We start from the raw sequence: 60,948 nt of genomic DNA, 5'->3' as shown, positions 1-60,948 counted from the left end.
ATACATGTGATTTGGAGCTTTTGTTTTTATTGTCTTACCGTTTGCTATTTTACATATCGATCCGCAACTTGCTTACACGTATATCTGTGTGTTAATATGAAATCAGGAGGACGCTCAACAGATAAACTGCTTACTTCTGGGGAGGGGAGAAAGACCGAGATTGGATGTAATGGTCAGCTGGGACCTTCGGCCTTCTGGAGGACAGCCGAAGAGCGCGGTCCGAGGTTGACCAGAGTGCAGCGTGCCCCCGACCCAGCCTCCCCGCCGCCTGCCGCCCGAGGACCGGCCCAGTACGGCGCCTGCGCCGGGGGTGTGTCCGTGTCAGGCCGGTTCATTCTTCCCTCCCGGAAGGGGCGGGGCCTGCTGCAGGGCCGCCCCCCCACAGCGGCGCGCAGAAGACCGGGGCGCGGTTTCCGCTTTCCAAGGACCTACTTCCGGGTTCGGAGGCGGTCACTGAGGGAACTCAGTGAGGGGGCGCTGGGCTGGCGGACCGGCTGGATCTGACCTGAGCGCGGCCGGAGGTGCTGGGGGGCAGCTTCAGGGCCCGGGAGCGCGAGGCAGAGGGCGACCAGGCGGGGGCTCTGCCTGCCCCGCCTGCCGTCGCGTTCCCAGCCGAGGGCTCGGACCTCAGGCATGGTGGCGAGGAGCCAGGTTGGGTATCTGGGCCGAGGGAACTGATTTTGGGCCAAGAACAGGGCGTTGGAGAATGTGTGTCCAGCTCACCTCTGTTAGCCGTTGAGAGAGAAAAAAAAAAAAGCCGCGACCGTCAGAAAAATCTTCTCGCCTTAAAGGAGAAAAAAGGATGTTAGAGGAAGACACTCCCCAGCAGGCTCGTGAGTTAACTCGGATTTGGAAGGTGACGCCTAGCGCACGGCATCTGGAATCAAGTCTCCCGGGAGCCAAAACCAAATGATCAGAGCTACTAAAGAAAGTAACGGTGTTGGGTAACAGTTGCAAAGAGCTGGCCGTGAATATGCCAATTCATTTAATCCTCACTATAACCTTGTAAGGGTAGGTGGTGGTAGAATCTTCTTTACAAATGAAGAACTGAGGCACTGATTAAATATTATTTGTTTAAAATTACAGCTAGTAGTGGTAGGACTCACTGTAAACATTAAACTTGGTGGTGTCTTTTGTCGAGTTGTTTGTGATAGTGACAAATATATCGCAGGCACCTAATTCCCCTTAAGCTGGGGGAATGACTAAATAAACTATGGAATATCCGTTTATGGAGGATTATTGTTATACCGACCTGGAAGGTTCCCCGGGATGTAATTTAGGGTGGAGAACAAAATGAAAGTTGCAGAACGGAGTTTACTTGTTCTTTCAAAACCAACTCCCTCAAAACAGTGCTGTTTTTATCGTGGTACACACTTGTCTAAATGAATAGAAAAAGAACTGGAATAATATACACTAAACTGACAACGGTGACTAGGGCACGGATGGGGGGACATAGGGATTGTGGGAGTTACGGTAAAACAGAACTTCACCGGGGAGGTTTTTGTTTGTTTGTTTTTGGTGTGGTCAGAAAAATGTACATGTATTCTTAAATAAAATGTATATTTTTACATATTCTTGATAAAATGTAAAAATTAATTTTAAAAGTTAAAAAAATTGCATTTTTATCCTTTGAGCACCCACTCTGATATAAATGGCATTTGAATCATTTGAGAAATAAAGTCCAGCATTAAGGGGTAAAGAAGATTTGAGAGTTAGAGGATATGAACATAAAAGTAAAGCATTCTCAGACAATCCCAAGAAAGAACTTAAAAAGTGATTTTAAACAGTGAGGTATTTCATTGTTTAGTCTTAGGGAGCTTAAAAAAAAAAAGTTGCCCTAAAACTGCTTTAGGTCTATATTACAAGCCCAGATTGGATGGAAATTCAAAGGCATTAAGTAATATTAATTACTCTTTCAAATACGCGTCATGATAGTTCAGTTGGAATGTCTTAGAGCCTAACTTTAGGAAAGAGTAATTATTACTGACAAAGTTATTCATTTTATCAACATCAATTCCTTGCTAAGATTGTTGTACAGTATTGTAGCCCTGCATAAACATGGTTCAACCAAAAAGCTTCTACCATCTCTTGCACATTATTCTAGGGTTGAGACCCCAGAATTGAAAACTATTTTAAGTCCCGGGATTGAAATGGGAGGGGTCCACCCTAACGGGCTGTAACCCCATGAAATTGCCATTTGGAATGTGTCCGCAGACCTAAGGAATATCAAGAAACAATGTGGAAAAAGACCAATTTGGGATTGAGATCCCTTAGTTATTCCCATTATTCGGGAAAGTAAAGAGGGCAGCAGAAATAGATACACTCACCTGAGAAGTTCCTTTAGATCTGGGACTTCCCTTCATACGGGTGGCAAGATGCCCTCGGTGAGGGTTCCGATCCTGATGACAGCACAGCGGTTGCTTGGTGGCCAGTCAGGTCAACAGAATTTTCACAGGGATTGGCTTGGGCCATTCCCCACCCGGCAGGACGCTGCAACCTAGTTTCGCATATGCGTTTGATTGTATAACAAATTACCTCCAAACAAGCATTTATTTTCTAACGCAGTTTCTGAGAGTCAGGAATCTGAGGGTGGTGTCACTTGGTGTTTTCTGGCTCTATCTTGAGGTTACAGTCAGACAGTTGTCCTGGGCGGCTCTCGTTTTAGGGTTCTACTGGGGACGAAGAATCGGCTCCAGACGACACTTCCCTGTTGGTAGGACTCAGTTTCTCATCACGTGGGCCTTGCCATAAGGCTACTTACTCATAAGAGCAAGATGGAAGCCACAGTGTCTTTTAAATTAATCTTTGAAGTCTCATACTGTCGGTTCTCCATATACTAATGATCATACAAACCAACCTTAGCACAGTGTGAGAGGAAACTTAAGTGTGGGAAGGCCAGGAAACAGAGATCATTGGGGGCCATCTTGGAGGCTAGCAACTGTGGTGTGGTACCATCTCCCAGACTTTCCCTTACTGGTCATTTGTGCCTGGAGCTCTAGTCGAAGGGATAAGAGACAAACTGGAGAAGATTGACCCCCAGCACCACAACGGGACAGTTTACTATCAGAGGAATGCATACTCCGGGAAGAAGATTAAATGGATACCACCACAGTTTTACACAACATACTAAACTATCTGACTAGTTACCTTATATAATATTCTTCAGTGTTTGTTTATCGATCCATCCTGTTGAGACAGTATCTTACTTTTTAAAAAATTTTGAATGTACTGGGGTGACATTGGTTAATAAAATTATACTGGTGAGATAGCATCTTTTAATTCCCCATTAAATTGATGATAAATTTCTTCCTCTTCCAATTTTATTTATTTCCATCATGTGTGGATATACCATTACTTTTATCTACTAAGATTTATAGCATTTATCTTCTGGTGGGTAACCACAACTGAGTACTCCTATAACATGATGATTGACAAAGGTAGCTGGTGAGGGCATCCTCTGGCGTTATTTACGTCTTCCCCCCTAATTGAGAGAGCTGACTTTGAAGCCCATGTGGCTATTGATGTGTAAGCTTCACATCAGGTAGCTTGGTGATGGGGGAGGTAGAGGAGGGACTGGGTGGGCATTTGTGCACACACAGGCACACAGAGACACGCACAGAGATGTACACAGACACACACACACTGCCAAAAAGAAGTCCTAACCCCGGATGCCAGCTCTTCACTTGGAGAGCCCTTGTCCTTGCCAGGAGGAGATTTCCATCTCTGCTTCACTATACAGGAAAAGCTGTAAATTTATTAGGAAAATTGAATGAGTTTCTACTCGTAAAAGTACTTAGAACAGAGTGAGGGAGTGGGGCTGACCCAGTGCTTAGTAAACATTAGCTATTATAAAGCCTTCTGCAACTTGATTTTTTCAACTTACAAATGATCATTTTTTCCCATTTGTATATTTAGCATCCTAATTTATCTAGCATGGTAGGAAGTATACATTTTCTCAAATAGTTAAAATTCCACTTATTTGAACTCTTGTTTTCAGTGTCCATGATTAGATGTGTGAATCTATTTGATTTGTTCTATCATATTTGTTTGCATGTATAATACATTTATTTATTTTCCTCTTGATGGATATTAGGCCATTTCCAAATTTGTTATTACAGTGTTGCAAGAAATATGCTTACACACATACACATGGGCACACACAGGGGTGTCCAAAGGGAACACAGAGAGGGATTAATTACTGAATGTTGGCTACTCCCCATTCGACTTTACTCAGCATCACTAAGTAGCTATTTAGCGATTTGATAGTTCCTATTTCTCCATATTCTTACCAAAACTTGGGATCAAAGTTTTTGATTTTACAAATATGATAGTTTAAAAATATTTCAGTATTTAATTTGCATTTACCTGTAACTAGTGAAATTTGTGCATCTTTTCCTATGTTTATTGCCTATTTGGGGTTCTTTTTTGGTTAACTGTATGTTTGATATATATATATATATGTTTATATGCTGTCTTATGCTACGCTTTTATCTTTTTAAGTAATTTGTAGGCAGCTTAGATATATTCTGGATATAGAATAAAAGTTGACACTCACATTTCAGGCTTGAACAAGCCTGTGGGTTGTGGGCTCTTTAAACGGATGAAGAGGTGTCGTGGAAAACAAGTTTTAGGAGGACTATCAAGAGTTTATTTTCAGACAAGTTTGAGATGCTTTTGAGTAGGCCAAGAGAACAAGTCTGTGCCGCAGAGATACATTTGGGAGTGGTCAGCTTATAGATGGCATGTGAAGTGATAGCGATGCATGTGGTTATCTCCTGAGAGAATTTGGAGCGACCCGACAGGAGCCCTACGGAGTCAGGCATCTGGAGAGGGAGGGTCCGGGACGGGATGCGGAGATGGGGGACGAGTGAAGCAGAGAAAAACTAGAACTGTGTGACATCATGGAAGCCAGGAGAGGGACCTGCTCCTGATTTTTTTTTCTTCAATTTTTGTAATGGCTGCATAAGATTTCATTGCATGCATGTACCTAACTGCTATTTTATTTGGAACTTGGCTTATTTTGGTGCTTTTCTATTATGAGCTACATTTTGATGAACATTCTTATAGATTCATCTTTTTTTTTTGCCACTGATTATTTCCTTTGGATATACTCCTATGTGAAGGTCGAAGAGTATGCCTATTTAAAAGCTTTTACTATAACTTTCACGTGTCTTCTAGAAAGGCTGTCTTCTTTTATATACTGACCAGAATGAGTTTGCTTTTTTTCTCCATTCTCACAGTGGTGGAAAAGTGTGAGAACCTTTTGAATGGTTGCAAAGCATGCCCATCGTATGGTTGTTTATCACGCATTTCATCAGTTATATTGTCTACTTTTTTTTTCTAGTATTATAACTAGTATTGTAGTTGATAGCTTTTTAAACCTTAACCTTTTTGCTAATTCTTAACCTGTTCCTTAGAATAATTCCCTGAAAGTGGAAATGATGAGTCAAAAGTATTTGCATTTTTAAAGCGTTGGAAATGCATAGATAAATCACCTTCTGGCAAGTCTGTGCTCTTCCTATCTGCAGAGCGAGGAAGGGACAGCCCTAATCTTTGGGAATTATCTGGAGGACTGCACCTTTTATGGCTTCTACCAAGCTAAATGCATCCAGCTTGACTTTATATGAAAACTATGAGCAAATAAAATTCTTTAATAATAACATTTTTGCACGTTGCATGTACGTCAGTCAGAATTTGAGGCCTCAAATCTCAAAGCCTTGTATTCCAGCGATATTATCTGATCTGTGATCTAAGAATCCCACCAGGATCTCCAGAGGGCAAAGAGAAAGGAGATTTGAAGTTAAGGGCTTCAAAAATTAATCCAGTGTGGCGGTGAGGTCACTTGGAAAAGGCTGTCTCTCTTAAGTTTGAAATCATTTCAGTTGAAATTTCAGTCTCAAAAGCAGCCGAATGTTTATTTTGGCATCTGGTTGGCATTTCCCGGTTTTTTGTTTTTTTGTGGAGGTTTTTTTTTTTTTTTTTTTTTTTTTGGCATACCCCGTTTTGTGTGGTTTAACGGTTGACCAAAATAGGTTCAGTTCTTGTAGACACGGGTCTCGTAGATGCTTTTGATTTTTTTAAACAAATGGCAAATAGTCACCGTCTGCCTGCAAAAAGTAAACATTCGGGGTAGAATCTCGGCAGACATCCGATTCCTACAGCGCTACTAGAGTCTTGGCGTGAGGTGTGAGCGCTCTGATTGATCTGCCGGGTACTCAGGTCTCCCGGACACCGAGGAGGGGCGCCGGGGAGCGTTGGCCCGGGCTCACCAGGGCGCGGTTGGGTAGCCCCCGGGGTCGCCCAAGGCTCAGGTCCGCAAGACGCCTGCGCCACGGGGATCTCCGTGCAGGACCCGTTCATCCTTCGCTCTGGAAGAGGCGGAGCCCACACCAGGCCCCGCCCCGAAAGCTGCGCGGCGGCCGCGGCAGCGGGTGTTCCGCCCCGGGAGGGCTACTTCCGGCTTTGTTGGCGACCGATGTTGAAAGAGGAGTCCCGAGGAGGCGCTGAGTTGGTGGGCGTCCTGGGCTGCGGCCCTCCCTGGGGCCGCGATGCTGGGAGGCAGCTCGGAAGGATCCTCACGGGATCGCGAGGCTGAGGGCGACGGGGCGCGGGCTTTGCCCGCGCCGCCTGCGATCGACTTCCCGGCAGAGGGCTCGGAGCCCAAATATGATGGTGAGGGACCCGGAATGCCGCGGCGGCCCTCCCCTTGCCCCGTCCACTTGCTTTCAGGTTCGCTCCAGGACCTGGGCAAATGCGGCTGGATCCGGGCTTGAGCGGGGCCCCAGCGGTACAGTGCGGGGGGCGGCGGGCGGGCCGTCGGGTAATGTAAACATTTACTGAAACGGGGGTTTGCGACCCGCTCGTTCGTGCACATTTCTGTTCATGGTTTCCTCTGCGGACTCGGCCTCCTCAGGCCTCTGCCGCTCACAAGCCCTTTGTGGCTTTGCCAGGTGGCGAGCAGGAGCTCGTCAGCCACTAGGACGGGACTTGGCAGACCCTGCGCGCGGAGCACTTTGGGTTGAGTTTTGATTAGTTGCTTTTTTTGCCTTGTTTCCCCGATAGGGCAGCGAAAAGACTTTCTACAGTGAGGCAACATGGAAATCCTTCTCTCCGGTTAAAAAAAAATGCCCACGTTTTCTCGGGACCTTTTGGTTACTGGGACCTAGTCTGTCAAGTTCTTCAACAACATAAAATGGGAGGTTGACTTTGAATTCTGCAATGTGAAATTTTTTAAAAATATACTGAATTGTTAACAGTGGTGAGATTATGCTTAGGAGGGTTTTCTGCCTCTGTATATACTCATACTTTTCTATGTTCTATAATGAGAAGATTCTACTTTTTAATAATAAAAAACCAAAAGAGAATGGCTGGTCCTTGAAGTCAAAACATTGGCTTTAACCAGTCCAAAGTAGCCAGTATTTTCGTGAAAAGGCAGTAAGCTTTTTAATTGCAACCAGTTGTTTTGGCAGTTTTAAAAATTAAGTTGTGTCATCAAGAATGACTACATTGATTTAAAAAAAAAAAGAATGAAGACATTAACTCAGGAAGGTTTTACTGTATGGTAGTTCAGATAGGGCGACTGTAGAGAATACACATTCAACTGAAGCGTCAAACAACTGTTAACATGTTAAAATCGATTTAAAGCTCCAAGCCGAGTTGAAAAAGTTTTAATTTCTTAAATTCTTTGATTTTCATCCTTAATACCACCTACAACTTTTGATTCCAAAGGGAGACAAAAACAGACTATGGTGGCCATTAACAGGGCAATTGTAAGATAACTGTTTTTCAGTGGACAAACTGATTTTTTCCATAGGTAAGGGGGTGTCTTAGATCAGCTCTGTAGTACATAGGGTTACGTCATAGGAAAAGTCCCAGCTATAAACATGCAAGGTTGCCTTTCCTGTAGGATTGTGATAAGGTGTTCTGCAAATTGAAGATTATTCCTAAAGGGTGTGATCTGAGATTAGCTTCTCTAAAAATTTTCTCCTAGGTTGCTAATAATACTGCTTTGTTTACATTTTGCCTTCTCTTCCAGAGGGGTCCAGAATATCCAGACATACTTTATTTCTTTATGTGAAAAGTAAAAGATCTGTGAAAAATGTAGCATCATTGGTATAATAAATGTAGAAACCAGAATAGTTACATGGTTTCCCAAAGCTCTTCTGTATGATGTGAGGAGGTCGCTTTGCCAGTTAATGGTAGAGTCAGAAAATTCAAAACCTAAGTGTAACTCTAAAACCTGGGCTCTGCAGGAGTTTATTGTGTGTGGACCTTCTCCTGGAGCCAGCACCAGCCTCGGAATTTTTACTTTAGGTTTAATCCTCCAGGTTCCTCTTTCACTTACTATTATTTTTAATTCTCACTCAAGGGTAGATTTATTGATTTTAGAGAAAGAGAGGAAGAGGGAGAAACATCAGTTGGTTGCCTCTCGTAGGAGCCCCGACTCAGGATGAACCCACAACCTAGGTGCCCTGAGGAGGGATGGAACTGCAGCCTTTTGGTGACCCAGTCGGTGCTCCAACAGACTGAGCCACCTGGCCAAGGCCCTCTTTCATTTAATAATGGGCCATTTGGTTCATACTGTCCTGAGGATATTGAATTAGGTGATTCCATTCCTGTTTGTCTAGACCTCTAATTCACCTAGGATCTAAATTTATTTAGAAAAGGGTTTTACTTGTTTATTTTTAGAGAGTGGGGAAGGGAGGGAGGAGAGAAACAGCGTGTGGTTACCTCTCGCTCGCCCCCTACTGGGGACCTGGCCCCTAAGCCAAGCCTGTGTCCTGACCGGGAGTGAACAGGTGACCCTTAGGTTCCCAGGCTGTTGCTCAGTCCATGGAGCCATCCCTGCCAGGGCCACTAGATCTTATTTCTTGTTCTTTTATAAGAGGGCTTGACCTCACCTTTCCCTTTAGCCACTTGCCTCTTGGTCTCTTGACCAGAACTGTGAAGCTTTCAGCTTCAGCTTTCATTTCCTTTCAGTTTTACTCTTTCTTGCATGAGTAGTTTATTCACTGGTGTTTTTAAAGTTGTCATTTTTTTGTTATATTAGGTTCATTTGACTTCAAGGACCAGCCATTCTATTTTGTTTTAATTATTAAAAAGAATTTTCTTAATATAGAACATAGAAAAGTATGAGTATATACAGAAGCAGAAAACCCTCCTAACCATAATCTCACCACTGTTAACGATTCAGTATGTTTTTTTAAATTCACATTACATGTGAAATTTTAAATATAGAAAATATAGAACAGCCTGAGGAAGCAGTTTAAAAAGAAAATTTAAAAACCATGATCTCTTCATCCAGAGATTAGTGTTTAGATTTTGACATAGCTAGAGACAACTTAGATGAATTTTGTGTTTAAAACTATTTGTCAAAGGAAGGTATCATGCATGGGTTAATGATGTCTATCAGCTTTTGTCCAAATAAGATAGAAATTTAGAGGAATCGTTCAAAAATTGAAAGGAGGCAGGAAGAAGAAGGGAGGTCATGGACTGGCACTCCAGAGGAGAGCTCCCAGCCAACAATTCGGTGCATTCATTTGCAAATGACCGAGCGCTGCTGTGTGCCAGGTAGTCTCCTCAGGGCTAAGGAGCAACCAGGCCAACTCGGAAACAGCCTGTCTGTCCACTGTAATTCATTCCTTTTACAAATTCTGTTGGTAGATCATTGAAGACATCAGACATTTTGTCTGTTTAGTTCTTTCCATTCTTTTTATGTGTGTAGATTTATAGAGCTATAAAATACATATATTTTAAAATTGTGATTTGCTTTTTAAATGTGACATATTAACATTCTTTGGTCATAAATTAGCCTCTAAAATATTATTTTAAGATCATCGCATTCTGGACTGTCATTTATTTAGCCTTTGCTCTATTGGTGGAAAATAGGTTGTCTTTTTTTTTTAACCATTAGAAATAATAATGGGTTTGACATCTGTATACATAAATCTTTGTTAATATCTGATTTTTTCCTTTAGATCTACAGAGTAGAATCTGTTGAGTCAGAAAAATATGTTATTTTTTAAAAATGCTTTTGATTCATTTTGCTAAAATGATCAGAAAGGTTGTGTTGGTTTGTATGAAATTGTCTCTCTCTCCTCAAATTCATTAGTATTATTGTTTTATAGCCTATTTCTTTGACTTGATAATGGTCTCTTTATGATAATTTGTAAACACCATCATATTTAAGAGCTGCATGGTATTCTGTTATATGTATATAACATACCTAACAATTGTGTAATATTCTAAAGTGTTATGCTGAACATTGTGTGTGTGTGTGTGTGTGTGTGTGTGTGTGTGTGTGTGGTCTGTCCAGAAAGAAGTATCCAGCCTTGTAATATGAAAAATAGAGACATTTATTTAAGAAGATATAAGATACAAGAAACAATGTACATAGGGCAGTGATATCTCAGTCCCCTTCAAAGTAGGCACCGGGGAACCTTGCAGTTCTCCCAATTGCCATCAGCAGCCCCATGATGTTTCCTTGAATCTCATCGATGATCTGAAAGCTCTTCTTTCAAAGGTGATTTTAGTTTTGCGAAAAGCCAGAAGGCACAAGGCATCAAATCTGGGCTGTCGAGGGTCTGAGTCACCTGGGTGATTTGATGTTTCACGAAAAAGCTCTGCACAGATATGATGCATGAGCGGGCGTATTGTTGTGATGAAGTTGCCAGTCACCCGTTGCCCAGAGCTGCGGCCTTCTGCATCATCCCAGTAGTTTCCGAAGAGGAATATTCAAGCTTAATGCAAAATTTGATGCAGATTCATTGCTCTACTCACTCAGTCATTTTGAATGCGACAACCACACATACATGTGCTCACACAATGGCGTCTACCACCCCCACTAACTAGTACAGTGAAGTCATCATCGTTCACGCACGGAGCATTCCCGTCTCCTCTCCTTGGCTGCTGGGTTACATCAGATGTCGCGCAAACCATTCTTGTTATATTAACAATGGTTGGAGTTTTTCTGGACAGACCTTGTATATATCTGTTGTATTTCGTGGAGTTATTTCCTTGGTATATATTTCCAGAAATAGAAGTGCTGGGTTAGGGTTTTGCACATTTAAGTTTTAGGATGTTTTGCCAAAGGTTGCAAATACTTTTACCCCCTTTGGTTTGAAAATGTCTGCTTTTTTGTGTTTTGTTTTTGGTCTGCTTTTTTATGCCCATAATAATACCAGGTATTCTGGCTTTGAATAGTTACCAATCTGATGGCAGAGACTACCACAATTATTTTAATATGTATGTTATTAGTTACTAGTTATGTTGAAGCTATTTGAATTTTAGTTTTGCTTCATTTTTAGTAGCTTGTAAGAGCTCTAAAGTTTTATTAATTTTTCCTTTTTCTTTTCCTGTGTAGTACAGATACATGTACTCTATCTGAATTTGTGATTGATATTTTAACTTTAAGATGCCTTTACACAGAGAAGTTTTTACATGGCTGCATTTTTCATTCTTCTTCTTTCTGATACTCAGGGAAGTATTTTTGTGAAATGAATAGCACACCTGCATGTATGCAGGTATTTTTTTGGCCATCTGTATATATAGGTAAGAGACGAAATTCGTGAATGAAATCTGGACTTGAAAACTTGGACTTTTGCAGGATTTCTGGTGGTTCGTAGGGGAGAGTGGAATAGGATGCTTAAAATGGGGACAGTTTTAGCAGGTGTAGGATATGGCCCTTTTCCCATTCACCTGCAGGGCATTTCCCATTGAGTTGAGTCAACAGCTTTCAAGAATTTGAAGTGTCTCATCTTTTCTCTAACAAGCCCTCCTGCCAGTTTCCACTCTTGATTAACCCCTCCCTCCTCCATTCCTAGTGTTTTAAATCCTGGCCTGTCCATTTCTTTCCTCATATCTCTGGGACCTATTTTTTCCTCCATGTTTCCTTTGCTCAACCTCCTTTGCTGGCTCATCCTAACTTCTTGTTGGCTGTTGCGTTGCCTCCTTCCAGGCTACCTATCCACGTTTCCAAGAGTTTCCTTTGTTGTGTTTTTGGCCTGTTGAATAATGTATTTATTAAGTAAACAGTGAGAGGTTACAACCTTCAGTGCACACTCATTGGCCTGGTTGGTCTTGTGTAGTGGAAAGAGGACAGTGGGCTTGGGAGTCAGCCCGGTCAGCCTGCTTACACCTTCTTGGCCGTCACTACACGATCAGTGTCTTGTCTGTGGAATGGGGATGGTCCCACTTGCCTTTTCCGGTATTGTGAGGGTTAAATGAGCTTGTGTATCTAAAACAACTGTACACAATGTAGCATGTGTTCAGAGTAAAGCGTTCATCCTCCTTCCCCCTCCCTTTCTCTTCTTCCGGCTCCTGTCTGTGGGCCGGGCCTGGGCTGTCCTCCTGTCGGAAGGAAACCGTGCTGCTCCCAATTGTTCGGCTGAACATTCATTCATTCATTCATTCATTCATTCATTTCTACCTTTGTGCACATCATTACCACCAAAACCTTCTCTCTTGCCCCTATGGCATCTTTCTGCTACTCTTCCAACTTCCAGAATTCAAGTCAAAAATCAACCCTAGAAAGTCTTTCTTGATTAACCCCGCTCAGCTTAACTACTGTTTTGTTTTTATTGCCTTACATGTAAATAGTTCGTTTCATTAATTCGAATGTGCTGTTTTGTCATTCTGAGATATGTTTACCATTTCTTGCAACTTTTCCCTTTTCTGATTTTTAGAATCGGACGTCCCAGCAGAGCTGCAGGTGTTGAAGGGGCCCCAGCAGCAACCGACCTTCCCTTTTGCAGTTGCCAACCAGCTCTTGCTTGTCTCTCTGCTGGAGCACCTGAGCCATGTGCACGAACCCAACCCACACCGTTCAGCACAAGTGTTTCAATGTCAGTAAGAATGGGTTCACCTTGCTACGTAAAACTTGTGAAAGTGCTACGTTATTTCATGCTCTGGGTCTGAGAAGCAGCGTGTATATAACAGTTTCAAATAAGCATTAATAGTTTCTGTTTTTTAAAATCATTTTACGTTTTGCTTTGGATAATTCTGTATGAATATAATTACTAAGGGCCCCGAAAGATTAATAACCATAAAGTCGTGAATGTTTAGATAAGTGGTAGTTTTTTGTATCTGTAACCTAATAATTCATGTAATTTGTGAAACTCTCCTATGATTTAGTCAGTGAGCCGGTAAATGAAAATCACAGATGTTCATTCTGAACCAGTTCTGTTTTCTTCTTCTCTTTTAATTCTAAGAGGAAGTTACAGAGGTAGTAGAAACGAGCCACCGGGGCTGCAGAGGCTCAGGGAACAAGTAGCAAAAGCAAAAGAAGGGCCCTTCGAGCTTGTGGGGGAGGAAGGCGGAGGCAGCGTGCCCGGGGCGCCGGCCGTGCGCCCCTGGGAGGGAGCGCTGGACCAGCCGTTGGCCACAGCACTGGGCCAGCGGTATTTTGTGCTGTTGAACAGGAAACTATTTCCCTCCACATGCAGATGTGTGGTTTGTTTCTTTTCCTGCCGCCGCCAGTTCTCCGGCACTGGCTGGGTGTCCTGCGCTTCATCTCAATCCTGATGCTGTCTACGTGGAGCTGGCGTCGGGCGCCGCAGGTGGAGGGCGCAGTCCCACGGCACTGCCCTTATTTCAGGTGCCAGTTCCTAGTGGGTCCCCAGGGCCCTGAGGCTGCTCTCACTTGTGTCCAACTTGGATATAAATTGGGGTGCCCACTACACCCCTGTGCCCTTCATTTTGATAATTTGCTGTCATGGCTGATAGTACTCAGGGAGACACTTACCTATGCTGACAGGGTTGTTATATACTAAAGGGTGTGCGAACGGATACGGATGAACAGCCAGCTGAGGAGGCACATAGGGTGAGCTCCGGGAGGGTCCCGAGTGCAGGAGCTTCTGTCCCCGTGGCGTTGGGGTGTGTCACCCTCCTGGCACATGCACGTGTTTACCAAGAAGCTCTGGGGCCTGTGCTTCAGGGATGTTAACAGAGGCTCCACCCCGCTGGCACAACCAGGAATGAACTCCGTCTCCAGCCCTCTCCCCCTCCGGGGAACGGGGCTGAGCCCGAAGGCCTACGCTTCTGATCAGGGCTTGGTCTTCGCGGGGGCCGGCCGCCATTCTGAAGCCCCTAGGGGCCCGGCGACCTCCTCAGCTTGCAGAAAGGGCCTCCTCGCTGGGAGGGTCTCAGGAGCTCTGGCGTCACAACCTGGTCAAGGCGCACGTGCTAGAAGAAAGCGGCTCCCGGTGGGCCGCCCACTGAGGGGCGACAGCAGCCCCAGGAGCTGTGTGCCGGGAAGCGGAGACAAAGACCAAATAGGTCTCTAATTACACCGCAGGTGTCGGAAATGCTTATTTCAATCCTGCCATAATTACTTGTGTGGGAAACGTGAGCACAGAAGTGAGCAGAATTATCGAGTGTGTTGATTGTGGTGCAGCTCATTGACTGAGAGCAATGTGGCCTCTTTAGTAGCAGCCAGGGGTTCTAGGATCTTTCTTCCCAACAAAGTTTTTTCAAGTCTCGTTTGGTCTTAGAAATTCTCTAACTCATAGATACCTTCGAGGGATCTTAGAATGCAATGTTTGACTTAAAGGTAGATTTTCATTTTGATGAGCTTATGGCACATGAAAACAGTGAATATTATTTGTACAGTGTAAAGTACATAGTGGGGAGGTGTATAGAAGGGGCTATTCTGTAGGTGTCGAAGCATCGGCAGCTGGGAATTATTATTTGGGCTCACTGTATAGAAAAGCAGATTATAATGATTTTAATATAGTAATCTAATGAAAGCAAATCTACAAATCTTGCTGATTTTAAGATATTTTTAAATTCCTTTTTAAGTGACTGAACTTTTAAACAAAGTCTTTTCAAATGTTTTTGATGTGATTCAGTTAGTCAATAATCTAAGTGCAGATTTCCATATAGAAAGGTATCCTCTATGGATCTGGATTCCCTGAGTGAGGAAAAGCCCAGTACTTCTTTAGAAACTTCTTCTGAGGAGCCCAGTATTGTGACTTCAGACTTGACTCCCCCGCCTAGTATTTGATCTCTACACACATCGCTTATGTGCTGCTTCTGTGTTGGTTCAAGATACTCCATATTAGAAAACAGTAATTACTGTTCCCTTTTGTTGTCAGTTCTAATCATTTGTTTCCACTCCTGCCTTAATTGTTATCTCAGTGCCTGTCTGCAAAATGTAATATGTTTGAGTATCAGACTACTGTGATTACATTTTTCTTGCCTTTTTAAAAGACGGAGCTTAGTACTTTACTGACCAGCCAGGAATGGAAACAAATGGCTGTTCAGTGTCAGAGGAGTAATGATAGATGTGCTCCTGACCAGCGAGTGTACCCGTTGCTCCTGCACTTTTACAGAATCAATCCCCAGGTGATAATGTGTATATAAACGCAGCTTTTTCTTAGAGATGCTAATATCACTCTTTGTGTTCTGTGTACTCTTTAAAATTGCCACTTTGCCAATGGCCTAATAGTCTTCTGTACTCTTTTTCTAGTACTTTGTCAGACCTTCATCAAAATGGGGCTGCTGTCTCCTTTCACCTGCAGCGATGAGTTCAGCTCGTTGAGGCTGCACCACAACAGGGCCATTACTCACTTGATGAGGTCGGCCAGAGAGAGGGTCCGCCAGGTGAGCTCTGGAGTGCGGACCTTGTACGTGACAAGGACATTTTGACTCAAGAGGACTATATTTTAAAGTGTTATGAAATCCTGATTATATAGGTTATAATACAGGTTTAGAAAAATGTTAACTTTAATTTGTTTATTTAACCACGCTTTATGAATGACTACTATGTGTCGGGCTCTCTTGCATGTGCAATAAGCAAAATAGGATCCCTGCTCACATGGAGCTGGCGCTGTGAGGAGGGGGCAGTAAACGGAGAAGCAGGCATACGTGCAAATGTGTGGGGGGTCGCGTGGTGATAGTGTTAAGGGGAAACAAGACAGGGAACGGACTTGCACATGTATGACTGTTCTGTAGGTGGCCCAGGGAGGGCCTTGCTGAGACTCCAAGTCTGGAGCTGGGGTGGGAGGAGGCGCGTGCGGGGCCCTGGAGGGAAAGCACTGGGGAGGCACAGCAGTTCCCCAGGGAGCGCGTGCCAGGCTGCGGGGAGCCGAAGGCGGCCATCGGCTGGGGTCCACAGGGGAGCGCGGGGGTGGGGGGCCCGGGGGCAGCCCCAGAGACGACGCACGGAGCGCTGGAGTCGGATCCTGAGGCCAGGATAATGTCTTTGCTTTTCACTCAGTGTTTCGAGCACAGGAGTGACGCCTGACTTTGCGTTTTAGTGGAGTTAAAATGTTAAGCTCTGAGTTGAGAATAGACTGAGGGGGCTGGGGGCAGAAGCAGGGGACAGATGCGATCAGAGAGGCCAGAAGAGACGGTGGTGGCTGGGAGTGGGCGGTAGCGGCTGCGCTGTGGGACGTAGGCGATTTCTGTATATATTTTGAAGGTAAAATCAACATTATTTGCTGATGGAGTTCCTTGGTACATTCTCAGCTTTGTCAGTGGATAGCAAGAATATAGCATTTTTAGTAGTGATCTCCTGGCTGAGAGACAAGTATTTTCAACTGTAAACTTTTAGGTAATGTTGAAAAAGCCATTGAATCTTTTTTATTTTTTTAGTGTTGTATAAGCTTTTGGGTTTATCAATATGGCATTGAATTTTGATAGATTCCTTATTCCATCAAATTTTCAAAATGGTTTTAATTTTTTTTTTTTTAAGGATCCCTGTGAGGATAATTCTCATATCCAGAAGATCAGGTATGTATCAAATACTTTCGTGATTATTTAAAGATTAAACTATCCAAAAGAAGTCAGGGTTAAGATTTAATCCTAAATTAATCAGAAATTAGCTTTGGGTTAAAAAATAATTATAGTTAGTATAGTTTATGAAAATTAAAAACTTGGTTCTCAGCAATTAATTACTGCTTCCACATTTGCTTTACCTCTCATTTCCCTCCTTAAAAATTTTTTTGTTGTCGTTTTTTGCCTTTAAAAAAATTTTCCTCCTTTTTGGCCCCCTGTTCCCCTTATTCACTGTGGATTCCATACATCCCACCCACAATTCAGAGGACTGGTGTCCAGTCTCTGTTGGGAAAACCACTGAATCTTGGCTATATTTTGGAAATCCTAGTTTAAAATCTGTAACTTGTCCGGATCATTCAGAAATTTAAGTAACTTTATTACTGAGCTCCGCAAATCAACTTTTCTCTGTTAACTGTTGAATGCTAATTGCTGGTAAAATACTTAAAATTTGATTAATGACCCCCTTGCTCTCTTTATTACCCTGTCGATTTGCTTAGCAAATGTTTTCTTCCTAGAGAATGAAACATTTAATTTCAGCTCATCTTTTCCAAATTACCACAATTTAGTGATACACGAAGTTAGCAGGTTGGTAGTAATATGGGGACTGTGAACGCACTGGAACATCTTGATGCCCTCATGCTTTGATATTGACTGATTGTTTGTATTCAACTTTCAGATCCAGGGAAGTAGCCTTTGAAGCACAAACCTCACGTTACTTAAATGAATTTGAAGAGCTTACCATCTTAGGAAAAGGTGGATATGGAAGAGTGTACAAGGTTGTTTGCCACATATTTTTTTTTACCTACTCTCTAAATAAGTGTATTTTGAGAAGTTGTTTTCATTATTTAAAGTGTGCAAAGGAAAATTCCTAGAAATCATATATACTTACTATTCTTTAAATTTGTCATTTATGGGGAAGTGGGCAAGTTTTCATTTTTCCCGAATCACATTGGTGGTTGTGGTGGATTCTGGACACTTGGAGTTTTTGTTCTATAGTAAATTTTTCTTTAAAAATGTGTTCCTGGAAAGAATTGTGCTGCTGTGTTTTGGGCTTTGCAGGGCCCCTTTGCCAGCGTTCTCTTCTCCAGACCTGGAGCTTCCAGGAGCTGGTCTCGCAGTGCTGTTTGAAAGGCATCTCTTCTGGCTGAGCCCCGCTGACTTCCCTGAACGTGGGGAAGAGGACGCATATTTTTAGCTTAATTTTATCTCTCTGGCTAGGGGTTATCTAAGTTCAGCTGAAAAGAATTTCCTTTATTCAGTTGAAATTTAATGGCACAATATGTTTTTTCTTCCCCTCCACTTTTCAGGTCAGGAATAAATTAGATGGTCAGTATTATGCAATTAAAAAAATCCTGATTAAGGGCGCAACTAAGACAGATTGCATGAAGGTAAGATTTTCAAAATGAATTTATTTGGAATAATCGAGTATCTTAAGTTTTTTTGAAGGAGTTGTGTATATGTGTTTGTATTTGGCAAATACTAGGTGGGATGGATTGCCAGTTGACTATAAATGGGTTACAGTAACAAAAACATCAAAATGAAGTTTTTATCAGACTTAATTTTTGGGGGGTATTTCAGATTGACCCCATTTAGGGGTCGTTGCTGGGGAAACTGATTTTTGAACTACATTGTCCACAACAGTACAGCTTGTTAAGAAAAAGCGGGAGCTCAACTCAGGTCCCAGCTTTCTCCCTGACGTGCTGTGAGGTCCTGGGCAAGTGACCTACTCCGCTAAGCCCCTCCTGTCTTCCGCCCTTGAAATAGTGCTGGCAACATGGTTTTGTTTAACTTGTGGATTGGACTTGCTTACAGGAGAACAATTGTTCCTGAAGTGTTAAGTGCTATGCGCACGCAAGGCTAGTGGCTATCACAGAGTTTAGATCGCTTGCACGTGGGGCTTCCACTGTTTGCTCTGGAATGAGTGGTGTTCAATGCTGTGAGCCTTTAACAAATTGCCAGTAGACACTCCATCTAAGCGCGTTTCTCCTCTAGGTACTGCGGGAAGTGAAGGTGCTGGCGGGTCTTCAGCACCCTAACGTCGTGGGCTATCACACTGCTTGGATAGAGCACGTGCATGTGGCCCAAAAGCCAAGTAAGCAGTTTCGGGTTAGATATGGTGGAAGGCTGGCAAAGCTCAGTCCGTAGGCCAGACCTGGCCTGCCCCTGGCTTTGTGCACCCCAGAAGCTGAGAGCCCTTCTTTTTTTTTTTTTTACATTTAAAAAATAAAAGGCACCAAAGGAAGAATATTTTGTGAAAATTATATGAGACTCCACATTTCGTTGTTAGTAAATACAGTTTATTAGAACACAGGCTCATTGATATGTACTGCCTGTGGCTGCTTCTGTATTACAACAGCAGAGCTGAGTAGCTGTAGCAGGGCCTCTGAGGGGCTGAAAACCTAAAGTACTCGTCACCAGGTCCTGCACAGAGAGTGTGCCGCCCCCTTGTATAGTGGGACAGCTGGTTTATAGTTTCTAAAACATGCCAGTCGTTGAATAAGGTTGTAGTGTACTTTGCCAAAAGGTCATGACGTTTTTAGACAGGTAGTCTCATTTGGTATCATTCGTGTATTTTTAGTTCTGCCTGGACTATGAATTAGACAGTCGGGCTGCTTGAAGGATTGTGTTTGTTTTTGTTTCTGTTTGGCAGATAGAATTTCTGTTCAGTTGCCATCTCTGAGAGTGATCTCTACGCAGGAGGATGACAGGTATGTGGACTGGTGTGGCCTTCCTGCAGGTTAGGTGTCGCCTGTCACCTGCATGGGGTTGCCTTTGTCTTTTGCTGTTAGGAGCTCAGGAGTGTTGTAGACTTGTCTTTTTTGCTTATTTTCATTCACAAAATATTAAATTATTTTCTCTGGTCAGATATTTCCTGTCAGTATTTTAAATAAATGTGGCTGCTAGAGAGATTTGATACCTTTTCTCCCACTAGAAGTTTACAGTAAGATCCATATAGGTCTGAAGGAACAGTTGAGTTACTGTTGATCTTTTTTTTCATTCATGATTATCTTTATTTTTTTCCCCTCCAGGGAGCAGCATGATGTTAACAATGATGAAAGTAACAGCTCATCCATTATCTTCGCTGAGGGCAACTCAGAAAAAGAAAAATCCTTAGGGGAATCCGGCAGAGAAAATCAGAATAACAAATTGGTGAACTACACCACCAATTTAGTCACAGGAGACACCAGTGAATTTGGATCCTCCATTGTATTCCAAGAAAATGGCTTGGCTGAGTTGTCTTCCGGATCGATTGTTGAGAACCAGCTGCCACTGAGGCTCACTTCAGACCTAGAAGGGAATTTCACATCCACTGAGGAGTCTTCTGACGACAACTTCAACCTGGTGGGACAGGCAGAGGTAGGTTACTTTCCCAGAACCCACCGGTTCCATGGTCCCCGTAGCAGCTGTTTGAAGGGCCGTGATTTGGTGCGGCCTGCCCTCCGCCCAGCAGGCCTCCTGCCTGGCACCCCTTCCCCAGCCTGCGCCAGCCGTCTGCCCTGCGATCAGCCCCTCCCGGCCGTGTTCCCCTGTGTCTGGTCTTCCCTCCTCACTTCGTTCACTCATCCTTTTCTGGGTCATTCCCCCTAGATCTTCTCATATACGTACCCTGGAGCGGGTAGCGTCGTGTGCACTATTTGTGTTGTGTGGCAGCATCATGCTGCACACATATTTATGCTGACAGATTGTCTGCATTTGGGAACACGGCTTTGAGAGAGCGTCCGAGCAGGGTTCCCAGGTCAGGTTTCAGGAGACTTGTTGAGGGTTGCGCTGGCGTGCTGGTGAGACTCAGGCGTACGCTTGCCAGATGAGTATTAGTATCAAGAAAACTTGAAGATGAACAGGGTCTGCATGCAGTCGGTCCTACTGGATTACAAAACTGTAGACGCACGCAGAATTCTTGTTGTCCAGGAATACGTGGCTGTGTGCACGTGGTTTTTCATGAAACATGAAACTTTGAACAGGTTCATCTGAGTACAGAGGAGCTGTGTATGAGGGACTTTGAATCAGAATGGCTTTATTCCTTTGGAATAAGCTTGGAAAATTTTCCTGATGCCTAAATCAGTGGGCTACAGTGGGCTTCCTTTTTACTTACATTTTCCTTGGACAAGCTATTTAAGTTATGTACAGTGTGAAGCCAGGCAAAATGTACTTTGGGGTGTGCACAGAGTAGCAGGACACCATACAGCTGTCCTTTGATTCTGGATCTTAACTCTCAAAACTGTTTATGTCGTGAGCAGATCAGACAGTTTCAGTGCCTCGGGGTCCCGTTCGGGGGCTTTCTGCCTTTTGACGTCTGCCTAACTCCGCAGGCCTGCCCCTGCCCACTTGGATTGTGACACACAGCTTTAAGCATTGCTTTCCTTCTCCATCTCCTTCACCCGACTTGGGGCATCTTGGGGCCCCCCCACCCCGTGCCTGTCCCCTCTGGTCCCCAACTCCCAGGCCAGGGCTTGGCGGAGAGGAGGCAAAGTTGACTGACTGAACGTGTAGGCACGGAGACGGCAGCGGCGTTGTGTCGCCCCCTAGGTGCAGTACCACCTGATGCTGCACATCCAGATGCAGCTGTGTGAGCTCTCGCTGTGGGACTGGATAGTGGAGAGGAACACCCGCGGCCGGGAGTGCGTGGACGAGTCTGCGTGTAAGTACCGGTGGGTCTGTCGGTGGGGGGCAGGGGGATCCAGACGGGAGGATCTGCTGCCTTCTGCCCCCAGGTGCTTTAAATTGGCCGGGGGGGGGGGGGGGATCACTTTTTTTGAACCAAAGAAACAATTATGCTTATTTCAACATTTTTCAAAAAGTCATTGGAAGTTAATTTTCTCTGTGATAGATACATAATTGGCATTTAAGCAGGAATGCGCTAGAATTTTTAGGTAAATGATTTTGGGTGAAATAGGTCTTTCACAAAAAATATTTTTTCAGAAATTTCTAAGGGCAAAATTTAAACACTTGTTTTACTTTTTTTAACCTGAAAATGTGGTACTCTTAACAAAATGAGAAACCCTTATAGGAAGGCATGTGGTCAACAGTTTGTCCCCCTCATGGGCCTGACTCCCCTCCCTCCCCTGCAGTTGTGTGTCCTCTAGAAATACTGTCAGGTAGTATTTTTAAAATATTGTAACAGTGATTCTCAACTTGGGCAGTACGTTAGAATCACTTGGGGAACTTTTTAAAAGATGACAATAAAAAAGGACTTTACAGTTCAGAAAGCTGGCAGACACCACCTCAATGACCAAGGCCGGTGTCAACAGGGGTAACTCGAGTTGCTCCTTGATGCCCTCAGAAGATGTGAGGGGAGGACACTGGATCTCAGGTCTTTCTCCCAAAACCCACAATCCCAGTCTGATCATGAGACAAACATCAGGCAAGCCCGGATCGCGTTGGAGTTCCTGGGGCCCTGCGGTGCTGTGGCGCCCAGAGGTCTTATTGCAAGAGGCAGACACTCCCCAGTAGTCCTGGCCAGTACTTCTCAAACCATCAAGGTCCTCAAACACAGGAAAAGCGTGAGACACTGTCACAGACCAGAGCAGCCTCAGGAGACAGGACAGCTAGATGTAGTGTGGTGTCCAGGTTAGAACCCTGGAACACAAATGGGACTTCGGGTACAAACTGGAAACCTGACTAAACTGAGGACTGTCTCAGTATTAGATTAGCACATTGACTGACAGATGTACCGTACGGAAAAGCTCACCTTGCGTTTCTACCCAGGCCAGAGGTTGGTTGCTTCAGTGTGAGGGTGTCACAGTAGAGGTACCTCTGGTGGAGGTACCAGTGGTTTTGCACACACGCATGTGCACGCACACATACACACGCAGGTCCCTGAGTTGTAAGCTCGGCGGCGAAGAGGAGGGTGGAGCAGGGGTGAGCTGCTGATCGCGGCGTGGAGAAGGGCGCATGCAGCATTCCTGTGCTTGGAGGTCAGCAACAGGCTGATGGCTTAAAATGACTAAATGCGGAAGAGCTAGTGAGTTCTTACTCTCTTACCGAACTTGCTTGGCTGGAAAACTGAAGGATTTTTTCTTCGTCGATTTTTATTTGCGTTAGTCCTGCAAACGTCTCCACCCTCAGAATTCACATACTTTGTTGTTTTATCAACAGGTGAAGTCATTCATTTACCTTTGGCCCCTACACTTCATTTGTCAGTCATTTTTGGAAAATATGTGTTCAGAATCTTGCAGACAATGAAGCTCATCCCTTGGGCTAACATAATTTATCTTTCTTCTTACTCCATTATTTGTGATAGGATCTTCAATTCACAGTGGCCAGGATCACAGATTTATTAGCATTAAACCCCAGCATGTCAGGGGTTGGAGGGGACTTAAACATGATTCCGCCTCGTCACCTGGGCCCTGGGGATTGCTTACTAAGTAACTACCACAGGGGCTCTGAGTGGGACGAGAGGCCTCTTCCTGGTGACAGAGTCCATCGCAGGCCGGGAGCTTTACTAGCCCAGGAGCCCTCCCTGGTAACTTCCGTGTTTGAACTGCTTTTGAGCATTGACTTTGTGGAAAATCTGAATGTTGTGGAAAATCTGAATGTTGTGTAGATGTCAGATGTGAATATATTTAGAACCACAAGTTAACATGTAGATGGAATGAGTAGAAACAAACAAAAAAAAAATTAGAGAAATAATTTTTTTTTTTTTTTTTACTGTAGGTCCTTATGTTATGGCCAGTGTTGCAACAAGAATTTTTCAAGAATTGGTGGAAGGAGTATTTTACATACATAACATGGGGATTGTACACAGAGACCTAAAGGTAGGTGGAGAGGGTGAAATCATTGGAAGCTTCCGGTCAGGGATGCCTTGGTGTCGGTTCATTGAAGTAAGTGGGGTCGGGTACCCTAGTTCATTTACTTAGAAGGATGTTGTTACTTTCATGTAGATGATCGTTTTATAGGTCCAGAATGTGAAAACTTTAGATTGAATTTAAAAGATTGAAGTAAACTTTGGGCATTTGAATATTCTCACTCTTTTTCAGGTAGTAAATGTACTCTGAGTACGATTGTAATTGATGATGCTAAGTGTACTTAACATGGACAGAAATATTCATCTGTTATTTCAAACTTAGAGGTGAAAATCTGTTTCTATAATTATCTCAGAAAATTTGACATAGAAAATTTTATTCTGCTGTTATCAAAATCTGTGATTATTCCAATTTTTATCTACAAAGTACTATCAAGAGAGAAGATACATTTACCTCTTTGAGAGTTTTAAATTGCGTACTTCTGGGGTAAGAGTTAAATCATGGAAAATGCATTTAAAAGAATATTTAGGAACAAAAAGTTAATAGGCAAATCATTTTATTTTTGGAAGAAGGTTAAGCGTACAGAGTTTGCACGTCTGGGGTGGATAGGGCCGTGGGCGAGGTATTTTCTGGGTCCGGGTCTAGCCCGGATGGCGTTGGAGCTCCTGGAGCCCTGCAGTGCTGTGGCGCCCAGAGGTCTTATTGCAAGAGGCAGGCCAGGTCATAATACCTGTACACAGTGCTCCATACCTTCCCCGGGAGAAGGTGCTTCGCGTAGTGTTTGTATCTCTCACCGTAAATGTTTCTGATGCTTCTTTTACAGATGTCCTCTAGGGATAAGGGTTTTTGAGACAGCTTTATTAGAGATTCCCTTAAGGCGTGGAATTCTGGGAGTGTGATTCCTGCAGGCAGAAGTCCTTGGTTATTTGTCAGTCTCAAAGGGTAAGAGCGGTAAAGCAACTTGGCAAGGAGCGTCTTGTCTTTTAGGTTAGAACTGCGATGGAGGTACATGTGTATGGGAGACTCCCCGTTTCTTGTTAAGATGTTAATGTTGGCTTCAAATTCAAGCAGGAGACTGATTACTGCCTCTCTGCCTGCTAAACACGCCTCGTGGAGCGCCGTTTGGCCGTTTTGGTCCTGGGCATTGACTTTGGCTCCGTGGCTCAGCAGCAGGCGGATGCAGCTCAGCCCCGCGGCCAGCACTCGGCCCGCTTTGCTGGACACGGTGCACACCGCCAGCTTAAGGGCTGTGTTCCCCGTGGAAGGGACAGCGCAGTTGACGTCCGCTCCACAGGCAATGAGTGTTTCCATCATCTCCTCATTCAGTGTACCTGCAGCCATGTGAAGCGGCGTCATGCTGGATTCATTCATCGCGTTTACCTGGGCGCCACTTTGGGCTAAGAGGGAGAGAACCGGAGAGGTCGCGTATCTTACGGCCAGGTGGAGGGGTGAATGCCCGTGGCCGTCGCCCGCCTGGGCGTTCACCTGCGCGCCGTGCTCGCACAGAATGCGGAGGCACGTCATGGCTTCCTTCTGAACGTCCGTCAGGAGCCTTTGGATCCTGTTCCCCGGCTTTGTCCGCGCGGTAGAGGTGATGGGCCAGTGCAGTAGCATCAGGTGGAGGGTGGTGAGGCCTCGGGCGTCCCTGGAATGGGGAGTAGGCGCTGGTTACCCTGAAGTCACGTGGGAAGGGCTCTATGTGGAGTATTAGTGCCTAAGAAAGTGGCATTTATTTGAAGTCACCTCCTTAATTAGTTCAGAGAAGTGTTTGAAATCTGCGGGGCCGTTGCGCTTCTCAGGGTGTCACAGCATGTTTCGGGCGGGGGAGGGTGGCGGGGTGTTTTGCGTCAGTGCGTGGACGGGCCAGCTTCCTCGGGCAGCTTGTTGCTATGTCGTTATTCCTGCGAGGCCATGGCCTCTTCAGAGCTGTGTCCTAGTTACTTTTGTTGTTTTACCCCAGCTTCCCACACAGTGCCGAGCTGAGCTAGCGGCCATTCAGGTCAATGACAGGGACTGAGTGCAGCCTGGGGTCACCATAGAAGTGCGCCGCAAAAGGCCAGACCTCCCCGGACTCAGCGGCTCTGCCTCTGCCCTGCACCTGACGTGTCCCCTGGGTGTGCGGGAGGACTGGGTGGCAGGGCTGGGTCTGGGACTCTGTCACCCTGCGGCTCGCGAAGCCCGCTGGGAGGCATGCGTGTTTTACAGCATGGCCCTCATCTGCTCCATTCCCGAAATCTCAGGATTGCCTCCGAAGTTCCTTTGTTTTGGCCGAGAAGAGGGCAAGGACCGATGTGAACGCAGACTGCTCACCAAAATTAGAAGGTGGTTTTCATTTCGCCTGCGTGCGTTCCGTGCGAGCGTTGGGCGAGGGCTGTGGCGGCAGGGCTGGCGGTGGCCCGTGGCCGGCCTCTCAGCCCCGCGTGGCGGACCCTAACCGTGGTTAGACAACCGGGTAAACGTGCAGGCGGGCAGAGGTCTAGCGAGCCTGACCTGGGGCCGGGCTGCAGCTGAAGGGCAGCGGAGGGAGGGCATGCGAGGAGCCCCGGAGGAGCACGGGGGTTGTGGTGGCCTGTGCAGCCTGGGAGGACTGCCGGAGACCGGCCAGGCAGGGGGTGGTGCTCCGGGGGGGGGCGTGAGGGCCGGGGGGCTCTTCAGGGGCGTGGTAAGGGTTTGGGGTTTACCTTCCTTTTAATGTTGTGGAGGAAGAAGTTGTATTACTTTTCTACCATGTAATTCTTCCCTTCATTCAGATGGTATTTAGTAGGCACTTACGAAGTGTCAGGCATTGATTTAGATGGTGAGGATATATTTGGTGAGCAAGAGAAACTTCCCTTTCATGAAGTGTGTACATTCTAGTGTAGGTAATAAAGGAGAAAACCCACTGCCTGTTTACATTCTATGTTTTATACCTAACAGGTATTTAAACTCCCTCAGGGCTGTGAGCAGGACTTAATGCACGCCACAACATCACGAGGAACACTTTGCGCCCAGGGTACTTTAAGCGGGCTGATTGATTTGTGCTCTTGAGTTTCTTCCCATTTTTTCAGAGTGTCTAATCGAATCAGTAAAGAAATTGTTTCATTCCAAACATGATAGTTTCTAGTCCACAGCTTCTGAAGAGTGGATGTGTCCAGACACGACTGGGGAAACTAACATCTAAACCACGTATATCCTCATTTAGAAATGGTCACCTGTCGCGTTACCTTGCTTCCGGGTCAGCGCCGTGTTCTAATAAACAGTGCAAACTGTGTGCCTTGCGGTGCTCGGCCGCCAGATGAACAGGGGTGATGGGCTGCGTCTGCTTCGGGGAGAAAGCCACAGCGCGTTACAGTGGTAGCCTCACGTGTCGGCGGTCAGCAGTGACCGTGGCGTTAGCCGCCCATTCCAAAGGAAATAGGTGCTTTAGGTATCTTGGTTTGGTATTTTTCTGGTATATGCAGTGAAATTTTCCTTTTTTTTTTTTTTTTTTTTTGGCCTGTTTTAAGTGACCCAAAGCCAGTGAATTTCATATTATAAAATCTGTGTTAAATAAAGGCAGATTTACCAAGAAAATACAAATAACTTACTTAAAGCTTTGAAAGTTGATTCTTGCAAAGAGCTCATAGTGTAAAATTAGCGGCCATTGCTGTTGAGCCCCATAGTCCCTAAATTAACCCACAGGGTGACTGAAGTAGGTTTTGGGTTTTTTAAGGTCTTGCCAGAGTAATGGTATCAGTAGTAACACCTATGCTCTCAGGGTTTCAGAGATAATGCAGCAAATGTTCTATGATTAGGAGGGCTGTTTATGGTGGTTCTTTTTTTTTTTAATTTTTAGATTTTATTTATTTATTTTTAGAGAGAGGGGAAGGGAGGGAGAAAGAGGGAGAGAAACATCAGTGTGTGGTTGCCTTTTGTGTGCCCCCTACTGGGGACCTGGCCCACAACCCAGGCATGTGCCCCGACTGGAACAAAAACCAGCGACCCTTTGGTTCACAGGCTGGCACTCAGTCCACTGATCCACACCAGCCAGGGCTTATTTTGCTGGTTCTTAAAAAATAGATTTAGATGTAGCTTTCCAGCATGGCTGCAAGATGAGAGGGTGGAGTAAAGGAGAGGGTCATGTTTTGGAAACAAAATTATAAAAGTAATAATCACTGTATAAAAACTTATAAAATGAAAAATTATATGTAAAAATGGGAAAAAAGAATTCCATCACACAGACATAATCACCACGGGTACGTCTGAGAGGATGGCGTTAACGTTCCTCCAGCCGCACAAGCTCTGGGCTTTTCCCGCGTCACTGTGATAGTGGGGAGGGCCCGCCTCCGGCAGCCAGGAGGTAGAATGAGGTCACAGGGACTCGGTGTTCCTTCCGAAGCATCATGAGCCTTTTTCTAAAGATGATGGAGCAGCAAAGGGGGTACCTGGGTCTGAAGGACTCTGCAGCTGGTGGGGCTGGCCAGAACCGGCAGGGGCTGGTTGACGGGGTGGCTTCGTAGGAGTGCCCGGAGGGCAGGGCAGTCTTCGCTCATTATGGCTTCGTAGAGTTCGCTGTGGAGCGCGCCAGGTGAGCCCTGCAGCGACCTGGCCCCGTCGGCAGCCAGCTCCCCGCTGCCTCTCTTAACTACGTTTCCCATGAGAAGCACTTCTGGGTGAGGACTTTCGAGGTCAGGGGATGCTTGTTACGGAATCAGTCAGCTTCAGTGTCCTTATGATTCTTTTTGTTCTGTTCTAGAACTGTTCTAGGATTGTTGAGAACCCTCTCTGTGAACACTATTCATTTTGATATCGGAGCCAAACTTTCTCAGGCTTTGTTCCTATATCATATGGTGCCAGACAGAAGCGCAATGTTTAGGACTTCCCACTTGGTCGCAGAAACCCAAATTCTATCTTACATACAAGACTCTATTTTCTCCTTCCCTTAACTATAAAAAGCTAACAAAGCTAAAACAGAGAAATTTATACATTAAAATAAAAAATTAAAATCGCTACCTTTAAAATAAGAAAAGCCAACTTTTAACCTGACTGTTTAGATGTCTGCGGAAGCACCGCTCCCCCAGTGCCAGCGCAGCTCTTCATGGGCGCAGGAGCAGCTTCCTGGGGGGACGTTTTGGGCCTGTGGTGGTTGCTTAACTAGAGCTCCATGTTTACCTGTATAGTGTGGCCTAGTCATGCCCAACCCAAGTCAACAGAATTATTTGCGAGCTTTAAAAAAAAATAATCAAACTTTTTTCATTGAAAAAATGGAAGCCTTTAACTTGTTGGAGAGGACGGCGGTTGCTATAGCTTCTCGGTGACTTGGGTGTCCAGTTAGGGTTGCGGATCCGCTGTGTGCAGGCAGGCGCCGCATTAGCCATTCTCAAACGTGGAATGACAACCGGGGCCCACTCCTGGGAATTTCAGTTTAATTGGTTTGGGAAATGGCGTGGACCTGGAGATTTTCTTAAAGCTCCCTGGAGATGCGAACATGCGGCCGAGTTTGAGAACCACTGCTCTGATTTTTCATTTTTGAGGGGCCACTTGCCCCTGAGTTGAAAACTCTTAAACATCCCCACATTTTTACTACTTGTTCTTGGAACACCAAGGAGTTGACTTGTTCTTTTTTATTTACAGCCCAGAAATATTTTTCTTCATGGCCCTGATCAGCAAGTGAAAATTGGAGACTTCGGTCTGGCCTGCACAGACATCATACAGAACACAGACTGGACCAGTAGGAATGGGAAGAGTAAGTTTTGGGAGATTTTTTTTTTCCTTTCTTTCATTAAAAACAATAAAAAATCAGGGTGATTGCAGGGTGGGGGCAAGGGGATGGGTGGAGGTGAAGAAGGTATAGCAGGGATAAATAGTAATGGAAGAAAATACAATAAATTAAATAAGATGTCCATATTTAAAGAGAATTAGGAAGATTTGATAGCAAAGGTGAGTTAAAGACAGAAGGTACCCGTCAGTGCCTTGGAAACCACAGCACCTAGTCCGAGTCCGTGTTCTTTAATGTGTTAACGCTCAGTGTTTAATATGTAGCCTTTCAAATTGTAGGAACACCAACACATACCTCCAGAGTGGGTACCTGCCTGTATGCGTCACCCGAGCAGTTGGAAGGATCCGAGTACGATGCCAAGGTAGCGTTTCCTGCTCCTTGCCCGGTCGCTGGCTACTCTGCAGCCGTTAGTAACGGGAAGGGCAGTGCGTGCAGTGGAGATGACAGTTCTGTAGGTTGCCTGTCACATGAAACGTGGAAATAGGAGGGAGGCCTCCTTCGCATTTGAACCTGACCGCATTGCTTTTTAAGTCCTTCTACTATCTTTAAACCCATGGGTGTGACAACAACCTGTTTTTGAAATGAGCTTTCCCTTTAGAATTTTGCCATTACGTCAAAAAGGCAGAGTTCATCGGAGGCCTCTTTTCAGCCCTTCATTCTCCTCTTTTCAAGCGTAAACACATGAGGAATAATGCGGCCAGGCAGGGTGTTGCTTGAGTCCCTTTGAAGTAGAACGAAGATACCAAAAAGTTTTGATCCACATGCTCCCTGGAAGGAATGTTAAGTAAAACCCCTTTCTCAACATAAGAGCCTAGTAAATTTTCTTCCCTTTGATGAGTCATTCAACATTTTCATGACCAGGAAAGAGTTGTCAGAAGAAACTGTAGCTGCTCCTAAAGTCCTGCTTAGTCTGGATCTTCTAAAAAAACCTGTTTTCAGGAAAAGTGGCACAGAGTTTATGCAGTTTGTTAAACTTGTATAAGGGCCACTTACCTGTGAGTGACGCAGAGGTGAGGCTGGAGGCGGCCCCGGGACCCATGTGCCCGCTCAGGCCGGCGCCAGTGCGCACTCACACCTGCCTCCCGCTGGGCTGCCCGGGTTTCCAAGGCGGGTGGGGTCGGGCGTGTGGCAGAGACTGCCGTGGGCATGGTGCCCCCCGCCCCTCACCGGGCCCTCAGTCCTTTGTGCCGGGAGCCCCTTTCTGGCATGAAAGGGGTGGGGTTTGTGACAGTACCTGTCACCTCGCTCTCAGGACAGTAGACAGGGCTGACAGGGCCCGTGAGCGATGGGCCAGTCCCTTCATTGCAGCGTCCTTTCCTGGACGTCCTCTCGTGTTTGGGAGGACGGTGCCCTGACGTGGAGCTGCCTCGCTCCCTTGTGTTTCATCACTGACTGACGCTCTTCCCCGCTTTCCCAGTCCGACATGTACAGCCTGGGCGTGATCCTGCTGGAGCTCTTCCAGCCGTTTGGAACAGAAATGGAGCGAGCACGGGTCCTGACAGGCTTGAGGACTGGTCAGATACCCGACTCCCTCAGTAAAAGGTGTCCTGTGCCGGCCAAGTACATCCAGCAGCTGACCAGAAGGAATGCGTCCCAGAGGCCATCGGCGCTGCAGCTGCTGCAGAGCGAGCTTTTCCAAAACTCCGGAAGCGTATGTATTGTCTTTTCTCAATGCTGGGGAAAATATGAAGCTTAGAGTTTATTTAAATGGTGAATCCTATTTTATGAAGAACAGTAGAGCTTAGAATAAGATTTATGGAAACAAAATATGTGAGCTCACTCTCAGAGTGCCCAGTAGCACACTTGTTGGCACAGTCCAAGTGCAAGATGACCGCTGCCTGCTCTAAAAACGCAGCTACCGTATAAAAGGCAGTTACCGCCGCATCTTGCTGACTGCAGTACGGAAGCTGGCATAGGTGATTACAACGAGCCTACTAGTAAAAAAGGGACACAGCACAAGGCAAAGGACAGCAGTAATTCCCAGGGAGTGGAGCAGGCGGGGCCTAAGACCTTCAGCAGCCACCTGTACCTGTAGTTCCATCCCGGGCTGTGGCGTCGCCCCAGGCGGCCCATTCCCTTCCTCCCGCCCGGACGCCATAGAGCGCCAGCACCCGGCACCGTCTCTGGTCTGCCCATACTGGCAGCGTGGCTCGTCCATTCTGTTCCTCAAGAAACACTGAGCTAAAAACCTGACTCAAAGACATCTTCACAGGTCCCGTTGTACTGGGCTATTGAGTGTGGTCCTCAGACTGGCAGCATCAGCATTATCTGGGGGCCCATCAGAAATGCGTGAGCACCACCCCAGATCTCCTGGGTCAGAATCCACATTTACCAAGACCCCGAGTGGCTCACCTCCCCGGTGTGGGAGCAGCATTGCACGGGTGCAGTGGTTCTTCAACTGTTGTCTCTGGACCAGCAGCATTCGATCATTGGAACTTGATAGAATTCTAAGGCCCTCCCCACTCCCCCGTTAATCGGGGGTGAGAGTGGGGGGAGGGGACAGTCAATCTGAGCTTTAACAGACCCTTGAAGTGATCCTGGTATCCACTAATTTGGGAACTACTTGCATTTCTTTAGTTGATTTATCTTCTATTTAGGCTTATTAATTTTCAGGTAAAATAGTGAATTTTACTAGCTTGAAGGATAAACAAGTAGATGGAATACTTTTCTGTCTTTGAAGGTGGCAGATGTGGTTATTAAGTGATCTCCTCAGATGGAAGGGATGTTCTGACTCCCAGTTAAGATAGCAAGTAGAGACCAGTTATTTGGTGTTTATGGTGAAGAATCCTCCTGGCCTGTAGAATTTTTAGTAAGATAACCTCTACATACACACACACCTGAAGTCTGCATGCACAGGCAGTCCTTGTTTTGCACAGGAGAGAAGGAAGGTCTGCAAAAGTCACCATGCAGAGCTCAAACCATGCAAAAGGTCTTAATAATCATTGGGCAAATTATTATTCCATGACCTTAAAAATGATTATCAAAACATTAAAACTTTGTCAGTAACAGAGGTACATAGAAATGGAAAAAAAACAAACAAAAAACGGTAAAACCAGTGTTTAGTGCACTGTAATCAAGAATTACAGCATTTCAAGAGAAGTGTGAACAGTGCCTTCCGTACCTTGTCCTCTTAGGCTGGGTGTCCTGGTGAACCATGCTCCTTGCTAAGTTTGGTTCAGCTTCCAACATCCGATCTTTTGTGCTTTTGATGTGAAATATCTCCCAGAGTTCTTCACATGTGAGGTTTCTTGCCGGTGTCACCATCTGGGACAGCTCCATGTTTTCCTCGCCCTGTCGACGGTCCCTTTCCTTGGTCCCGTGGCTGCCCACCAGCCTACTGGCAGCAGGGTCAGCATTCCCATGCCAGCTCGCTCTTCTGTGACACCATTTTGGGTGGGTTCCGTTCTCACTTCCAGCATTATCACTTCTCATCAGTGTGTTGCGCTTCCGTCTTTGTGGGCCAGTTCCCTCTTTCTGTTGTCCTTTTTTTAAAAAATGTCCCTTGGGTCTATCACTGGGAGGCAGGGAAGCAAGAGAGCTGTACACACGGCCTGTGTGTTACCTGTCACGCACCGTGACCAACCGCCAGACTTCAAGCGATGTGACTGGTCCAGATCAGGACGTGTATTGGTTACTTAGTGTTTTGTGACACTAATCTACTTTCCTATGATACTGTCGTGGTAACTGACACCTGAACCACATTGCTGGGTGACTGGTCTCATTTCACTGGTCATCCTAACTGGGACCATGCGTATTGGGAGCATGCGAAGTGAGGCACACTTGTGTATGTAAAAGAATTAAGCCGTTTCAACGGAGCTCACAATTTTCTATTTCAGGTTAACCTCACCCTGCAGATGAAGATACTAGAGCAAGAAAAAGAAATCGAAGAACTAAAGAAGCAGCTCAGCCTCCTCTCTCGGGACAAAGGGGTTAGGGATGACATGAAGGATAGTGGCGTTCCTGCCTAGCTTACTCAGCCTCTAGGAGTATGGCTGGACCTCAGCTCTGTCAGCTCAAGTCAACTGGAATGTGTGGCTTCAACCTTTTTCAGGGTACAGATGATGAGCTACAGTACTTAGTTGTCATAAGATCGTACATGACACTGAAGTGAGGTTGTTTTTTCCTGAAGTAGCTCTTTCCTGATCTAGCTTTTTGAACTTGACTGCTCTAAACTAACCCTATTGTGCTTTCTCCTCTTGTTCTACAACCTTCCATTTCTGGATCGCTTAGATCACTCTGTCCAGTCCCTCAGGCTAAAATTCCCTCAGAGTTCAATTCTTTTGAACTCTGCCTATTGACTACCAGTCCCTCCTCTCCAGGTTTCTAAAGCTGTGTTCTGCACCCGCCACTCACTGCCCAGGCCGGGTCTGTGTATGAGAGGGGCCGCGGGTTTTGGCAGTTGCCCTTTTTCCTGGCCCTGCCACATGCGGCCGGTTACCGACCAGGGGGCACCTCTGTTCAGGCTCTGGCTCAAAAAAAGCCCCTTCCGCATGCGGATGAACTTCAGCTGCTTAGCGGCGGGCGTCACCCAGCCTGTTTCTGTTCCCATCGCCTTACCCTTGGTATTATTGTGCCCTTTCCAAGCTCTGTGCTTCTTGCCCCCAAGAGATCTCAAAGCAGCTACGGTGCCAGGGCTCCTGCCTTTGCCCCTGCAGTGTCCCCACGGCGTTCGCCTCACAGCACCCAACTCCTACATTCCTCAGAGGTGATGGTATGGTATGTTTGTTTCTGTACCCAAAAGGTGCCTGCCGTGTACTGGCATGGTGTACTGCACGATGGTGCCGAATTTTAAAATAAAACAAAAACCTCAAGTTATATGGTACTTTTATTGACACTCGACAACTGGTGTAATTAAAGACTCTGATTTTGGTACAAGTCCCTTTACCAACAACAGGCGTGAAAGAGCACCATCCTTAAACTCCGGTCTAGATCCTTTACAGTCCGTTTTGGGGGGTCACTGGAGGAGCCTGAGAGCAGTGCTGAAAGGCGCCAGGTTCTCACAGGCCCTCATCCACCTCTGCACATGGGCCGGCCCGGGCCCGCCGCAGCCTCCCGTCTGCCGGAGCGCCGACCAGAGCACGACGTCGGCCACCGTGAGCTCGCTCCCCACGAGCCAGGGGCTCTTCCCCAGGGCGGAGTTCATGGAGCTGAGCACAGCGGCTTTTTCTTTACTGTTTCCCTCTTTCAACTGGAAAAGAGCTGCATCCACCCAGCTATCGATGAGCGTTAGGGTGACTGCGTTATGCTTCTGGCCAAATAGGGAGAACAGGAACCGAGCAATGTTCCCTTCCCCCTCGATGGGACACATCCGCTGGACGCTGAATTTCATCTGAGTCTTTGGCACTGAAAGGAAAACACCCCATGGAATGTCAACAGGAAGGAGCGGCACCCACAGGAACTGCCTGTACCCATGGGGAGGGAATTCGCTCACCACACACTGGTGGAAGGCAAAGTGTACCTCCAAGAAGATCATGTTTTTAGGTGTAATAGTTGAAGTTTAAACCGTTTAAAGAACGCAGACTATATATTAAGAAAGTAACCATGTCTGGTACTTGATTATGAGTTTTCAAGCTAGAAGGAACCTCAAACCATCTACCCTGCCCCGTGCCTGCGGGTCCGCAGGCTGAGGCCCGGAGACCAGGAGCCCCGTCTCCTGGGTCAGAGACCTTCGTACCTCCCCAGTCTGCCACTGAGCAGGGCGGTTAAGGGTTACTGGACAAACAATAGCTCCCTCCCCTGCATGGGGGGGACCAGGGGAGCCCCTCTTCAGTGCAATGAGGAGTGAGTGGGACTCCTCCTGGCTGTTTGAAAAGGTAACATCGATGTCCCTGTAACGACAGGTTTTGGAACGAGAGGGCTAAGGGCTGGGACAGTTGCTACTGCGCTGCCCTGGCTGCTTAGACGGGGTCTCCCCGAACCCTGTGCTCTCCGTCGGAGACCCTGGTCCTCCTGGAGGAAAGAGGGCGTCTTTGCGTCAGGGTTCACCTGTGCTCCTCTTCGATACCCTGACCCAGCGGCGTGCGGCTGGAGAGTCTGTACAGCCGAAGAGTGTCACTGCCCCCGCCCCTGCTGCCTCTTAGTAAAATCACGGTGCGCCTTTCAGGACACAGCATGCGTTGAACCCAGTCCCCTCTACTTACCGTTCTTCCAAATCAGAGTGAAACCCAGCTGGTATTCGTGACGGGGCTGTTTGCTGGCCTGCTCGCCAAAGCACCTGAGCAGGTTTCCCGGCACGTTCTTGACAGCTGAATGCGTGTGGACGGCGGACAGGACCCTGTAGTGGCCGCAGAGCAGCTGGTGCAGCACGAGCAGGGAGAGGGGAGGCGAGGCGGGGTTGGCGTTGATGACGATGTCTTTCAGGGCCCCGTAATCCTGGGAGACCCCAAACACAGCCGGTGGCATTAACAGCAATTTGAGTGGGGGTACTTGTACCAGGTGCTATTCTTAGACCCCAACACCCAAGAAAAAGGTGCTACCATGACCCCACCTCACAGCGGAGGAAATGAGTCCGGGGGAGACGGTGACCTATCCCAGGTCACTCGGTGAAGAGTGGAGCTGGGGTCTGAGCTGACACCGGTCCCTTAGTCCCTGCACTGCTGGCTCCTGACAAAAAGTTGACTGTACTGTCAAATTAGTGAAACCATGTATTAGGAATGACACTTCTATTTGTCCCTAAGTTTTTAAAAATCACACGCAATCACGGTCAGCTTGCTCTCTCCGTGGGTTCCACACCTGCAGATTCCGCCAGCTGGGTGGGGACTAGAAATCACCGGGATCAGCGGTTGGAGCTCGGCACGTGCAAAGGGCCGACTGCATGCACCGTTCGACGTCATTTTATGTGATGGCCTCAGAGTATCCATGGATTTTGGAATCCAAGGGGGAACGTGGAACCAGCCCCCGGGGATACGGAGGGAGGACGTCCTCCATTTACCAAATCTTCCTCACACCTGACCCCTTGACAGCAGCTAGTTTCTACACCCATTCGAGTTTGCGAACCTGTCAATGACGAGTCTCTTGCAAAAGGGTGCCGGCTCAAAGTGTTGGTGGTGAGAGGTGGAGGGGCTCTGAAAAGCTAGGCGTTACCTAAAGCATGGAAAGCTCCGCCGTTTTAGACATGGACTTTATTTCTATACGCTCACGGCCGTTAGGGGTGAACTCGCAGAACACAGTGGGCCCGGCCCACCGCAGCCTGGCCCCTGGTCTCGCACTCCTGGCTGACGCCCTTCATGCGAGCGAGGATGCTCCCTGAGCATACGCCTCACTTGACGCTCTGCGCCTTCTGAGGTTATCAAAATTCGTCTTCGGCAGCACGGGCCCTGGGAGCTTTCGCAGTGCCCTGAGGCTGGCACAGGAGTGCGGCTCGTCGACCAGCCTGGCTCCCTGCGGGCCTGGCCAGGTCTCACTGGCACCTCTGTGCACGCAAGCATGTGCTGGGTGGTTAAGGGACATGCGTGCTGGGGGACTAAGGTTACCAAAAACTGAGCCGTGGGACAGACACCGTCATAACCACCTCCACTGTTTAGGTCCTTCTGTAGTGCTATTCCTGTCGCCAGTTCTAGAGAAGGGAATTAGCAGGCATACTTGGGACAGTCCCTTTTGCACCTTCCAATAATACTTTGTCGTATGACATTTTTTTCTTTACCTGTCACATCATACCCTAAATTAGCTGAAGACTGCAGACTGTTCATTAAAGGTGGCTGACGTAGCTTTGTTTTAATAAAGCAAATGGAATTTAAGCAAATCACACTCGGAATACGAGGCTGTGACCGGCTGTCCGCGACATGTTTCGACGGGGTTGGCGGGATTTTTGTACGTGGGCTGCCAGGGCCCTGCCGTTCAGGCCGCTCCCGGGGCCAGGGCTGCCAGCTGACCCTGACGTAAGCTGTTTCTCCAGGGCTCCGGCTGCTGGAACGTTCCCTGGAAGGGGGGAGGCTGTAACCCGACTCCCTTCTCTGCCCTCTGCCCTGGGTCTGGGATGTCAAGAAGCAGCTTTAGAGCTTGCTCTGCCTCCACTCATAGCTCATGAACCTGCGCTTTGCAATGGCACGGTCGTGCGGGGGAGAAAAAAGCGTGTGCCCCTGTAGCACCTCCGAAAACCAGCAAGCCATGGCCTCATCCCCATGAGCCCCGCTTCCTGGCACTAACAACCACCTAACCCGGGGATGTTCTTGAGTTTTACATGAACTCACCTTTCCAAGCACTGAATTTAAGTCCAAGGCACTGGTCGACCAGGCAGTGGGCTCTTCGGCCTGGATTATGTTGGTTACGTCCAGGTCTGCATCCGGCGTCTGAACCATCTTGGACAGGCCATCAACGGCGGCCTTCAATTCGTACAGACGTTTCAAAATACTATCTTGGCGGGACTCAAGAGCACGAAGAGATGGGTCAGACTCTCCCTAGGCAAACCGACACAGAGTGCTCATTCCCTCTGACATAGAAGCAGTCCGCTTAGTTTGATCACTTGTCTTCTACTTACTGTAGTTCCACAAGTTCATCAAACCTCCCACCCTTTAAAAGACATTAAAATGAAGTAGCATAATCTCATTTTCCCCACAGTCCTGCAAGTTGATCCACAAATGCTTTAAAACAAAAAATGTGACTGAAAGTCACTTTGAAATTGTATGATTCTACTTTTAGGTAATTAGTCTAAAAATAGAGAACAGGAAATGAATACAAATTGTTGCTCTTTATTCTTCATATCGAAACACTTTTCTTAAACAGAAAAAGGGCAGTGAAAATGTAACTCAATTTATTCTACTAGAAGGGAAAAGGGAGCACACATATTTAGAAAATGTGTCCTTTGGCTTGGAAGTCCATCCATGAGGTCAAACGATCAATTCCCCAAATCATTTCTTCTCAGGGCCGTACCAGTATTCTCATCTTAGAATCATCTAGAACTTTTTACTGCTTATATGTGTAACTTCATAAACATGGAATGCTTAATTTTTCATTCACTGAATCTGCATCTTTCTTGCCTGGTATAATAACTGGTACACAGTAAGTTACCCATAATATTTATACTAAGTCTCAAATCATTAAGACTTACCTTATAAAGTAATATCAAGATACCTCTCAATGCAATCATACTGTACAACCTATTTCCAGATTCATGAGTTCTCACAACAGACAATCCATTCTAAGCTGACAAAATAAAATGAGCAAAATGGTCATAACTAGGCAAAACACTCAAGAATATGGCAATGACCTCGAGTTTAGTATAAATGGTACAGTGTTAGTGTAGGACTGCCGGCTCACATTCCTGTGCTGCTAAGTCTAATTCTTGGGAACATTTGCTCCTCCTCTAGTCACTCCTTACGCTGCCCTCTGAAGCTGATGCAATTCAACACTCGGTGCTCTCAACTTCCGGGAATTCGTGTGCTTCCCAGCTGCCTGCCTCCACTGCCGCTGCCTAAGTCCAACACACCATTTTTCTTCAGCTGGCAGATCAGCTGGCCTACTACTGCTGGTCACCTGGCACCCTTTCTGGTCCACCCCTCTCATCCATCCCTAGGATGGCAGCTGTGCTGATGAAAACAAAGGTGCAGATCCTGTCAAGTCCTCCCCAGGGCTAATTCCCTAGGCTAAAAAGCCACGCCCTTAACCTGGCTGATAAGTAACCCCTATGATTTGTCCTCTGGCTGCCTCTTCTGACGTATTTCGCCTGCTCTGCCTCTAGCCACACAGTCCTTAGGATTCCTACAACACACCACGCCCCCAGTGGCCACAGGGCTTTTACTCATTCTGTTCCCTCCATCTGCACCATTGCTTCCTCTTCCCTTGTCTTAATTCCTCTTTATCCTAAGCACGGGTGTCCAACCTGTGGCCTGGGATTGCTAGAAATGAGGCCCAACATAAAATCATAAATTTACTTAAAACCTTTTTTTTTTGCTCATCAGTTTTCATTACTGTTTGTGTATTTGATGTATTTGTGTGTTTGGCCCAGAGATGCCAAAAGGTTGGACACCCCCCGATTCTGGACTCAAAAGCTGTCAATGCACTGAAACACTCAAACGAGTAATATGACCTGTGATTAAAGCCACCAGCACATCTGGCTCTCAGTTCTTGATATGAGGAATGAGGAAATGCTCAAACCTGCTTTATCTATCCTCCCTTTTAATGTTGGTCTGTTATTTTTCTTCCTTGGACTAGACTGTGGGAATATTGTTTCCCCATCTGTTTTATGCCATATGCGTTCAGAAGCAGTTTATCCTTTGTGGTGCTCTCATCATGCTGGACTTCTAATTATCTGTCTATCCACCACCATCACCTGCTACATCAGTGGGCCTGTATGTCTTCTAAGTTGGGGAGGGTGCCAGCATCACTAATTAGTACAGACTGCTGGTAAGAGCATACATCAGCATAACCACCTTGGAGAGCAATTAATCTAGTACTTACAGTTGAAGACAGACCTGCCCGCTGAGTCAGCAATTCCATCCCTAGCAAATACTCTAGGCCTGCTCGTGTCAAAAAACACTCACGGCAGAATGAAGTAGCTTACAATGGAAAACCAGCCGACATCCGTGAGCAGTGGGACAGGCAAACCGTGGGGTTACAGTTATGCGTCGGGCCAGCAGACAGCAGAAAGCAGAGAGGACAAAAACTTCGTCATTTCACGCAACAAAAGCTAGTCCCAAAATCATGTCTGGAAGCTGCTTCAGACCCAAGATACAAAATGCATGCTTCCATTCACAGCATGACTACGTGGTTTAGGGACGCATCCTTAGGTGGCACGATGAGAGAGAAAAGCAGGACATGATCATGGAAGTCGGGCCCTTCGGGGGTAGTTTAAGGGGGCGCTGACAACATGTTACGGTGAGTGGTGGTGACAGTAGGGTTTGCCTTATTCTTAATATGGGCACTGACGTGCTATTCACTTTTTGCGGGTAAAATTTCCGAATAAAAGTTGAGCCCTAAGCGAAAAAAAGACAACAGATGACACGACCCCGGCCTGGATAGTCGCCGACCCCTAGTCCTGCGACCCCGCCAGCCTGGCCACAGCGCCTGCGTACTAGGCAGGCGGGAGGCCTTGGCGCCTGCGCACTGGACGGATGGGAGGGCGCGCTCCTACCTGCACGTGGACCGCGTTCTGCGCCAGGCTGCTGCTTTTGGCGTGCACGTTGGGGAGCCGGTACATGCAGGTCGGAAGCTCTACACGTAGAGATGTTCCGCCCCCGTGATAGGGCTTTACCTGGTACATCGGCATCGTGGGGGCCACAGGAGGAAAGGTGGAGGCTGAGGGTCACAAACACCCAGAAACCGTGAAAGACCACCACGGGCGGCGGCCACCTCCTTTCCGATCCGGCTGCGTGAGTTCTGGAAACCGCCGTTCCTGTGCTCTAATTGGCCTGGACTCTCTTACGTCATGACTTTTCATACCACCAATCAGCGAGAAGGAGTTGGCAGCTTCAGTTTCCGCCTCGTGCGGAAGGGGAGGGGCACAGTTTCAGAGGCAGCCAATGGGCGGCTCGGAGGCGGGGAACCCGTTAGAGCGCTGGCAGGAACAGTCGCGAGTTCGGAGGTAGGAGCAGCTCTGCATCCATGGAACAAGACGAGGGGCTGAGGTGAGCGGTGTTTGCAGCCTCCCCTCGCGGACGCCCTTTCTAAGGCGCACGGCGTTCCCCACTTCTGCAAAGGAGAGGGAAATGACTGGCGTTTGGCGAGCCCGCGGCGCGCAGGCCCCGGAGCGGGCTCTTAAGCGCTCCGCCGCCTCTTCAGAAGCACTTTGAGGTCGGGTCGGCGGAGCATCGGCCCGCGCCCACGCGGGCTGAGGCCAGACGTCGCCGTACGTCCCTGAACCTGAGGCCGGGCATGAAATCCCAGTAGACTTGAATTCATTTTCCTTTTTCCTGGTTTTTCCTCTTTCTGGAGGAAAGAAAGTGGTTATTGTGGGGATGCTTCAAGGTACATGCTAATTTGCATTGCCGCAGTTTAAAAAATGCAGAACTTCTCTGCCTCCTTGAGAGTGCAATTACTGGCCGGTAAGCTACACCGAATTCGGGGTAGCGAATCTTCGGCTGGTTTTGTGCATTCAGTGTCAGAATACTGAGCCCAGGTCGCTGTGTTTAAGTGTTTTATCCCCTCCCTTCAAAATAAATGATCAGAAACGGACCTGTAGCCTATGGCTCCTGTGTTCTATTGCACGGAAGGTATCAAGGCGTTTACTAGAAACGTCTAAGTTAACGGCCATATAGAATGCATTCTTGAGATGAGCAGGAGTTTTGCCAGACAGGAGAGAGTGGGGGGAGAGGTGTAGACAGAGAGACCTAATAGAGGGGAGCATTGTCTGAAAGAACTTGCGATATTCAGGAAACGGTTTGCTGTGACTGCAATGTAGGGGACTTGTCGAAGGGAGGATTGGAAAGAATGAGAAAATGAAGTAGACTGGACCCAGTTATGACTCGGTGTTAAACTTCATATAGCAGACAGAGGGACGCCACTAAGTTTTTCAGAAGGAAAAACGTATCCGGCCAGATCGGTGCTTCTAAAGTATAGTGGTGGCGTGGAGGATGGATTGGAGGAGGAAGCGGAGACCAATGGGCTCGAAAACTCAGAAAGTGGGTGCAGCCAGAACTTTAGGGGCCTTGGCCAAGGCAGCTCTGGCAGCTTGGATTTGGAGTGGGGATTCAAAGGCAACTATTGGGATAGTTTTACAACCGGCGTCTAATTTCCAAGGTGGTTTTGATTTTGACACGAGCACCATGTATCCCCCACCATACTCTTGGTTCTTCAAAGTGTGTGAGAAATGGTGCTTTGGTTTTTCATGAAGAAAGATCTCATTGTTGCAAAAGGTAATGGACCCATAGTTTGAGGGATACATGTGTATCTTCTATGTAGGTCCCAGTATAATTAGTTTTTAAAATATCTATTGCATTCAAAGTATCTACTCAGAAGGTTTTTTTTGACAAATGTTTAAGAATTACAGAACAACATTTAATATTTATGACTATAATGAATGCATATGTTTATATAACCAATGAACAAGTTAGGCCATTAACTATTAACAAAAACTAGTCACTTCGTACAGTTAAAATCAGGATGACAAATATATAAATACATACTTGCTTTGTTTCTTGTTACTGGTTTCTTCAGCACAGGACTTGCTAAGGCCATCAGACCTATCGATCAGAGGTCGATTCATCAGATTTGTTCTGGGCAAGTGGTACTAAGTCTAAGCTCTGCTGTGAAGGAGTTGGTAGAAAATAGTGTGGATGCTGGTGCCACTAATATAGGTGAGTCTGGAGACTTAAGCCACAGGAAATAGTCAGTTTATGCTATTTTATTCAAGTAACGTTTGTTACTGTGATAAGATGCTCAAGTTTTGTGGTGAGAAATGATTATTTTTAATTTAAATTTAGCTATTAAAATTAGTTATTAATTTAGTGAATACCCAATAAATTCAATAAAATTAACTATTAATTTTTAGTTAATAAGATAAATTTCTATGTGCCTAGTACTTAACAAGATAGTAATAATGATAACAGTTGATTTTTATCGTGTTTTACTATGTGCTAGGCAGACACTATGCAAAGAACTGTTGATGGCATACTGTATTTAATCTGCAGAAAAGCCTTATGAGATAGGAATTATTACTATTATTATTGTTATCTTTATTTTACAAATGAAGAAGTTAAAGCACAGAGAATTTTACCTCAAAGCTAGTAAAATATGACCCCAGGAAGTCTGATTCCCGAGCCTGTTCTCTTTATTGAGTATGTTAAATTATCCTTTTTAAAAAAACAAAGAGGAGGAAAATTTAAAAAAACAACACCTTTTATTAGGGCAAGTAAATAGTCAAGAAAGACTTTAAAAAAATAAAATACAGAAGATGACAATAGCACATTTAAATACATACAATTATGACTCAAATTTGCATTATGTAAATTATAAATACTGTCAATATAAAGTTTTTACTTGGATCACTTCTTTGAGAAGTAACTATTTTAACCTTTTTAGATCTAAGGCTTAAAGACTATGGGGTGGATCTCATTGAAGTTTCTGACAATGGCTGTGGGGTAGAAGAAGAAAACTTTGAAGGCTTAAGTAAGTTGAATTTTTCCAACCGTGTTGTTACATATTTGGGCAAAATATTTCAAAATTTTGAGTAAACACAAACACAGCTTTTCAGACCCAGCTCCTTCGGGAGGCATTGCGTCTGTTCATTGCTGTGCCGCTTGAGCTGCCTTGGGCCTCACTTGACACCTCTCTTTCAGCTCTGAAACATCACACTTCTAAGATTCAAGAGTTTGCTGACCTGACTCAGGTTGAAACTTTCGGCTTTCGGGGGGAAGCGCTGAGCTCACTTTGTGCACTGAGGTGATGCAATGTTCTTATTCATTAACTTGACTCCTTGTAAAAAATTTCTCTGAAAACTAAAATATTGTTTACACCTTTCCATCTCATTGTTCTCACTTCTGCATTCTGTGTTAGCTTACTACCAGTCTAAGTGGGAATACCTCTGAAATGTAAGCAATGAATGAATGAAATGGAGCAAATAGTAGTTTAATAAAATTGTTACCCTGTTAAAGCAGTGCCTTCTAAATTTTAAAATAACATAGATAATAAATTATAGATGCTACTGGTTTTTTATTTCATTTATGAAAAAATTAACACGCATTCACTTAGTCACACATTCTAAATTTTTATAAATAATTACATACATTTGAATTATAATATCTTTTGGATCCTTTTAAAAATTTTTGTCAGAACACTAGTAACAAAACTGAGAAATAAATTTTTATTTGTGAATATATGTTTTGAACTCTTTTATTGTTTTGCAGTTCAACCAAAAAAATATATATATCAAAGCTTTTATCAAAACATTGACAGAACTCTCTGTCTCACTGTCTATTAGGTGCCAAACCTTAGCTTTTAGGATGACTCCTCACCCACTTAAGCTCTTGATTATCTCAGCAGGATCCTCATCTCTTCCGAGTGTCTGGAGGGAAGAGAAATGCGAAAGTGAGCAGGTGACGTCCCGCACTCGGGAGCCTCTGACTGACTGTCGCCACGTTCTCTTCCAGTGACCTCACTGTTTCCACCTGCCACTCATCGGCAAAGGTTGGGACTCGGCTGGTGTTTGATCACAATGGGAAAATCGTCCAGAAAACCCCGTACCCACGGCCCAGAGGGACAACAGTCAGTGTCCAGCAGCTGTTTTACACGCTGCCTGTGCGCCATAAGGAGTTTCAGAGGAATATTAAAAAGGTGCATTCAGTTCAGGACCCCAGCTCACGGCGGCATCGGGGCTGTACTGGGCACGCGTGGCAGCGGGGCTGCTAGGGAGCTTTACTCCCCACCTCTCCTCTGGTGAAGTCTGACGCCTGTGCTTCTTAAACAGGAGTTTGCCAAAATGGTCCATGTCCTCCATGCGTACTGTATCATTCCCACGGGCATCCGCCTCAGTTGCACCAATCAGGTGGGACAAGGAAGACGACAGCCTGTGGTGGGCACAAGCGGAAGCCCCAGCGTAAGGGACAACATTGGATCCGTGTTCGGGCAGAAACAGGTAATGGCGGCCAGTTATCTAAGCATATCTTACTGCTTCAGTGATTATGGCGGGTTTCTATTGGCTTTTCCTATAGAACGGAGAGGAAAACCCAAGAATTGATTTTTTTTTTTTAAATTAGATATCGCTTAAAAAATTAATATTGAGTTCTGAAAGTTTTTATTTTACTCCCATAGAGAATAAAATAATACCTTTCCTCTCTGAAAAAATGTAAAATGTTGTAGGCAATATATTGATTATGGAGAAGTAGGTGCTATGTGTTTATCTTTCTAGAGAAAAATCAGTTATTTAAGTTCCACAGAAGCAGCGGTCGAGATCCTTTGTGCTCTCACTGTGGTTAGTTGACTAGGAAAGAAAACCCAAAACCCCTTGTGTCTTGCCTCCTAAAGTTCGGTCCTTCTCTGCGCTGGGAAGTAACTGGGGACCTTGGTTCCTCCAGCTGCAGAGCCTCATTCCCTTCACTCAGCTGCCCCCTAGTGACGTGGTCTGCGAGGAGTTCGGCCTGAGCCACTCCGATGCTCTGCACAGTCTGTTTCGGTGAGTAAACAGCTGCCAGGAGAATGACAGATATGATTTTTCTTGAGTTTTTTGACTTAAAGAGATAGTGATATCAAGGCTTTTTTTTTTTTTTTGTCTGTTGTAAACCTGTAAGCAGTATTACTGCTGAGAAAGAGGATTCACTTAGTTCAAACAATATTCTGGGTAACTGGTGCACTCTGGGGGGTTTTCTGTTTGAATTAGTCTTTGTAGCAAAGGTTGTGTTTAGTGAACAATTAGAACAACTTTAAAAAATTATTTTACGTTTAATGTTTCACTTCACTGGGCTCTGGCAGAGAGCAAGAGAGGCTGTGTTTGCTTCAGTTCATGCTTCACCCAAGTCCAGTCCAGCGTCCTTACTGTCAGCGTAAGAAAAACAGGCCTTTCCCATACGCAGGACTGGGCCTGTGAGGTCCGCATCCCCGCTCCCTCCCCACCCCCTGCCCTATGGGGGTTGGGCTCCTGGCTGGAATTAAAGGCGGGGACTGTTTCTTTATGTTAAGGCCTCATGCTTATGGAAATGCTCATGTCCCTGAGGTTGATCTCAGCACCTGACAAGCACCTTGGCAGACAGAAGTAGACAGAAGTTTACTAACGGAAAGGATTTTAAAAGGGCGGGGAACGTGGACAGAGATCCTGGTGACAAGTTGTTGGGGATTCCCTGGACCGTTGGGGACAGCATGAAGGTTCTAGAATATGAATTTGCCTTCTTGCATGGAGGCCAAGGATTTAATAGGGAAGGTGAGAGGAGAGCTAAAGCAAATAGTGTTGAACCTGTGGCATTGCCTATAGTGGATTTGCTCTGTGGGAGCTTTAGAACTTTCCAGAAGGTGTGTGTTCATTTTATGGTTTAGCAGCATAGAGCACAAATGCACATGAACTGAAATGTTAGCACCTAGCAGCAGACCACCAGGTGTTATGTTTTTATTTCTTTCTTACTTTAAGAATGTTTCATGTATACGTGTTTCTAATCGTTCTCACTCTGGGCCCTTGTTAACACTGCATAGTATCTCAGGTTTCATTTCCTACTGTACTCATGGTGTCGGACGGAGTTCAACGGACAGACAATTTTTCTTTATCAATTGGCGGCCTTGTGACCCAGCAAAGGTATTTAAATTTCTTTTTGTTTTTAAAGTCATATACATACATTTCTGTGTACATTTAAATGTGTTTTATGTGTATTAAACTGCACCTGCATTGTTTGGCATTTCTTCAAGAGCATCTTTAGATTGGAAAAAGATTCACTCTTAGAAATCTATGATGGAGGGGCACAAGGAATCTTTTCTGGGTGATGGATATATGCATTCTCTTGATTGTAAATTTATGAAATTATACACTTTAATATTTATTTATTTAATTTTAGGGGGTGGGGAGAGAAGAAAGAGAGGGAGAGAAACATTATTAGTTGCCTCTTGCTCTCTCCCAGCTGGGGATCTGGCCTGCAACCCAGGTCTGTGCCCTGAGTGAGAATTCAACCGGCGACCTTTCAGTCCACAGGCCAGTGCTGAATCATTGAGGCACACCAGACAGTACTCAGATTGTACATTTCCAATATGTGTAATTGATTGCAGGCCAATTATACCTTATGAAAGCTATGGAAAATGTATGCCTTCAGTGGTTGGTTAGAATACCATGTTGATAGAAACCTGGAGGAAGGGAATGCTTTTTCTTTTCTAATCTTTTATTTGTAGGTTTCCAGACTCGTGAATGAGGTCTATCACATGTATAATCGACATCAATACCCATTTGTTGTTCTTAACATTTCTGTGGATTCAGGTAAGTTCCACTAACATTTCAGTTAAAATCGTGGATTTACTCAAAAGAATGCAGTGAAATTATAAAGCTCTGATATGACTGGAAACAGACTCTTGTAGCCAGAATTAATGGCCATGTATTTTTTTAATAGACTTTCAATTTTATTTTATAGACTTTTGTTTCCTATACAGATTTTCTTGCTTGCTTTCTTGACACTATGTTAATCGTATTATTAGAAAAATGTCACTTTTTCATGTCAACCAAGGGAGAATGTGGACTGTGTTCTCCCTGATTTGAAAATAATTTATTTCATATTTTTATTCTTATTGTTAAAATTCTGGCTTATTGCTATTCAATATTGTTTCTAGGTACTTAGAAATACGTATGTGCATATCTTAAAAAATATATAATGATCTATCTGTCTACCCTTTGGGGTAGGAAAGTTAATTTGTGTAATTTTGTCTAGTAATTTTTATCCTTAGATATGAACATTTCCTTTTCCATGTCATTAAAAATTATTCAGAGACATGATTTCAATAGCTGCATTCATTATATTCCAACATATAGATCTATTTTAATTTTAAACTTATTTAAGTTTTTGGAAATTTAAATACTGTCTTTATAATTAAATCATTGTCTATATATCTGATTATTTCCTTAAGATAAATATCTGAAATTAAAAACACTACATTAGTAGATATGATTGTAGTGTATCAATTTACACGTCTACCAACAATGTACTAGATATTAGGATTTTTAACTAAATTCAATAGGTGATAAAGTGACATCTTACTGTAGTTTGCAGTTCTGATACACATTTTCATGTGTTTACTCTTTTTCTTTTGCAAGTTACCCATTCAAATCCTTGCATATTTTGTCTATTTAAAATACTGTTCATCTCTTCCTTGTTTACTGGAAAGGATGGATTTTTGTAGTTTATGACTAATAATTTGGACACTATAATGTTTTTAATAGTACTTTTGGTCAGTGCAAGTGAATAACATAGTAGGTGGGAACATTTCTGTTGTTAACAGTTAATTTAAACAGAGTAAGCATCCTTTCTTTTTTGCCCTAGAATGTGTTGATATCAACGTTACTCCGGATAAAAGGCAAATTTTACTACAGGAGGAGAAACTTTTGTTGGCAGTGTTGAAGACGTCTCTGATAGGGATGTTCGACAGCGATGTCAGCAAACTCAGCATCAGTCAGCAGCCCCTGCTGGATGTTGAAGGTAAAAAGCTATGAGTATAGAAACAGCTTCTATAACATAGCTTTTGTGATACTTTCCTTTGTTGTTTGGACATGAAATAAAGTCTCCTTTCCCAGATAGAAAGGATGTGTCTCACTAGAAAGTGATCTGTTTAAAAAGAACACAGACGACAACATTTACTACACAAGGGATGTGTCTTTACCAGGACTCGACCACCTTTTCATTTCCAGAGCTCTGAGAAGGTGGATTTTGACAATTTTTGCCCATTTTCTCATTCCTTTTGGGGAGGAGGGAGTTTCTGGAGGCCCTCCCGCTGCCGTGTTCCCTCACGTCCCAGAGCCGATCTGACATCTGTGGTAATGGGCACGTCATTATTTTACTACCCGATCGTAATTTATCAGCCACTTCTTGAAGTAGTTCATTTTATTCTTAGTCATTCAAACCACGTACACCTGGGACAGGGGCCAGAGCTGAGCCCTGGCTGCCTGCCTTGGCAGAGGGAAGGGTTGGCCATTACGTGCTCTGGCGGGCAGATCCGCTCCTGGGGGTGGATGCTGGTTTTAAGGCAGCCTCCTGCCAGCCTCCATGTCTGCGTGTGTAGGGACGGCGGCGGCGGGTGCCCATCACTGCGTCCTTGGACCAGGGCGGAGACCAGAGCGCTGCTGAGGAAGCTGAAACGGGGGGTTCGGTGGAAAGCTAGGGGGACAGATAAGCGTTGCTCCCCGCGAGAGGAGGTTGCTGTGGGACGAGGCTTTGCAAACTGAGGGGACCGGGAGTCATAGTTGGGGGGAGGGGAGGGGCGGAGGCAGAGCAGCTTGCCTCCCAGGGTGCGACAGAGAGGAGCCCAGAAGCGCGGACGTCAGCGCAGCAGACCTGTTGACCCGCCGTGGCGGCCCCACGTCCTTCCCAGCCCTTCTCCGCGTGGGGTGTCGAGGACGTGTAAGGGGAGGGGAGTGCACCCCTCTGTGGGCAGCGGGGCCGCGGTGGCTCTCTGAGCTCGCCCACGCGCACTGCCAGGGAGACCGCCCCGCAGAGAGAAGCTGCTTGACTTCTCTGCGACCTTGAAGCACAGCTAAGTCCCTGCCCTTGGCTTAGCCCTGTTCCTGAGGAGCCGCATTTTCACAGAAACAGGCATCAGAAGTTCATGGCTTACACCCGTGTCCTCCCCGAGGTCTGGAACCAGCGCCCACAGAACCGCCCCTGCACCCCTTTCCATAGACCAGTGGTCGCCATTTCCCTGGCGTCTAACACCATGGAGTCGTTGGATCTGTTTTTAATTTGAAACCATCAGTGTGTACATTTTTGGGTGATTTGTTTCTTTCAGTATTCTGTTGTGGGAGTCCTCCAAGGCATATGCGGCAGTTCATTCATCCATTCTCACTGCTCTATCATACTGCATTGTAATTAAATACTGCGATTTATTTGCGGACAGTGGGGTTGTTTCCGGCGTGGGGCTGTAATGCACCAGGTTGTCTTGGGCATTCCCGTCCGTGGCTTTGGCGAGCGTGGTGGGGGGCCTTTCGGACAGGCGAGGTGGTGCTGGCCCGCAGGCGTGCTTCTGTTCAGATTGGGGGGTACTCCCGGAGCAGGGAACAAACCAAACTACCACCGGCCGTGTTGAAGCACTGGTACAGTACACTCCTCCTCCTTGTGAACATTTGTTGTTTCTAAAATTCTGTCCATCCTGGTGAGCCTCGAGCAGCCTGACTTGAGTTTTAATATGTGTCCCGGTATGATGAACGCACAACAGTTTTCACAGGTTTTATCACCTTGGGTCTCATTTGTGATGGGCCGTTCACGTGCGAGTATCTTCTCGTTCCATTTCAGTGCAGCCCTGACCCGCTCCTCTGTTCACATCTCCTCTGTTCACATCTGCTTAGGTCACCTACTAAAAACGCCTCCGGCAGAAAGGGAAGAGCCTCTGCTGGGCGAGCGGGGGAACCGCGCTTCAGTAAGGACGCGAGGAGAAGAGAAAAGGGCAGTGACCATTTCCAGACTGAGGGAGGCCTTTTCTCTTCGTCACCCAGCAGAGAACCGGCCCCAGGGCCTGCCGAATGCAGAACCCAATCGGATTTCTCCGAGACAGAAGAGAGGTGCACGGTCTTCAAGGCCTTCAGACTCCCTTTGCCCCCAGACGCCCAGCCCGGGCACAGGCCGGCGCAGCCCTCCAGGAGGGGCAATGTGCTCAGATGCGGACAGAGTGGAGGTGGAGCGGGACTCGGGGTGCGGTAGCACCTCCGCGGGCTCAGAGCAGGGGCTCAGCACCCCAGACGTGGGCAGTCTCTCCAGCAGCGACCGAGCAGCCAGCTCCCCTGAAGACAGGTTTTCACAAGAAAACATGGAGTCGCGGGAGAGGGTACCTGAAATGGAGCGTCGTTTTTCAGACACGGAATGCCATCGAGACCAGGAAGATAGTGGATATAAATTGAGAGAGTTGCCTCAGCCAACAAACCTCTCAAACACCAAGCGTTTTAAAAAAGAAGGAATTCCTTTAAATCCAGACATCCCTCAAAAGTCCATCAGCACACAGAACGTGTCAGCGTCTCAGGTGGACGTAGCTGTGAAAATTAATAAGAAAATAGTGCCCCTTGAGTTTTCTATGAGTTCTTTGGTTCAACGCCTAAAGCAGTTACATCAGCAAGAGCAGCACAGAGGAGGGCAACAGAATTACAGGAGGTTCAGGGCAAAGATTTGCCCTGGAGAAAATCAAGCAGCGGAAGAGGAACTAAGGAAAGAGATAAGGTAAAGGCTTTCCCGAGAGTGCTTTTGCGCGTTTGGGGGAGCTGCTGCGAGGGAGCCAAAGGCCCATCCTTCCAGAGCTGCTTTTTCTCCCCTGGGTGTCGTTTCCTTTGCATCGGTGGCATCTCTTCCGGGTCAGGGCATATGTGGCTCTGCCTTGCACCAGCACACGGTCCTCTGGCTCCTGCTGCCAGTCTGCGTGGCTTCCCCGGGTCTTGCCTGCACCACAGACTGATCTGTATCTCAGAACGTCCGACTTGCAGCAGTTTCCCCCTTCTCCCCTTTCCCCCTTTGTTCCTCTCTCTCGAAGATTCTAAATTTGGAGTCAGTTTGATTCCACACATTGGCCGTTATCTGTACCGGGGCGTCCCTGGCAAGCTCCCCTTTACCAGCTTCCCTTCATCACCTCTCGCATCCATCTCGGTAACTTGCTGTAAAGACATCTTTTGCTGCGGCCTGACACTGCATGGGTTTTTCCCTGACCCCCTTTGCACATCCTTTACCCTTTCAGTCAGTCCCAGTCAGTCGGTGCCTTCTCGATTCCTGTTTTGTTCTTCCTCAAGCTTTTCAGCTCACAGTGACTTCCCTGCAAGGAATTCACGGCACTTTTGGTGGACATTGTTGTTTTCCATTTGAATGTATATAAGGAAGAAGTAGAACACATTGTCAAACCTGTGACTTCAAGAAGGTTGGATAGGATAAGCCTAAGTAAAAGGAGTCAATTTAAAAAAAATAATACAGACAGTAGAAAACATTGCCCCCTTTTTTGTCAGTAATCCTGTGCAACTTAAGAGGTTGAATTTTGGAAGTCCTAGCTTCTATCTTTTTAAATTTTTCTCACCATTTACTGAAATGGGCTGCCACGTAAATAGTGCCGCTTGGCGATCACATCGGACTTCACAGCACTTACAGTCTGGACCACACAGGTTTTGCCTAATTTAGATGATAAATCCTTCCACAATGAGTTTTCTATGGTGTAATTCCTTTGATATTCGCAGTGCCTAGCTTGCACTGAGAGAAGTCTTCAGGAATATTTCCTTTAAGAAGTGTGATTACTGGAGGTGAACGTCTTTGGACGTGACCTGGGGGGACTGCGAACTTGGATGCCCTGAAGAGAGCCGGGCCCTCCGGGTGCAGGCACGTGCGCTGGTCAAGGTCGGTGGGCGCCTGGGCGGGGGGGTGCGCGTCAGGCGCCCTGAGGGTCAGCGCCTGTCCTCTGCCTTCAGATTCTTTCCGTCCTCAGAGTAACAATAACTGCGACTCCAAAACCAGAAGTGTGATTCAATTTAACGAACATTTATCGCTCCCCTGTTACCGTGGTTCTTGAATTTTTTCATTGAAAAATAGTCTCTAAAATGCCTCACAGCCCTCATTTTTCTCATGCAGTAAGACGATGTTTGCAGAGATGGAAATCATTGGGCAGTTCAACCTGGGCTTCATCGTCACCAAGCTGGACGCGGACGTGTTCATCGTGGACCAGCACGCCACGGACGAGAAGTACCACTTCGAGATGCTGCGGCAGCACACCGTCCTCCAGGGCCAGAGGCTGCTCGTGTAGGTCCGCTGCGGCCCTCGGGCCTTGCGGTGTTGCTTCCCCTCCCCGGTTTAAGATGTCGTGGCCTATGTGTGTGTCTGCATGTTGATGTGTGTGTATATATTTTTGCCGTAAGCATCCCGATAGCAGATTCATGTACTTCTTACATAATAGCAGTCATACCTGCCATTTACTGAGTGCTTATCGTGTGCCAGGCGCTGCTGAAGCATTGTACATGTATTGGTTTATTCTCCCAAGCCTATGAGGTAATTGCTGTTACCACCAGCATTTCACTGGTGAGAAAACTGAAGTGCACAGACAGGTTAAATAACATGACTGTGTCCTTGGTAAGTATCACCCCGCTCCAGCTGTCCGTGAATGGGGATCCCTTGCTGGCCACAAAGCCCTTCGGATGAAGGACAATGTGTATTGCCATATTTCAGGAGACGATTCCAAAACAGACTGGGGTGAGATGGCAGGCTAAGGAGAAGCAAACTACTTTTTATACTTGAACTTCTGAAATGACCTTTTGAAACAGGAAAATTGCAAGGAAATTCCTCAGGAAGTTTTGTGACGGGAAGGGCATGTAGCTCAATAAAGTGATGTTCTTCATGTTGCTTTTTGAAACGACTCCGAGGACTCATAGACTTGTTTCAGTTTCATTTCCGCTTCATCGGTGAATGTTGGGCTTCCAGATATGGCTGCAATCGCGCCTTTGTTTTTCAGGCCCCAGACTCTCAACTTAACTGCAGCTAACGAAGCTGTCCTGTTAGAAAATCTGGAAATATTCAGAAAGAACGGCTTTGATTTTGTCATCGATGAAAGTGGTGAGTTACTGTGAAGAATGATAGAATTGTGTCCTTTTAGAGCTGGGGACAGTCTCTGAGGTCACGTAGATCCATGTATTTTATGAGAGGTGACGATGGTTACCTGCGTTTCCAAGTGTGTTACAGGGAGCACTCAAATGAAACACATTTTCCAAATAATAACTTTCTCCAAATTCTATCCTTTTAGCTCCAGTCACGGAAAGGGCTAAACTGATTTCCTTGCCAACTAGTAAGAACTGGACCTTTGGGCCCCAGGACATAGATGAACTGATCTTCATGCTGAGCGACAGCCCAGGGGTCATGTGCCGGCCGTCCCGCGTCAGGCAGATGTTTGCCTCCAGAGCCTGTCGAAAGTCTGTAAGTAAGGAAGGCTTGTCCGCCAGGACCCAGAGGCCCTGCTCACGCTTGTGGTCCCCGAAGTCCCCAGTTCGGCTGGGACCGCGGTGGTTCACCGTGTAGACGGAGGCTCATCGCGCTCTGTCCGTGTGACAGACCAGCTCCGCGGGTTGGCATCATCTGTGACCTCTAACCCGCAACTGCTGCTTTTCTGTGCTTCCCATAAGCGTGATCTCTCTCAGTTTCGCTGATCCCAGTGCAGCTAACTAGCCACGCACGCTGTAGCACCTTAAGGGTATTAACACCGTTGGTAGACGAAGCTTTGTGCCGCCCTGGCTCCCACCGAGCCCTTCGGGTCCTTCGGGTCGGCAGGCATTTCCCAAGGGCCCCGTGGAGCACTGCACATCACTGTGTTTTGCTGTGTATAATGTGCACCCAAGGTTTTGGCCCAAACTTTCAGGGGAAAAAAATCTATCTTCTAAATTTAATTCAATTATTTATTTATTTATATTTAGAAACCAAACCGATTATCATATTCCAGGGTATTATTTTGCACATGGATATCATTATTGCTTTCTAGAGTTACCCTTTTAGTGCATAAGCTTAAGTAAAAGAATTAAAACATTTATATAGATATGGAATTAGTATTATCCATGTATAATGCACATTCTTATTTTTCCCTCAAAAATTCTGGCAAAAAGTAAATGTGCGCATCACACATGGCAAGATACGGTCACCCCTGCTCTGAGTGGTCCTGGGAAGTGGGGTTGTGGTGGACAGTGAGCCTGCTGTCCAGGCAAAGGAAGTGACCCTTCATCGCCTGGCCTGTAAGAAGGGCCAGGACGCCATTCCTTCCGTCACTTATTCAACAGATATTCCTCGAGCCTCTGCTGGGCGGCCCCCCTGTGCCAGCTGCTGGGGACACACAGGGACAAGGCAGATGAGGTCCCTGCCCCATAGGTTAGTGAGGAGAAATAGACGTAAACAAGTTGACAGTTTCAGACACCAGTAAGTTCAATGGAGAGCTCACAGTGGTACTGGGATAGGGAGGGTGCTTTTTTGTGCACAAAAAAGCACCCTCCCTATCCCACTGGGGGGGCGGGGCCTAGAGGGCCGTCCTGGCTGAGAACCGACTGTAGGGGGTGCCTGGCAGAAATACAGGAGGTGAGGAAAGCAGCGCTTTTGTACATTTGGGGGGTGGGTGGGATCGAGGTGAGTTTTAGACCCCTTCTATGTGGGATTCCGTTAGCTCGTGCGTGGGAGTGTCTACAACAGTTGTATTAATGAGTGAAGCTCAAGGGAAATGTCAGTGCTGGAGAGGCAATTTTAAGTGTGCCTTACAGCCATGGGGATTAGATCTCTGCTCTAATTAGACTCGAGGGAAGAGTTTAATTAGAGCAGAGAATAGGGCCCAGGATCTGCCAGCCACAGAGAACTCTGGTGAAGACTAATATTGTGCCTGCTGCGTTTGCCCATCCCTCTGCCTGGATTTCCTGCCTTGTGTCCCTTTGTCACGTCCCTGGCTCCTGCCTGTCCCGGGCACTGGGCACTCGACTGAAGTGGCTTCTTCTGGGCACTCAGGCACAGTCCCTCTCGGTGACATTTGTTTCTGCTCACTTGCCTGTTGTCTGTCTTCCTCCAACGTGGCAGAGCCCTGCTCCATGCCCCCTAGGAGTGCGCCAGGTTCGGGCTTGTCCCCTCTCGCCACCGCGCCTCGTCTCTCTGGGCTTGCCCCGCTGTGTCTCGTCTCCCTGTATCTGTCAGGCAGGCATGCGTGCCTGGAGGGGCGGCAGGGCGGGGGTGGCAGAGGGATAGGCAAGGCGAACTGTTTCATGGTGAGGGGCGGGGACGTTAGGGCGGAAGCCCGAAGGGAGAGGAGTGAGGCGCGCAGGCACTGCAGGAGGGGCTCTGGTGGGGGCCCAGCCAGTACCAAGGTCCTGAGGCAGGTGCTTTACGTTTCTGTGCCAGAGGGGAGAGGTGGTGTCAGTGTGGCTGGAGCAGTGGCAGGGAGGGTTGTGCGCCTGCAGGGGCAGGCGTGGAGGCCCGCGAGGGCGGCCGGCGGTGCACTTGGGCTTTCATTCAGGGGAGGGGGAGGGTTGTGCAGAGAAGCCCACGATCTGAGGTACCTTCCAAAGGAATCACTGGCTGCGGAGTGGAGTCAGTGGGCGAGGTGAAGGGGGAAGCAGGGCGGCCGTGAGGAGGTCCCTGCAGTTGCCCAGGTGGCAGGTGAGGGCACCGATACCGAGGCCCTGCTGATGCAGAAGAGACTGGTCGGATTCGGGACGGGAGTGGTCAGCGTCTCCGTACAGGGGAAGGAGCCACGGAGGGGCTGGATTGCACAGAAGGGTGGAGGCTGAGACAGTAGAAGGCAGGGTCCTTTGGGGGAAGATTTTTCAGGGAATGTCTTCGAGTTGTAATCTTTTTCCAGCCTTGTTTTAGAGAAAAATACGACTGAATAGTTGTCCTAACCAAAACCCAGTACAACTTAAACTGTTGTGTCTCACATTCAGGTGATGATCGGAACTGCTCTAAACACAAGTGAGATGAAGAAACTCATCACCCACATGGGTGAGATGGACCATCCCTGGAACTGTCCCCACGGCAGGCCGACCATGAGACACATCGCTAACCTGGATGTCATTTCTCAAAACTGACACTTCTCATCGTATAGAGTTAGACAGTTCATTGCCGACTTTCCCGTTTTGAAAGGCGGGGTTTTAACCGTTAAGTGCCGTAGCCATTTAGAAATGATGTTGAGAACCTTTTCAACCACGTGGAGCATGGCTGCAGTGTACTGCGTTCTGCGTGTGCGCGCGCGCGTGCGTGTGGGCAAGAGCACGTTTTTTAAAACCAGGAAGAGCACTTTCAGAGTCACCCACGCCCCTGCTCTGGCCCAGTGTATTTTAGGCTGCAACTTTGAGCCCTTTGAGATGATTAAATTTGTAATGGTTTAATTTCATAAATTAATGGTCCTGTTGCATTAGTGGTCCTCAACCCTCGTGCACATTAAATTTTTTTTAGAAAAGGAATAGTCTGGAAAACCTAGTGGGGATTCTCTGCTGGCTGGGTAAGGACAGCCCCGCTGGGGCCACGAGTTTTAGAAGTTCCCCCATGTGGCCAGGGCAGGAAGGCACTGTTGCAGGCAAGGGGCAATAAAAGGTCTGGAATTGTCTGTCACTTCATGCTGTGATGTGGATTCCTTGGGGTGCGAGTTGCAAGATATTCTAGTTCTGGCTCTGAGTGGTACTGGAGGTAGAAGAACCCCTGTTGTATCAAATAGTTTCTCATGGAACCTCGTCCCACCTGGACTTTGCCGAAGACGCCGCCTGTGGAGTCCGGGCAGTGGCTGGTGTGCAGCGGCCGGTGTGGGCCGTCTCCTGCTCCCCGTCCCTGACCGGACCGCGGGCCTCCTTCCGTTGGCAGACTTAGGGTTTACCTGTGGCAAGACAGTCAAGTAGTAATTATTCCCATTTACTGTGTCAAGTACGGTGCTTGTGTGCCTGTCTGCAGGCTCTCGTGGAAGAGTTTCAAGATCTCTGCAGCTTGGGTTTTCTGGCCCCAAAGATGGCTCTGTGATAATCCCACAACCCTTGACTTGTGTGGGCAAGGAATGGGCTGAGAAATGGGGGACATCCTGGCCTGGCTGGGTGGGCCCAATCTGTCCCTTGACTTCAACTAGGGAACCTGGCCCAGCTGGGCCAGGGAAGTGCACCACATCTGGAAGATGCCAAAGGGCAGCCTCTAGAAGCTGGAAAACAGATTCTCCCCTGGAGCAGGCAGAAGGAACCGGCCCTTTTCGGTTCCTAACTTAACCATAAAATGATAGATTCGTGTTGCTTTAAGCCACTGCGCAAGTTTGGGTAATTTGTGTACAGTGCAAAGGAAAACTAACACCTGAGTTCATTCTTCCTGTGTTACAGTGAAGATGAAGGGTGAGAGAGGTCGCGCGGCAAGTAGTGCCACAGGGAAAACCCAGGCCAAGTGCGTCCAGCCCCAGATTTCGACCTGGCCGCCTAGGGCTGAAGGGCAGAAAACACTAATGCTCAGAGCTTCTGGGACAGCGCGGCCCCTTTAAGGGCTGGGCGGGGCCGCGGTTGCCTGGAGACTGGAGGTCCAGACGCTTCGCCTGGTTGGGGCGGGCGGAGGGGAGCCTGGAGGCAACCAGGTAAGCGCCGGGCGCGGGGATCCCGGGCCCCAGGCCCGCGGATGCCAAGCGGACCGCCTCCGAGGACCCGAGAGGTCTGTGGTGGGCGAGGAGGCTGGGGGCAGGAAGTGCGGAACAGCACCCCCCGGCCCCGGTCCGAAACCGCGCTCCTTTCGTGCTGTCCCAGGAAAGAGGACACAGGAGAGCACGGTGTGCAGCCGGGAAGGACAGATAAAGCGAAAACTCAGGGGAGCAGCCACCAGAAAGGAAGTTTGCCTTGTAGTTTAGATTTCGCCGATCCGGGACCGAAAGCCTATAGTAAAGACCTGCCCGAGTTCAGAAGTGAGAGCAGCTTGCCCGCCCAGGAGGCAGTAGTGACGGCGGCGGCGGGAAGAAGGGCGGGGATTTGGAGGAGGAGAGAGGCGGGACGGTGGAAGGGCAAAGCCTGGCGGTGCGGTGGGGCTGGCGCCGGCGTCCAGAGGATGGCCGTTGCCTGGCCCTGCAGGGCTCACCTGTGCTCCCGCTTGGTGGCCTGGAGGCTTTAGCAGGGACAGTTTTAGGTGGCCGTGGGCCCGTGGCTTTGAGCCCTCAGCTCAGGCCTGGTCACCCTGCCTCTTGGCTGGCACCGGGGGCGCACAGCCCAGGGCAGTACTGGCTTAGGCGATGCGCAGCTGATGATTCCAAGTTCCAAAACAGGAAAGCGACGGAAATTAATAGCTTCCCTGTCGTGTGCCCGCTCCCATCTATTAGACATGTTTTGTGCATTAATTTATTTACTCCTTATAAAGAAACAAGGTGCTATTGTCCGTATTTGGGATCCGAGGCAGAAGGACACGAAGTAACTTGCTGGAGAACACACGCCAGCCAGCAGACCCGGGAGCTGGAGTCCAGCTTTGAGCGCTTTGCCGCGCTGACCTACCAGGAGACGGGCTCTTGAAGGGCGGACTGACCGTAGCAGGACCTCGAAGGTTAGGTAGCCATTTTTCATAGACCACGTTACCCCGCTTGCTGGGACAGTTTGAAAACAAAGGGTACATGGCGGTTCCAATTTTAAGATTGTAGCAACAACCAATGTGTTATGGAAACTTATTTTTATAAACTGGTGATGCCTGTTATTTGTAATTTTTCAGGCTTTAGAAGAATGGTAATGACATTGGGTTGTAAAGCTAAAATTTTAATTTCAAGGGAAATATTTAGAGACAGTTTTTTTTTCAGATAAAACTCATCAATGCTTTGAAACAACTCTCAGCTGAAGAAATTGGTCGATACTTCAGTACATAAAGTAAACTTCGGGTCGCCTAAAGGAAATGGTGAAAGAAAAGAAAAAAGCAGACAAAAAAGTGGATAAGTCTGCCCGCTCTCCCTCATCTCTCTCTGATAATCCGGAGGTTTCCAAACCAGATGACAATTCTGCTAGACAAGAAATGTCCCCAAGTACTGTCCCGCTGTCAGAAGCGCAGCTCCCCGAACCGGGATCCAAACGGGAGTCCAGAAATTGTCCTCGACAAAACAAAGACGCCACTCACTATGAGGAGCCCATTCTCACCGATCTCATCGTTGAAAGGTGACCGTTCTGGGCAGTCTCGCCCCTGCCCCCTTTTCGTCCGCTTTTATGCTCTGTTCTCTCTCATGGGAACCTCTGCAGTTTCCCCTGCTGTCCCCCTAGGTGACGATGAAAATCTGCGTTGTTAGCCCTGGCCTTTCCCCTAGAGTTCTAGGTTCTCATGTTTAAGTCCCTGCTGTACATCGTCTGCTGGCCTTCGTACCCCGTGTCCAAAAGCAGAGACCGCAGGACTGGGACTAGGACGAGCTGGATCTGGGCCAGCTCTGGGCATCGTGCACCCCCACCCCCCACCCCCAGCCCCGAACCTTTCTGAGCCTCGGGATCTTCACTGGGGAAAAGGAGGGAATGCCCGCCTTAGAGGGTTCCTCGGCATGTGGCTGTTCCTCTCCCAGATGCTGGCTTCTCCGTGGGTCCCTGTGTCCGTCAGGGCGCCACCGTTCTCTTATAGATCCAGGCTCGAGGTTGGAGAACTGTCCTCCTCCTTCGTGTGCCTTTCATATTTCTCGTTCCTCTGTGCTTCTCTCGTTGTTCCCTTCTTCTGTGCCTGGACCCATTACCCCTTGTCTGTGCTCTTGGACTTGCTTCCTAAAGGCGTCTCTGCTTCTAGCCTCTCTTCTCAGGCCTCCTGAATAGATTCACCTTCCCATTTACGTCACTCCCTGTATTAGTTACCTATCTTTGTAGTAAGTCACCTTAACACATGGCAATCAGAACCTGTCACCTCACCGTTTATGGGGGTCGGGAGTCTGGGAGCAGCTTCGCTGGATGGGGTTGGGCTCAGATCTCACAAGGTTCCATCAAGGTGCCACCTGGGGTCCCTGTCATCTGCAGGCAGGCTGGACACTGCTTTCAGAGTGGCCCACCAGCACGCAGTGGGCAGGAGGCCTTGCCTTGTGTCCTCGTCACGTGGGCTCTCCCTGCAGGGCTGCATGAGCGTCCTCAGGGCGTGACAGGTGGCTTCCCCGGAGACCCATTCGAGAGAGAGTTGAGGGCGGAGGCCACCGTGTCTCTTATGGCCTAGTCTCAGATGTCACTCTGTCATTTCTGCAGCCTCCTAATTGGTCACACAGGCCAGCCTTATTGAGCCTGGGAGGGGACCCCATGAGGGCACAAATGACAGAGGTGACAACCACTGGGAGCTGTTTGGAAGCTGGCTACCACCCTTCTCTTAACAACTCTTAATTTCTTTCCATTGTCTGCAGAATAAAACACCTCAGGCTGCCTCTCCTCTCCCAAACACGAGAGCCCAGCGAGACTCTTCCCTCACAATTCCGTTCATTTTTGTCTTTGCTTACATAGGATGCCCTGCCTGGAATGCTTGTCCCTTATTTCTGAGTGGCCAAATCCTACCCTCTCTTCAAGGCCCCACCTTTTCCATCCTTCCCAGTAGGAAGTAACTTTTCTCAAAACGTCTTATCATACGTACCATTTTCTTTTATGTATTACCGTATGCATAGTATATATTACTTTCTATTATAGGAATTACTGTAATTTACTTATACTCTGAAGTTCTTTTCCTGGCTGAAAATTCCTTCATAGCA

At 46.9% G+C, this 60,948-nt stretch overlaps 5 protein-coding genes across 8 annotated transcripts in view; 3 read left to right on the top strand and 2 right to left on the bottom strand.

Annotated features, from left to right (window-relative positions):
• Positions 1 to 501: 501 nt before the first annotated feature.
• Positions 502 to 34,071, top strand: EIF2AK1 (eukaryotic translation initiation factor 2 alpha kinase 1). Of its 3 annotated transcripts, none has more exons than XM_054569393.1 (15): positions 502 to 1,011; positions 12,684 to 12,842; positions 15,467 to 15,600; positions 16,694 to 16,731; positions 17,453 to 17,552; positions 18,084 to 18,164; positions 18,769 to 18,868; positions 19,427 to 19,484; positions 19,806 to 20,133; positions 21,304 to 21,415; positions 23,431 to 23,531; positions 29,112 to 29,223; positions 29,535 to 29,617; positions 30,674 to 30,907; positions 33,093 to 34,071. In XM_054569393.1, exons 3-15 carry the CDS (start codon positions 15,490 to 15,492, stop codon positions 33,222 to 33,224), a joined length of 1,590 nt encoding a protein of 529 aa, XP_054425368.1. In that variant the 5' UTR covers positions 502 to 1,011; positions 12,684 to 12,842; positions 15,467 to 15,489; the 3' UTR covers positions 33,225 to 34,071. The 3 variants fall into 3 exon arrangements, with proteins under 3 accessions (XP_054425368.1, XP_054425197.1, XP_054425282.1); XM_054569222.1 differs by lacking the exon at positions 502 to 1,011 and adding an exon at positions 6,453 to 6,672; XM_054569307.1 differs by lacking the exon at positions 502 to 1,011 and adding an exon at positions 6,683 to 6,729.
• ANKRD61 (ankyrin repeat domain 61) lies at positions 24,219 to 28,135 on the bottom strand. Its single transcript, XM_054569510.1, has 3 exons — positions 27,923 to 28,135; positions 26,723 to 26,820; positions 24,219 to 25,164 (listed from the first exon to the last, which is right to left on the bottom strand). The coding sequence occupies exons 1-3, from the start codon at positions 28,133 to 28,135 to the stop codon at positions 24,219 to 24,221; spliced, it is 1,257 nt and encodes a 418-aa protein (XP_054425485.1).
• A 14-nt stretch (positions 34,072 to 34,085) lies between the features above and the next one.
• On the bottom strand, positions 34,086 to 40,623 carry AIMP2 (aminoacyl tRNA synthetase complex interacting multifunctional protein 2). Of its 2 annotated transcripts, none has more exons than XM_054569646.1 (4): positions 40,325 to 40,618; positions 37,446 to 37,652; positions 35,397 to 35,628; positions 34,086 to 34,599 (listed from the first exon to the last, which is right to left on the bottom strand). In XM_054569646.1, the coding sequence occupies exons 1-4, from the start codon at positions 40,457 to 40,459 to the stop codon at positions 34,211 to 34,213; spliced, it is 963 nt and encodes a 320-aa protein (XP_054425621.1). In that variant the 5' UTR covers positions 40,460 to 40,618; the 3' UTR covers positions 34,086 to 34,210. The 2 variants fall into 2 exon arrangements, with proteins under 2 accessions (XP_054425621.1, XP_054425701.1); XM_054569726.1 differs by having other exon boundaries at positions 34,174 to 34,599; positions 40,445 to 40,623.
• A 112-nt stretch (positions 40,624 to 40,735) lies between these two features.
• PMS2 (PMS1 homolog 2, mismatch repair system component) lies at positions 40,736 to 56,850 on the top strand. Its single transcript, XM_054569099.1, has 15 exons — positions 40,736 to 40,817; positions 42,346 to 42,485; positions 43,210 to 43,296; positions 43,467 to 43,569; positions 44,277 to 44,460; positions 44,594 to 44,761; positions 45,201 to 45,298; positions 46,306 to 46,405; positions 46,990 to 47,074; positions 48,129 to 48,284; positions 50,291 to 51,005; positions 52,389 to 52,556; positions 53,263 to 53,363; positions 53,551 to 53,720; positions 56,210 to 56,850. Exons 1-15 carry the CDS (start codon positions 40,795 to 40,797, stop codon positions 56,351 to 56,353), a joined length of 2,442 nt encoding a protein of 813 aa, XP_054425074.1. The 5' UTR covers positions 40,736 to 40,794; the 3' UTR covers positions 56,354 to 56,850.
• Positions 56,851 to 59,150: 2,300 nt separating this feature from the next.
• The window catches only part of LOC129078333 (radial spoke head 10 homolog B-like), a 19,575-nt gene continuing 17,777 nt past the window's right edge, over positions 59,151 to 60,948 (top strand). Inside the window, exon 1 of the mRNA XM_054583455.1 lies at positions 59,151 to 59,407. Within this exon, the coding sequence (XP_054439430.1) occupies positions 59,151 to 59,407 (257 nt within the window). The remainder of the gene's footprint in view (positions 59,408 to 60,948) is intronic.

The sequence above is a fragment of the Pteronotus mesoamericanus genome, unplaced genomic scaffold (genome assembly GCF_021234165.1).
Source record: "Pteronotus mesoamericanus isolate MK-2021 breed Mesoamerican mustached bat unplaced genomic scaffold, CSHL_Meso_final contig_1, whole genome shotgun sequence".
Lineage (NCBI taxonomy): Eukaryota > Metazoa > Chordata > Mammalia > Chiroptera > Mormoopidae > Pteronotus > Pteronotus mesoamericanus.
Note: the sequence above shows the minus strand (reverse complement) of the source record. Positions and strands in the feature narration are given on the sequence as shown.

Bases quoted from the DNA above. Each gene is read 5' to 3' on its own strand.
- EIF2AK1 (XM_054569222.1), top strand. From the start codon at position 6,549: ATGCTGGGAGGCAGCTCGGAAGGATCCTCACGGGATCGCGAGGCTGAG. The intron at 17,553-18,083 runs GTTGTTTGCCAC...TCCACTTTTCAG, and splicing joins GATATGGAAGAGTGTACAAG to GTCAGGAATAAATTAGATGG. The intron at 29,224-29,534 runs GTAAGTTTTGGG...TTCAAATTGTAG, and splicing joins GACCAGTAGGAATGGGAAGA to GAACACCAACACATACCTCC.
- ANKRD61 (XM_054569510.1), bottom strand. From the start codon at position 28,135: ATGGGAAACGTAGTTAAGAGAGGCAGCGGGGAGCTGGCTGCCGACGGG. The intron at 26,821-27,922 runs GTACCCCCTTTG...TTCTCCCCGAAG, and splicing joins GCAGAGTCCTTCAGACCCAG to CAGACGCAGCCCATCACCCC. The intron at 25,165-26,722 runs GTAACGCGACAG...TCCCCATTCCAG, and splicing joins GGCGCTGACCCGGAAGCAAG to GGACGCCCGAGGCCTCACCA.
- AIMP2 (XM_054569646.1), bottom strand. From the start codon at position 40,459: ATGCCGATGTACCAGGTAAAGCCCTATCACGGGGGCGGAACATCTCTA. The intron at 37,653-40,324 runs GTAGGAGCGCGC...CGGTTTGCCTAG, and splicing joins AGAACGCGGTCCACGTGCAG to GGAGAGTCTGACCCATCTCT. The intron at 35,629-37,445 runs GTGAGTTCATGT...GGGGTCTCCCAG, and splicing joins TAAATTCAGTGCTTGGAAAG to GATTACGGGGCCCTGAAAGA.
- PMS2 (XM_054569099.1), top strand. From the start codon at position 40,795: ATGGAACAAGACGAGGGGCTGAG. The intron at 40,818-42,345 runs GTGAGCGGTGTT...TGGTTTCTTCAG, and splicing joins GAACAAGACGAGGGGCTGAG to CACAGGACTTGCTAAGGCCA. The intron at 48,285-50,290 runs GTAAAAAGCTAT...TTCGTCACCCAG, and splicing joins GCCCCTGCTGGATGTTGAAG to CAGAGAACCGGCCCCAGGGC.